Source organism: Mustela nigripes, chromosome 13 (assembly GCF_022355385.1).
Source record: "Mustela nigripes isolate SB6536 chromosome 13, MUSNIG.SB6536, whole genome shotgun sequence".
NCBI lineage: Eukaryota > Metazoa > Chordata > Mammalia > Carnivora > Mustelidae > Mustela > Mustela nigripes.
Window position 1 is genome coordinate 45,180,386 of NC_081569.1, and position 71,446 is coordinate 45,251,831.

Here is a 71,446-nt window from a genome sequence, read left to right on the forward strand (position 1 = left end):
CCTCTTGTAGGGATCCCAAAGAGGGTTAGGTAGACCCAGCTCAGGAACCTGGGCTGTTGGCATGCCTACACAACACAGAGGACCACTAATGCTTTTTTCTCTGAGACAGGCAGTAGGGGTAGTTTTGTTTCAGCAGAAACAACTGCGTCCTAGCATAAAGGCCCCTACATGAATTGTCATCACTCTTTTCTAGGGGTTTGATGGATCCCAGCTTTCCTCTTAGGGGCAAATAACCACTTTTTTTTTTTTAAACCCTCTAGGTTTGTGGATACCCCCTGGCTGGGCTTCATGGAGAAATCTTCACTGATCACCAACCTGAACGCCAGAACAGACCCCATCTTTTCACGGACAGAATGAGAGGTCTCCTGTAACCAGGCATAACTGGCCATCATGGGGAAATTGATCAGAATGGGAACACGGGAGAGGCGGTTTCTCCGGCCAAAACGGCTTCATTGGAGTCGCCTCCTCTTCCTGTTGGGAACGTTGATCATCGGTTCCATCTACCAGCACCTGAGGAGCTCCCAGGGCCTCCCCTCATTGTGGGCAGCAGTGTCTTCCCAATACCCTGTAAAACTGGCCAGCCGTGACCTCTCTAACAATGATATGATGATGGTGAGCAGTGACCCTCCAAGAGCTAGCTCTGAAATGGCAGGTGATACATTGGTGCCCCAAGCTACAGTTGACAGGGGTGAAGAAACACCTGGCATAACAATGGAGAATACTCCCTATCCACCCAGAAGGACAGCCAACACCACTCCAACAACACTCAAGAATAACTATAACCTAACAGCAGCAGACACAGAAAGAATGGAGGAAGACACCACAACCACACCCAGCACAGTACTGAATCACTACACCCCAACTTCAAGCAGACCAACAGTAAAGAATCATACCTCAGCAACACCACCCAGCAGAGAAATGCAGAGCTACCACCCAACTCAGGCTGGGAGAAAGGTGAAGAAATACACCCCATCTCCACTTGGTAGAATAGTAGGCAATTATTCCCCATTCCCACTCATGACAATGACAAAGAGCCATGGGATCACCCCCAGAACAACAGTGAAAGACAGTGAAGCTATGACAACCACCAAAATATTGAAGACCAACTCTACTAAGAGAATGGTAGAGGAAACCACCCCAACTACTCTCAAGGGAGAAATTCATACAACCCCAACTTTCCTGGTAAATGACATAGAAACAAACATCTTGACTTCTCCAAGGAGTATGACAGAAGAGAACATCCTGACTACCACCAGAAGAGTGGACAATAATAGATCAACCAAGCCCCGGGGGTTAGCAAGAAAGAACAAGCTGACACCTCCTCTGGAAACGGTCCTGGAGGACACCACAGTCATCTCTGAGGGGCAAGTGACAATACGCACCACAACAGGCAGTAGCCCAACAGAAACCAAAGCCTCTACCGCTACCTGGAGTATTAGTAATCCGTTGTCTAGAACCAGTACATCGACCACTGGAATTTCTTCCACCACCTTCTGGGGGCTGGCAAAGAGACTTTCCACGGCACCAAGGCCCTCAGCATCCTCCGAGGCCAGGGCAAATCCAACCATCCAGGTCCATCACTGTGTGGTTGTGGAGCCAGCCCCAGTGGTGCCCCCTGCCACCTCCCCCAGCCTGACAACAGCTATGATCCCAGAGGTGCCCAGTTCCAGTCCCTCAGCACTGCCTCCTGGCTGGCCAGACCTTCACACCAAGGGAGAGTACCCCCCAGACTTGTTCAGCATAGAGCAGCGGCAACAGGGCTGGGTGGTCCTGCACATCTTTGGCATGATGTACGTGTTTGTGGCCTTGGCCATTGTGTGCGATGAGTACTTTGTCCCAGCCCTGGGTGTCATCACAGATAAACTACAGATCTCTGATGATGTGGCGGGTGCCACCTTCATGGCTGCTGGAGGCTCTGCCCCTGAGCTCTTCACCTCCCTCATTGGCGTCTTCATCTCCCACAGCAACGTGGGCATTGGTACCATCGTGGGCTCTGCTGTGTTCAACATCCTCTTTGTCATTGGCACCTGTGCCCTCTTCTCCCGGGAGATCCTCAATCTCACATGGTGGCCCTTATTCCGTGATGTCTCTTTCTACATCCTTGACCTGATAATGCTCATTATCTTCTTCCTGGACAGCCTCATTGCCTGGTGGGAAAGCCTGCTGCTGCTGTTGGGCTATGCTTTCTATGTGTTCACCATGAAGTGGAATAAGCAGGTCGAGGTCTGGGTGAAGGAGCAGCTCAGCAGGAGGCCAGTGGCCAAGGTCATGGCCCTAGGGGACCTCAGCAAGGTAAGGACAGGCTGGCTCAAGTTTCTGTAGCCCCTTTGAGACAAAAAAGATGAGGAGAAGCCAGTGACTGAGGAGTGGAAATTGCTGGGTCAGACCTCAAGGGATGGGTGCTTTGGTTCCCTTTGCTAGTCAATAGACACTTAAAGTCCTATACTTTGCCAGGCAGTTGGCAAGAGTGACCTTGGCTCAGCTCCCAGTCACCCAATGGTTATTATTATGGTCCACCATTGGCAGGGGAAGACACTGAGGACTGTTGAAGTTAAACCACTCTTCAAGGTCACAGAGCAAATAGGCAGTGGAGCCAAGATGTGAACTTGGGTTGATCTGACTGGGTCTTTGGAAATGACATTTCAGCTGGGCTTTGGAGAATATCCAAGGAGATATCAGACAGGGAAAAATGATAATCTCTTCCATGTGCATGCTGTTTATGGTTTGTCAAGCACCTTCACTTTCGTTTAATCCTGTTTGTTCACATTCTGGGTTTGGAGCTAGTGGCTTGGATAGGGTCTGACAAGGGGGAGGTTTTTTGTTTTTGTTTTTGTTTTGTTTTTGATATATTGGTTAAGATGAGAGCTCCGCTCATCCACTGACAAGCCAGCATTGGGTGCAGGGCCCTCTCTCTTATCAAGTGGAGACCAGATACCAGAGCTCCAACCCCAAGGCTTTCTCTTGGCTCCAAGATTCTTTCTTAAGAATTTCTTTGCCCTTGGGAAGGACCTTCCTTCTAAGTTCAGTGTGTGGTTCAATAACCTGGAAGATGAGATTAAGGTGGGGACGTTATCTCTGAAAATTCATCTCAAAGTTTTTGTTCCTTGACTCCAAGGTGAGGTGCCTTAGGGAACACAGACCCTGGTTCTTTCCTGTTCCTAAAGGGTGGGTTTAGGCAAAGGTTGGCTCTCAGCCTGCCTCTTTCAGGTTTCAGAAAAGCCACTGGCACAAGCAGAATTTTGCGTGCAAGAGTGCAAGGACTTAGCTCTTTAATCCAGAGCAGTTTTGATGAGTGGGCAGGATGGAGACCAAATTCAGTAGCATGTCTGGGAGACACATGACGCAACAGAGATGAAATGTACTTCCATTAGGATATTTGAGATGATGGAGTATTCTGGCCAGAGCACAGAAGTAGGAGTCAGGAAATCTGGATTCTAATCTGATTCTGTTTCTAACTACCTGTGTGACCTTGGACCAGCCCCTCCCTTCATTTCCCTTCTCTGGCAGAAATTGTAACAGAGTCCAACGAGTTACCAAAAAGGTCCTGTCTAATGATCATTGTCCAGGTGAGTTTAATTCTGGCTGGCCCTGCACAGTGGTTATTTGTCTGGTCTGGTCAACTGAGCTCCAGCTGCCGTATTTGCAGATGACCCCCCAAAAAGAAATGTCCTACTCAAGGTTATACAGCCAGCAGGTATCAGAATCAGAATGGGAACCCAGTATCTGAACTCCCTATTCAGTGCTATTGCCTGTCAGCTTACTGCTCCATGAGGCCAGAAGCTTAAAAAAGAAAGGGAGGCTCAGAGCATTACATTTAATATGAAGAAACAGGGGCCTCCCTCCTACTACAGTCCTCAGGGCATGCCTTGCTGAGGGTGGCCAGAAGCCTGGTACTCTCCCCTGAGAAAAGCATCAAATGCCTTGGTATACATCAGGCTGTTTTCAAAATGCCTCTGAACGGCCTCCCAGTCCTTATCAGTAGTTCTGTTTTCATTTAAGCTCTACAGATTCTGAATTTTCCATTTTGCGAGGGCAAGACCATCAAAGCAGATCTTGTGAAGCATAGTCATGATTTCAAAGGAGAATTTGTAACCTGCTTAAGAGATTTGTAGGGCGGTACTAGCAGCTCTTTGCCAACCAGTGAGCGTGGTGCCAATCACAACTCTGTTCTTATTTGCTCAAGCAAATCCAGAATGAATCTTAATTAACAGCATTAAAAAACAACAACAACAACAACAACAGGTTGAATTACTGGTTATACTTTTGAAAATCAATCTTTATTTCTTTAAAATAAAAAAATCTAGGGGTGCCTGGCTGGCTCAGTCAGTGGAACATGTGACTCTTGGTCTTGGGGTTGTCAGTTTGAGCCCCATGCTGGGTTAGAGATTGTTTAAAAATAAAATCTTTGAGTGACCCCTGGGTGGCTCAGTTGGTTAAGCATCTGCCTTCAGCTCAGGTCATGATCCCAGAGCCCAATGTGGGACTCCCTGCTCAGCTTCTTTCTCTGCCTGCTGCTGCCCCTGCTTGTACACTGCCTGCTCTCTCTGACAAATAAATAAATAAAATCTTTTTTTTTTTTTTAAAAGATTGTATTTATTTATTTGACAGAGATCACAAGTAGTCAGAGAGGCAGGTAGGGAGGGAAAGGAGGAAGCAAGCTCTCCACGGAGCAGAGAGCCAGACTCGGGGCTCGATCCCAGGACCCCGGGATCATGATCAGAGCTGAAGGCAGAGGCCTTAACCCACCGAGCCACCCAGGCGCCCCATAAATAAAATCTTTAAAAAAATAAAATAAAATAAAAAAACCTATAGTTATTACTTTGCAGTATTAACAACTTCTCACTAAAAATTAGTCAAAATAACAAGAACTATGACTATTTTTAAAATAAATTTTATTCATTTGATATAGAGTGAGAGAGAGAGAGAGAGCACAAGGAGGGGGCAGAGGGAAAGGGAGAAGCAGACTCCTTGCTGAGCAGGGAGCCCAATGCGGGGCTCCATCCCAGGACCCTGGGATCATGACCTGAGCTGAAGGTAGATGACTGACTGAACTACCCAGGAATCCTGGAGTATGACTATTTTGTATATGTGCTGCCGAAGTGAGCACAACTATGGCTATTTTGAAATGCTTTTTAAAACATGTGGACTTGGATTTCACCTTAGGTATCTAAAAGCCAAAAAGAAGGAGAGAGGGAGATAAAGAGAGAGAGGGAAAGAGAGAGAGAAAGAAAGAGTGGGAACTGTCTTTACTTCTATCTTTATGTCTGTGTTTGGGTAGCTGAAACCTATGATCCGGTCAGAGGGAGATAGATTATCCTGAACTTCACTGATAGACTAGGAGCAAGCCATTCAGTTTTGAATTCATGAAACAATTTTCTGGAAATCCAATCATTGATCTAGTAAACTGTGTTGGCATTCGTTTTTGCGGTTTATGCAAGAGGGTGTCCTTACCCCTGTAAACTCTTTCACTTCAACATGAAAATAAGCATGCCTTACTGTCTCACTCCTGTTGACCTATTGACTCACACCTCTCCCTGACTAATGGTTCCCTTCTCTGAGCATCACCCCAGGAAAGCAGGGGACCAGGGAAGTGGCTTATTCCATCAGCCATGCTCCAAACTGAAGAAGCCGGAGAGAAGTGGGGCATGACCAGACAGAGGAGTAAGGAGCCAAGGAGGGAGGCTGGTCGCGAAGTCTAAGCAGCAGGAAGAGAAATGGAGGGCAGAGTGATCCAGCTCCCTTTGGAGAGAAACAGGAACAGGAAAGACATCTGGGCCCCTCCCTTCCTCTCTTGCCAGCCTGGGGTGAGGTGCGGAGAGGGTGGCTACATCATCAGACTCATCGTTGCCAGTGCATGGGGGAACAATCTTTTTATCCCCCAAAGAGGCAAGCCCGGGCTCTCGTCTCTAGCAGGAGGTGCTAAGTAGGTGGTTCCGTTTCCTCAGGAAACCCTAACAATTCAGGGGTTCCAGGGTAGAGAGAGAGAAGAGTGGGGAGGGACTCCTTGCTTATGGAGGGCCTATTCCATATGTACATGATCTCAACGATTTCTCACGAAAGCCCTGCAAGGATAGATGGCAGCCTCCATTTTGCCGATGAGGAAACTGAGGCTCAGAGAGGATCATTAACTCAGCCCGTTCCATAGCTCTTGGTGGTTCTCACCACGGGTGCGTGAAACTGTATTTCTGGGTTTTAACTCAGGCTCTGCTGCAAACTGCCCCTGTTGCTCTGGGCAAGTCAGTGCCATTCAACAAACCTTTATCTGTAAGCGCTTCAATGAGAAGCACCAGCACAGACCAGAGTAACTGTCATGGAAGGAACACTATACAAAGTGCTAGGAAGTCACTTTGCTTTCCCACCAGGCCTTAGATTGCTGATCTATAAAGTGAGTGGGATGACGATCTCATGCAGGGGTTGGCAGACTGCTACTGTAAAGGGCCAGACAGTAAATCGTTCGGGCCTTGCAGGCCGTGCAGTCTCTGTCACAACTACTCAGCTCTGCTGTAGCATGAAAGCTGCCACAGACAATACAGCGACAAACGGGAGCGGCCACACGCTGCTTCCCCAAGTCCAACATACTTGTGGGTCTTCTTCCTGAGCAGCCTGGAGACGAGATCAGCAGAGAATGATTTGTTTTCTTGCTGGATATTTACCCAGCTGATATCTGTAGAGTTTCTGAGCTGGAGGGCCTTTCACTTTACTTTTTATCCTGCTCTGACAACTTAGAATTGGGGTAAAGGGGTTTTCTGGGGGTGGGGAGGGGATGATCCTATCAGAATTCATTTAAGAGGGGCACCTGGGTGGCTCAGTGGGTTAAAGCCTCTGCCTTTGGCTCAGGTCATGATCCCAGGGTCCTGGGATTGAGCCCCACATCAGGCTCTCTGCTCAGCGGGGAGCCTGCTTCCTCCTCTCTCTCTGCCTGCCTCTCTGCCTACTTGTGATCTCTGCCTGTCAAATAAATAAATAAAATCTTAAAAAAAAAAAAAAGAATTCACTTAAGAGCATTTCTAGAAAAAAAGTAAAGGGTGTAGCGTCGGACACAGACACATAGTAAAAATTTTAGAGTCTCTCTTTTGACACTGGCTGAGAAAGAAATAAAAGCTAAGACACTTTAGACAATATTGGTCAAACTGGCATTTAGTTGGTTTGGGATGCCTTTTATGATCCCAGTGACAGTCTAACTTCGCTTGCTCTGAAGCTCTATACCTGAGTACAAACTATACCCCCCCGCAGTGTATTTATACTAGCCTGAAATGATAAATACCTGACTTGCGGTGACCATGCATAGTCACAGAAGGCCAACAAACAGCAAAGCTGATGCATCTACCTGGCTTAAAAAGCTTTATCTATTTACTTTTCTTAGTAATCTTATTCAGTAGGAAGATGGTAATTAGTTCTCCCTAAATAAATAAATAAATAAATAAATAAATAAAAATCTTTTTTTTTTTTTTTAAGATTTTTTTATTTATTTGGCAGAGAGAGAAATCACAAGTAGACAGACAGGCAGGCAGAGAGAGAAGGGAGAAGCAGGCTCTCCACTGAGCAGAGAGCCCGATGTGGGGCCTGATCCCAGGACCCTGAGATCACGACCCGAGCTGAAGGCAGAGGCTTAACCCACTGAGCCACCCAGGTGACCCAATAAATAAAATCTTAAAAAAAAAAAAAAAAAAAAAGCTTTATCTATTTGTTATCTATTTGTGCTTGGAAGCGCCACGGGCCTTTCTCTATTGAGAGAGTTGCGAGCTCCCAACTTAGCTAGCAAGGACCAGCCATCTGTAGGAGATGCTGATTGGCAATATGGCCTGAGGGGCACCAGTGGTAAAAAGGAATCCAAGGTGGGAGGGGAACAAGCTATTTTGGGTCCTTTTGGGTCCCTGTCCACACACTATGCCTTCAAGAATACTTCAGAATGTGAAACTCTAGGGAAAAGTCTGCCACTCTTTTCTTAAATGCATTGGGAACTGTTTTATGGTTTTTTTTTTTTTTTTTTTTTTCCCTGGCAAGGGTTTTGAATTAAAGCAATGAACATGACCCCCTAAGCAGACAAACCAGGTGCCTCCTAAGGGGGCCAGTCCTCCCCTTGTCGAGGTTGACGTTTATTCCAAGGGCTTCTATCAGTGACCGGTATAACCAGCTGTCTGCTGTGGAGACAGCAGGACTATGGACAGGAAGCCCTATGGACAGGAAGACTTCTCCAGCTCTGTGGACCCCACTCATGCTAGGCTTCAGGGAATCCACTTAGCTCCCAAAGAGCCCCTCCTAGCTTGGGCTGAGGTGTTCCCAGCTTTCTCTCTCTCTCTCTTTCAAGATAATATTCACACGGGGCACCTGGGTGGCTCAGTGGGTTAAGCTGCTGCCTTCGGCTCAGGTCATGATCTCGGGGTCCTGGGATCGAGTCCCGCATCGGGCTCTCTGCTCAGCAGGGAGCCTGCTTCCCTCTCTCTCTCTGCCTGCCTCTCCATCTACTTGTGATTTCTCTCTGTCAAATAAATAAATAAAATCTTTAAAAAAAAAAGATAATATTCACACATTTTAATTTTATTTTTATTTTTTCTTAAGTAGGCCCCACACCCATCATGCAGCTTGAACTCAGAGCCCTAAGATCAAGAGTTGCATGCTCTGAGCCACCCAGGGTTCCCTCCTTTAACTGTCCAAGGGTTCCCTCCTTTGGGAATAGTTAGCTTCCTCCCCGTTGTCAGAAAAAGATGACAAGAGTAGAATTCTCAGTTTTAAGGCTTCTTTTCCTCATAACATTTTTTTAGTGTTCACCTGCTAGTCGGTGCTAGAAGATGACAAAATGAATGAATGAGAAACAAACAAATAGGAATAGAAAAATTCAAATACCTGATTGTGCCTGGTCCAACAGCTTGTGGTTTCCATGGAGGCATGTGTACATGTAAATGAGATTTTACATGCATTCTTGCTACACAGTAATATTTTCTCTTAGTGTATATGATGTGATTAAGTATGAAATTAGATATTGGTGGTCTACAAATAACAGCATGGTTTCTAGATACTCTGCCACCTGAATAGGTTGGAAACATAAAACTAACCTTATTTAGTGTGGGGAGTGGGCATATAGATACTAAACAAGTAAAAAAAAAAAAAAGGTAATTTCAGAGAGTGACAAGGGCGGTGAAGTTAAGCGTGCCTGTGGTGGAGAGGGATTGGAGGTGCGGACCCCTCTTGTGAGGGAGAGCAGGAGAAGCCTCTTGGAGGGAGAAAGGTCTAAACAGAGATCTGCAGAATGACAAGGGAAATCACCCCGTGCTCCATGGGGAAGAATTCTGGAAGAGGAAATAACATCTGCAAAGGCTTGGAGCCCAGAAGGAGCTCAGTACATTAGAATAAAGAAATGGAGGCCAGTGTGGTCAGTGAATAAGGGGAGAGTAGAGCAAGATAACGCTGGAGAGGTGGGAGTGGCTTCCTGCCGGGCCTTATGGGTCAGATATGGACTTTGGATTTTAACTGATGCTCAGCAGGGAAGGAAGTGACAAAGAGCCATATTAAGAGGTCGGTCCTGGGACGCCTGGGTGGCTCAGTTGGTTAAGAGGTCGGTCCTAACCGCTGTGTAGAAAATGAACCGTAAGTGTGCGAGGGTAAAAACAGGGAGTCCAGTTGGAAGGCTGTTGTGGGCATCCAACATGTGTATCTTTGAGAGATGTTTTAAGGGCAGAGTTATCTGGACTGGTGATGAAGTGGGTGGGAGGGTGCCACAGCCAGAGAAGTCAAGGATGCTGCCAGGTTTTCACCTTGAGCAGCGGGGTAGATGGTGGTCCCACCCAGTGAAAAAGGGAAGACTCGAGGACGGACAGGGTTAGGGTTACTCAAGGGTTTCCAGTCAGGAGTGATGAGTTTGGGTGCCTACGGCACCTCCAAGTGGGTATGTCTGGGAGGCAGTTACCCACATGGGCCTGAAGCTCAGGAGCAAGGTCTGGGCTAGAAATTTGTGAATCACTGACAACGTGTGGTAATTAAAATCGAGGACAGGATGAGAGAGGGAGTGGGAGGGGGAGGGGGAGGCCCTAGGTCTGTGCCATAAAAAGCTCCAATGCTCATTCATTCAGCAAACATTTATTGAATCCCTTTATATGAGGCCCGTGTAGGGTCTGGGGTTACAGTGACAAAAAAGGCACAGTCCCAAGTCCTTGATGAGCTCCGCCTAGCAGAGTGGGAATTGATCCAAATTTTCTGGGGCCTGACACTCTTTAAGAAAAAGCATGTAAGACTAGCTACATGGAGCCACTCAGCTCTTGAAATGCGGCAAATCCGGACTGAGAGATGCTGTAAGTATAAAATATACACTGGGCTTCAAAGGCTTGGTATGAAAAAAAAAAAGGCCAAAATAGCTCATTGATCTTTTTATATTAATTACATGTTGAATTATGATATTTTTAGTATATTTGAGTATATATATAAGTATATTATATTTTAAGTATATTATTAAAATCAATTTCATACGTTCCTTTTACATTAAAAAATGTGGCTACTACCTGATGATTCACAGACCTGTACCCCTGGGGGAAATAATACATTGTGTGTTAATAAAAAAAATGTGGCTACTAAAATAGTTAAAATTATGTATGTGACTTGCATTCTATTTCTATTGGACAGTGCTGGACTGGAGATAAGAGGAGGCTAGTAGGTGCTCAGCTAAGGAGTCTGGACTCCCTTGTGAGGACAGTAAGCTCCTGTGGGGGAGGGATGCGATCTGTGCTTTGCTCAGATTATCACTCTGGCTGAAGGATGGAGAATGAACTGGAAGAGGAACAGATCAGGAATCAGGAGGGTTTTACAGGACTGTAGGCAGGAGAGATGCAGCTAAATTTGAGGACTTTTAGAAACTAGGTCTGACAGCTGATTGGATGTGGGCTGTGAAGGAGAGGGAGGAATTTGGGTAGACTTCTGGGTTTCCAGCTTAGAAAAAATGAGTGGATCAGACCGCAAGACTGTACGCAGAAAAAGGCTAGAGTGAAAGGTCTCCTACTGGAGTGTAACTTGGGTAAAGGCAGGACTCAGACCAAGAATTCAGTAAAAACACTTGTTAAATGAATATTTAAAAAAAAAAAAAATCACAGGGGTGCCTGGGTGGCTCAGTGGTTTAAACTTCTGCCTTCAGCTCAGGTTGTGATCTCAGAGTCCTGGAATGGAGCCCCATGTCAGGCTCTCTGCTCAGCGGGGGGCCTGCTTCCTCCTCTCTCTCTGCCTCCTGCTCTGCCTACTTGTGATCTCTCCCTCTCTGTGTCAAATAAATAAATAAAATCTTTTTAAAAAATCACAGACTAAAATACATGGTTCAGGGAATGTGTCCTGGATGGTCTAGGAGGGGAGAAGCCAATGATTAACTGCTGTATTAGTGGGAGATAGAAATCGGATGTCAGGAGGCAGAGCCCCCTGAGGGTTTCAGGAGCAGCTACAAGGGATCCCACTGCTCAGCCTCAGCAAGATGCATCACAGGTGCTGGGGGGTTTGGCTGGCATGAAGACATCCTCTTCGGTCTGCTCCCTTTGCTAATTTTCATGAGGAGAAGGAGAAGGTGGGGTAATGAGGCTGAAGAGAGGGGAGGGGCGATGGATTGGTGTCAGAGCTGGATATGAAATGTGTTTGTACCAAGAGCATATTCTGAAAGCACCTACTTGCCAGGACTGCTACCAATAATAGACCCGTCATCCACATCTAAATGGAGAAGAGCATTCGTGTCCACTTACCTAAAATGTCAATAATTTGGAACAAAGCCACTAGGGAATGGAGATTTTGCCTCATTATCTTATTTTTGCCTGGGCAAAGAAATGCGAGCTAGTAAAGGACAACAGCAACAACATACTTCTAATGGGGATCAGGGGATCAGAGTTCTGACCCTGACTTTGTGAGTGTGGGCAAGTGCCACACTCTTCCCGCATCTCTGTTTTCTCATCTGTCAGAGAGCAGTCATAATACTGACCTTGTGTGCTTCGTGGAGTTAGTAGTCCTGGATGAGAAACTGGATATGAAGGGCTTCAGAAAATTGGAAGTACATGCTGATCTCAGAAGATATTGATATGTGCAAAGAACGATGAACTCAGAAATATTTTGGGTAAATCTGAATAGCAGAAAAATCATTAGGCACATGCATCACGGGGCAGAAGTCAATCTCTCCTGCCCCTCTGTGGACAGAACTAGCTACCCCAAAGGGTACCCTGGCTCCTCCTGGTTTTTTGCCTCCAGAAACTCACTGGGTGAAGGTTGGACAGGATAAAAGTGAGACGGCTGGGCCAGCAGGCGTACTTACCATGCCAGTAAAACTACCGCGTGTCATGAAAGAGTCAGGGGATTTGCTCAGAAATTCGAAGTGCTCCCTTCATATGAAGATTGGTTATTTCTGCTCTGTTTCATTCGTTTGCAAATTCATTGGTTCATCCATCCATTCATTCAATTCATTTAGTCATCTGTGTCCAGCATTCAAACCTCCCCCATCCTTCAAAGCTCACTCGAATTCTGCCTACTTCAGGAACCTTCTTGTCCTTCCTGCCACTGCGGCTTCATCTACGCTTCTTATTTCTTGTGCCACTTTCTGCTTTGTCAGTACTTTTTTTTTTTTTTTTTTTAAAGATGTTATTTGTTTATCCGACAGACAGAAATCACGAGTAGGCAGAGAGGCAGAGAGAGAAGCAGGCTCCCTGCTGAGCAGAGAGCCCCACGCGGGGCTCCATCCCAGGACCCTGGGACCATGACCTGAGCTGAAGGCAGAGGCTTTAACCCATTGAGCCACCCAGGCGCCCCTACTTTGTCAGTATTGGTTCCAGTTCCTTTCTGGACATAGAACCCGTGTCCTCGACATCTTTGCGTCCTGACAGCACTAGCACACTGACCTATAAGCAGCAGGTACTCAGGAAATAAGAACTGAATGAATGAACAAATTGGGAGGATGGGGGAGTGAAGCACCCTGGCTCAGGCACTATTTCATTTTCTGCGTTGAAATAGAGACGGTAGCAAGTCCAGTTCTAGTTTTGGCCATAGAGGCCAGCAATGGGGAGGTGATGACAGGTATTGGGGGCAACTGTTGGTGACCATGTTGCCTGAAGATAGCACTAGAAGCTCCTTAGGAATAGCTATTCAGTCGGCTCACCTTTAATGAGCACCTACTATGTACAAGACACTGTGCTGCAGGTTAGGAGAACAGAGATGACTGTATTGTCACTTCGAAAAAAAAATTGCGCCTAGCTGGGTAGACAACTCACATATGTGAATAGTTAAAACATAATTCTTTTAAAAGTTCAAATGGCATTATAAAGCGGTAAATGCAAGGCGGCAGGCTAGTGGTGCAGACAATAAGTACTGTGTGTTTAGTGATCCTCCGTCTTAGATTTTTCTAGGGCTGTCTCTTTTCCTAGCTGGCTGCCATGCAGCTTCCGGAGGACCCGAGTGCTTACCCTTGATCGCAGAGCCAGATTTTGATAACACAAAACGTGTTCCCTGTTATACAGCTTTTGAGGAGAGAGGGATCACGGGGAGCTGGAGCCGGGTGTGGGGGGGGGGGAGTAGGAGGGGCCATTCAGGAAAACTTTATAGAAAAATTCACCCTGAATTTTCTGAGAAACTGGTAGATGTGGAGGAATGGAGAAGGCGTTTTAAGCAGAGAAAAGAGTCATGAACAAGGCCCCAGGAGTTGGAATGGGTTGGGGACAGTTAGAGGACAGTTCATCCACACATCATGCAACAAGTGTTTATTGAACCTTTGCGAAGTGCCCAAGAGTGTTTTTCTGCTGGACACATAGTGGTGAATGAAATAAACAATCTTTCTTCAAGATGCTGGGGGTAGGGGGTGGTGGGTGGGGGGTGGGGCACCTGGGTGGCTCAGTCGGCTAAGCATCTACCTTCCGCTCAGGTCATGATCTCAGGGTCCTGGCATCGAGTCCAGCGTTGGACTCCTTGCTCAGTGGGGAGCGTGCTTCTCCCTTGGCTTATGCTCTCTCTCTGACAAATAAATAAGCAAAATCTTAAAAAAAAGATGCTGGGGGGGGCAGTTAATTTATTTGTATGTTTGTTAACAACGTTAGCAATGTTTCTTAACACACAAATAAATTGAGGAAAGCGCTATGGAGGAGAAGAACAGGAATCTATACAAGAGAATGAGACAACACCTCAGCTCCCCAGAGGAAGGTGGCATGTAAATGGAGACCTGAAATATGGGGAGTGAGGGAAGGAAGGAGGGTGCCAAGCGTGGGAGAGAGGTCCCGCGATGAGGGTTTCAGAGTGGGTAAAGAGGATGTTGCCTTTGAGAGGCTGAAAGACAGTTGGTGTTACTGGAGTGTAGACAGTGGACACATTTGACTGGGCCTACTGTGTGCAGGCGGAAGCCAGACCGTGAAAGTCCAGGCTGGGGTTTGGATATGGTAAAACATCTCCTGAGAGCAGGTTATTTTTGGGTGTGTTTCTGTGTTCCCACCTGAGGTTTCCCCGAAGAGAGAGAGTAGTAGGGAGGGAGAGCAAGCATCTCTCCAAACATCCCATAGCTCCAGTCCCCATTTGCAGCCCAGTCATGGGGCAGTCATGGTGGATGAGCTACAGGAAAACAAGAGGGTCAAGGTGGGTACCATGTGGCGTCTGCCCAGGGGGACACCGCAGGGTCTCGGAGGACAGCCATAGAACTTAGGCACTGTGGCCCTGATGCCGAGGGTCCTAGGTGGGGTTCAGGCTTGGGAAGCTTCTGGGAGTGCTCCCAGGGCGAGCCAGGGAAGGAGCCAGCTCCTTTGCCAGAGGGACTGTCACCTCCAAGGTGGCCTGGGAGGAGATGCTCATTAGGGAGCTAAATCCAGAATGTCCCTGTTTGCTCTGCCCCTGGCTTGCTGTGTGAGCTTTTGCATCTGTAAAATGACTGTGGACTAGACAAACTCAAGCCCCAACGTTTAGAATTGATCTAAAAAGTACCTGTGGATTTGGAATGCTCCAGAAATAAGAGAAACACAGGAGGGGCACTGGAAGCAGGGGAGTCTGAGGTTTCTGGTATCTTAGCTGCCTTTGGGTGGTGGGATATTTGGAAAGAATTATGGGATTCCTGGAGAGGAGAGAGGCTGGGGCCTGAATGAAATCGTCCTAACCTAAGAAAATCCCTAGGCCTGCTGTGGAGTACTGTGTTACCACAGCCACTAGATGGCAGAGGAGTTCAGCTCCGGAGAGATGGGAATGGGGGTGGGGGGTGCGAGGGCCTGAGCAAGCATTGGTCTGTCTTAGATGCTCCTTTGCAAATCAGATGATATTTCTATGTGTGTCACATCTGGGTATCTGTGCACATAGGTGTGAGTATGTGTGTGCCTGTGAAGGTCTCCTGAGCATCTGTGGGTAGAAAAAAAGGAACAGAACTGGGAATTGAAAGTCCTGAGCGCTAGTATCAAGTCTTTCATTTACTCCCCACAGGACCTTGGATACACCACCTAGCCTCGTTCACTTTCCATTTCCTTTTCTGTAGAAGGCGATCACGGTCTTGCTTATCTGGGGCTGGGGCAATGATAAAGCAGGATGATGCTCTGGGGACTGTGAAGTGAACCCGTGCACAGGGGGTCTGCGTGTGGGGGTGAGTGTGTTTCTGTGAGAGTGAATCTTCAGGGAAGGACAGACCCTAGGTAATGCGTTATGTGTCGTGCACATTGTCTGCTCCCTGTTGAGACCTTGGGGAATTATCCAGTCATGGAAGAGTGAGGGGAGGCTGGGAAAGAAAGCAGTGTTAATGCTCCTGATGGAGGTGAAGGGAGGGGGAGGCCGGGATAAGGCTCCTGTGCTTTGTTCTGCCCTCCAAGGGAGGAGGGCAGGGATAGTGAGGCCCTCTTGCGTGTGGCTCCTTCCCTAGCTTGGGCAGGGCCCACTGAGGCCCTCTTCTTCTCTGCTCAGCTCCCGGCAGTGCTCCCAGCAGTGCTGACACGAGAGAGGAGCTTGGCCTCTCTGCACAACAGTACCATCCGCAGCCCCATCTTCCAGCTCATGCTCCACAGCCTGGACCCTCTGGGAGAAGGTAAGTAAGGCCTCCCCAGACCTGCGCGGTCTCTTGTCCGCTCCCTCCCTCCTGCAGCTGGACAAGAACAGGGACCTGCAAAACTAGGAGGCAGTGGGTAGGATGAGGGCAGAGTGGGGAATCAAGAGCAGAGGAGAGATGGGGGATGAAGTCAGCAGTCTGGGAGTCAGGGCAGAGCGAAGGCACAGGACTCAACAGGAGCTAATGTCCTTAGGTATCCGCATCCCACGACTTCCCTGTCTCCGTGTCGCTTCCTGTAAAAGAGTTTTTCTGTAGTTGGTGAGGCTAAGAGTGCTGTGTGCCCTGCTCCAGTCTATGTTGGGGTTGCCTTCAGTGACTTCCCTACAAGGCCTACCACCCACAAGTCGGCTCCAGTATCCCACAGAATCTCCAGCCAGGCAGCTTATTCCAGGCTGACTAGTCAGGGCCACTCCTGGGAGTACCTCCTGTAGGACCCCACAGCCTGGAACCTCTGAGTGGTACCCCCCTGTGCTCCGTGTTGAGCTCTGGAGTCCCATGAAAACTGCTAACCCCTCTCCAGCCAGGAATGCCATAGGAGCTGCCAGGACCACTTCTGGGGGTGGTAGGGGCTCAAAGTAAAGTGGGGCCTGGGGTCCAACTTGACAAGTGATGGGAGTAGCTGAGCTTCTCACCATCCATCTTACCAAGCCCTGCCTTCTGGGCCCCTTCCCCAGAGGCCTGAGCTGACTATGACCCTGGAGACCAACTCATGAGCATCAGGAAGCCTCCTGACTTACATTTCTGATTCAGGGACAATGTTGGCCGGGATGTGGGGGGGTGGGGGGTGAGGGGGCGGTGTGCTCAGAATGTTCTCGCCCTGAAGTATCTCCTGCAGACACAGTATTGAGTTGTTGGGTATTTAAAAGGGTATTGGACGGGGAGAAGTAGAGACAAAGACGAGATGATCAAACCTTCCTTTGAAAATCCTCAGGGTGAGCCTCAACAGACATTGCGAGAGCCTTCCCCTCACCCCCACCAGTATCAGTACCCTGGGAGCTTTGAGAGTGGAGTTTGCAGCACCCAGCAGCCTGTGGGTGATCAGTGCTGGAGGCACACCTGGCTTGGGGCTCTGAAGGAAACCCTATCTCGGGGCTATGCTTGACCACTCCTTGTGGAATCACCGACTCTACCAAGAGCCTGAAGATAAAGATCTGCTGAATGGGACCACAGGCCCCCCTGCCTGGGCCACTCCCATGACCAGCAGCTGACCTACTTGTACTAACAAGATTATGTGATGGCCCGGCCTGGCCGAGGTCAGAGGAGTTTCATACTAAGTAGGAGATGATCTGGCTGCGCTGAGAGCAGAGAGGCCATTTGAGGAAACGAGCTCTGGGCGAGCCAGGGACAGTGAGCCCCAGCAAGACAAACAGGCTTGGTACATTGGAAAGGGCCTCACGGCAGGTGATGGGATGTGATACAATGTGGGATGAAGTTCTGCTCTGATTCTACACCCCGAGACCTCTTCCAGGAGGTGTTGGGACCTTGCAGAGCAGTGATGAAGGCCTTTGTTCCCAAGACTTTCCAGATACATGTTTGTGTTTCCATCTGCTGGTTCCAAATGGCTGTCCAGATGTTTCCACCCTTTCCAGGTGTTCCAGCTCTTTCCACAGAGCTGATGTGTGGTCTGAGCTCTCCCCTACCGTGGGAAAGGGCTTCTATTCTCTGGGATCCCATGCCTTTTATGGTGATTTCACTTAGATGGGTGTGTGTGTGCATGAGAGAGAGAGAGGGAGAGGGGACCAGAAAGAGGCCCTGCAGCTGACCTGCCTTCCTCAGGGCCGTGGGAGATGAGAGGTTAGGGTATTCGAGGAGAGTTCAGAAGGAAACACGAGGACTTGATTTTCCTTGCCAGCCCCTCTAGCCCATAGTCAGCAGATGTTCTCAGTGCCAGCACTGCAACCCAAAGGAGCTCTCCTGGGATAACAGCAACTCTGTGCTGCTCGGCAGAAGACGGCAGTGCTCCATCTGTGCCATGGGGGCGCCGAAGCTGTGTGGATGAGGGAGGCTGTAGTATGCCGGCTTCCTGACATCTCGGCTCTGGCGCGGAGCTGCAGGGCCCGCCCACCAGGACTCTTGGAAGGGCCTCGTGTGCCCGAGGGGTGGCCCCGCAGGATGGAGCCTCTTGCCAGACATAGCTACAGATGAACCAACTCAGAGCATGTAGGAGACAGGCGGAAAGGAGGAAATTCCAGACCTGTTTATTTTTCTTGCCCATCCTGGACGCAGGCAGCGTTTGGTCCCGGCAGCTTTCTGCACTGCACCTCCTCCATCTGTCTGTGTCATGAACCAGAGGATCTCCAGGGTCCCTTCTAACTCAAACCCTCTGGAGTCTGGGCCCCTGCAGAGCTGCTTCCTGGGAAGGATGATGCTCTCAACTACTCACTTCGTCCTTGTTGTAGCTCATGCTTATACGGGGCTTTCTGGATGCCAGGTCCTGTTTTAAGCACATTCATGGATCAGTTTATGTATTCCTTTAACAACCCTGTGAGAGTTTACAGAGGAAGAGTCTGAGGTACTGAGAGGGTAAGGAATCAGTTGACTAGGCCCTCGACTGGCAAGTGGCCTCACTAGGATACAAACCCAGGCTCTGTGGCTCCAGAACTCCAGCTAACACAGCAAAATTTAATCATACCAGTTAATAATATTTTTATTTATTTTGTCTCATGGACCCTCCCATCAGAGCTGTGTGTCTCATGATGTTGACTTCTTAGAGGGGGACACTGAGCCTTGGCAAGGGTGTGCAAGCTTCCTGAGGTGGCCCAGCACTTGCAGGGGAAGCCAGCCTGGACTCCAGAACAGACTCCACGGCACCTCGCTGCCTGATCACATGTGCCATTGAGCTCACCCTCCCGGGCCACACAGCCGTGAGGAGGACCTTGTGAGCCCCTGCGCCTCAGTCTCCGTGTCTCCCACCTTGAACCACACGGGTAAAGTGCTTTGCATGTTGCCCACGACACCGTCACATTGAAGGAGGTTGCCCTCCTCATTTTTCTTCGATGTCAGAGCAGCACTATTGTGCATGGAGTGCTCTGTGGGCTGCTGGCCAAGTGTGTACACAGGGATGTGGAAGGAGGCCCTCCCTGGGCTCCAGGTACCTGGGGTTAGAAAGCACATGGCAGGGAGCTTGGTGGTCAGCTGACCGGAAATGGTCAGCTTTTCTGACCAGCTTTTCTGACCAGAAAAGGAAGTCTCATGAACACGGTTACCAGTAGTGACCAATATAGTAGAGCTTCTGGTAGATTCGTGGAAAGTGAGCTGCTAAGGACCAAAGAGATAATCTTGTTCAAGGATGGCAAAAATATCTCTCTGCCATTTTTGGTCTACTCATTGCACACATCACTGATGAGTCACGGTCACCTCCTCCCCACCCTGGATCAGAGTCCTCCTTAGTCTCGCGCTCTAACAGCCAGCACTTGAACTCACAACGGAAATAAATCCTGTTTGTTGCCTCGGAGTCCAACCATGTCATTTTACCAGAAAAGAGATAGGGTTAGAGAGAAGTGACTTGCCTAAGGTCACAGCCAGTTAGTAATGATGCAGGGGATTTAGGGTGAAAGTCTGGGAATTGGGTGGCATGATGAGCCTAGTAAGACCAGCATCCAGACCCCAACTCCCAGGCCAGCCTCTTCCCATCCGCTTCAGCAGCATTGGCCGCTCCACTCATCAGCCTAGCTGAAGGGTCCCAGATAAGATGTGTTCCCTTTCTCATTTGCAGCCCGCCACTCCAAGGACAAGGAGGAGGAGAGCTTGAGTAAGCAGGCCAAAGCCAAGCCTCATGCTAAAGCAGAGAACAAACCAGAAGGTGAGAGGACGGCCAGACCACTAGGTTTCCTCCTGCCACCTTCCTCCCTCCCGGTGGCCCAGGGCTGAGACATGCCTCTTGGCCTCTGGGAGCCAGTCAGTTGGAGCGATGATCTGGTTGCTGCATGTCAGCCTCCTCTTCCCGGGGTCTTCCCTTTCTGCAAGGATTGCTATCCTGAGGGAGGCCCTGGACAGCTCTGTGCAAACTCTCCTCTGATGGGCCAGGCCAGGCTGCGTGTGTGTGTGTGTGTGTGTGTGTGTGTGTGTGTGTGTGATTCTTTTTCACTAAATGTTGTCCCAGAGGAGACTCTATTGGGCTCCATTTCTTCTTCCTGTCACTTCTACACAAGGACAGTGCTATTAGGGATTGGTCCAAGATCAGCAACCCCAGGAGGGAAGGACACCACGGGTCTGATAATACAGAAGAGCAGCATCCCTGTGGCAGCGGGGGTAGAGAGAGTACGAGAGCTCTTGGCCTGTGGGTGCTGCACCGCACACCAGGCCTGCCTAATGCACGCAGCAATCCTTGGAGGGAGGGAGAGCAGCAGCCATTCTCCCCATTCAACAGACAAGGAAACACCAGCTGAGAGGTTGAGTGACTTACCTAAAGCTGCAGAGCCAAGAAGTGAGGGCCTCTTCCTAAACCTGCCTCTCCAGGTTTTCTGAGTCTCTGTTCCTGGCAATACTATTCCAAGGCTTCCAAGCTATTGTCTTTGAAGTCACCAGAACCCTTTCCATGTAGGGGGTAAGAGGAAAGGTTAGACCCTGAGGGCTGGCACTTTGCTGTCTCTCTCTGTTGCCCAAGCTGTTCCTAGGATCTTTGGCCACACTGGTCAGGATTAGATGCTTGTGAATACAGGGGGAGCAAGGATGGCCACTCCCAGCTGTCCTCTTATCCGCAGCTATCCCTGTGGATGGGGCAGTAACAGTTCATGTCACATCATGTTGCTTTTCCTATCGACAAGAAATTCCCCAGACTTCCTGAAATGCCGAGGTAGACAAGTCCAGTAGCCCAGAGCCCCTTATACTAGCTTCTGACAGCCGCCCTTGGAACCTGGCCGACGTTTCTGACCTATTCCGTGTTTATCTTTTAAAGAGGAGGAGCCAGCCCAGCTTCCTGGGGCCATGGTCACAGCCCCTGCTCCAGAAGTCAAGGGAGATCAGGAGGAGGATCCCGGTGGTCAGGTAGGCACCAGCCTCTTCCTTGGTGGTGGAGTTTAAGAGGACCAAGGAAGGACTTGCCGGCCCCAAATCCTTCCTTCCTGCAGGTCTGAAATTCTATTGGAGGTTCATTCCTCTGAGGTAAGCCTGCTGTTTCTGTGAATATCACGTACCTCATGGGGTCAGTTACTTCACATTAACACCTCAGTATGAGTGAGATGCCATATATGAGAATGTGTTGCCAACTGTCACATGCCATAGGAACATAAGGGTGACTCTCAGGGTGTCTGTCAGAAACTAGGGGGCAGTAAGACATGTGGCGGGGAGGGTTGCTGGATGCCTTTGGAACCCCCTGAGGTTTATCCACAGGGCTTCGAGAGTCTTGCCGCCGCTGTCTTTATGGCCACAAAGCCTCTTCTTCTGCCAGGCTCCAGCCAACTGGATTCCTTATCTCCATGCTTTTTCTACCTGCGGGCCTTGGTTTCCTCCCCCTCAGGATACCTTTTCCCCTCCACCTTCCTCTCTCTCTCATCCACCTCTCCAGGCCACTGTATATGCCTCCATGGCCATCAAGCTTCCCTGACCCCCTCCACCCCCCGCCAGATGAATGAACGCCTATTGTACTTGGTCCCTGTCTCAGTGCTCCTAGCACAGCCTTCCCCATACTCGGTTTAGGAGTCTTAGTTATTCTGCTAGGTGGTGAGTTTCCTGAGGGCAGGATGCACAATCTGAGCTGTCTGTCTCTCCCACAGAGAGGCAACGCCTGGTAGGCACAGCTATGCTCAGTTAGGGTTGAGTAATGACAGTAAATAAGCATTTAGTTGACAAGTTCCATCCCTGTTTTTTTTTTTTTTTTTTTCTGTTTAACACCCAGAAACAGTCAATTGTATCATCCTTAAGCCAGCAGTTTTGCATTCAGTGTCTAAGACATCTTGATGGCATCATGAGTGTCCTGAGTAGACCCATTATGGCCAGCTCAAGTGAAAGGGATTAAGAAAATTAACAAGTCAGGAAATGCCAGATGCTGGTGAGGATGTGGAGAAAGGGGAACCCTCCTACACTGTTGGTGGGAATGCAAGCTGGTGCAACCACTCTGGAAAACAGCATGGAGGTTCCTCAAAAAGTTGAAAATAGAGCTACCCTATGACCCAGCAATTGCACTACTGGGTATTTACCCTAAAGATACAAACGTAGTGATCCGAAGGGGCACGTGCACCCAAATGTTTAGAGCAGCAATGTCCACCACAGCCAAACTATGGAAAGAACCTAGATGTCCATCAACAGATGAATGGATAAAGATTTGGTGTATATACACAATGGAATACTATGCAGCCATCAAAAGAAATGAAATCTTGCCATTTGTGACGACATGGATGGAACTAGAGGGTATTATGCTGAATGAAGTAAGTCAATCAGAGAAAGATAATTATCATATGATCTCCCTGATATGAGGAATTTGAGAGGCAGGGCAGGGAGTTTGGGGGGTAGGAAAAGAATAAATGAAACAAGATGGGATCGGGAGGGAGACAGACAATAAGAGACTCCTAATCTCACAAAACAAACTGAGGCTTGCTGGGGGGAGGGGGGTAGGGAGAGGGTGGTTGGGTTATGGACATTGGGGAAGGTATGTGTTATGGGGAGGGCTGTGAAGTGTGTAAACCTGGCGATTAACAGACCTGTACCCCTGGGGCTTATAATACATTATATGTTAATTTAAAAATTTAAAAAATTATATTAAAAAAAAAAGGAATTAAGAAGCTACAGAGGTGTCTCTTGGAATCCCAGGGAAAGATCAGTCTCACAAAGAACTGTACCAAGTCCTGAGTGGAGATCTGTGACCCTAGTGGCTTCTTGCTCTCTGTCTTGCTCTCCTTCAGGTCCCCTTCTCTGTGTGCAGGCTTTATCACTCAGCTTCGCCTGGCAGCCCGGCTTCATTTGCTTTCTTATGGGCACACAGAGCCCTAATCCCCCACGTGGGGCCTCTAGTCCACAGGGGGATAAACCAATGACTGGCTTCCAGTATCAGAAGATACTGGATTCTTCAAACCAGGTCCCAGGTCAGGGATCCAGTCTGTGTCCAATCAACTGTGGCAGGGAGTGGTGGGGTGTTTTGACTCCAACACAGAAAAAAAAAAAAAAGAGCCATTGGCTCAGAGGGTGTGAGGCGTGATAGTTCTCAGAGAAAAGGGTGCAGGCTGGGCAGATACTCCGATACCTATGGATTTAAATGACTTGTCATCTCCTCCAGGAAACCTTCTCTCCTGGTAGAGGTGCGGGAGGGAGGGCAGGACTTATTCCAGACTAAAATCTTCTCATTGTTCATTTCCAATTCACAGCCCAGGTCCCATGAATATTAATATTTGACCATTACATCAGAGGTTTACAACTCGGGTTTCGTATTAGAATAATTTGAGGAACTTTAAAAAATGCGCAATTAAGTTAGAGTATCTGGGGTAGGTCCTTGGGCATGAAAGTTTTTAAGGCCTCCCTGTGATTTGAATATGCAGCAGAATTGAGACTCACTGAGCATCCCTTGGAGGCTGGCTGTGTCATGAAATTTTTATAGATGACATACTCCTGTGGGCACACAGTTCAGGTCATTTGCTCGAGGGACTGGCCAGGCATGCTGTTATAGGGCAGTTGGGTGTCTAATCTGTGGACACTCAGAATTAGTGGCTTTTGGATTACATATGGAGTCAGTCCCTTGTGGCCAAACACTGGTCTGCAAGCGGATGTATTAGGAGCACTTGTGAGCACGTTAGAATAGATTCCTGGCTTCTCATCGCAGAGATTCTAATTCAGTTGGTCCACATGGGGCCAGGACATCTGTATTTCTTTGATTTTATTCACTTATTTTGCAAATCTGTGTTTCTACTAAGCTCCCCAAGCTACTCAGCTTTGAAAGATCTCTTTCAGCCTTGGCAACTGCAAAGCAGGACAGCTTTGTGGTTAAGAGGCCGAGAGTTGGACTGTCCATATTACAAAGCCCAACTTTATCACTTACTATGTAAACCATGGGTATATTATTTAACTACTCTATACCCTGGTTTCTCCATCTGTTAGATGGATTTAATTCTGTCTGTACTATAAACTAATTGACTCATGAAGCACACTAAGTGCTATTATTATCTAAGCCACTTAGCATAGTGCCTGGCACATAAAAACCCCCCAGTAAGTAGGTATTATTATCATCATTTCATACATACAAGATATATGACAATTTAGGAGTTTTAGTAGACTCAGCCATGTAACCACCAAAAGATAAGCTATATTAGACAACATTAATGGAAGCACATTTCTAAGAAAAGGAGGTGATAGTCCTATTCCACTCTGTGGTGTTCTGTGTTCAGTTTTCGAAGCTTCCTCCCGGGGTATAAACTTAACTAGAGCGAGTTCACTAACATGGGCAGGAGGCTCTGGGAAATAGCATAGAAAGATGGAAGAACCTGAGAATCTCTAACTCAGGATAAAAAGCTGTCTTGTGGAAGGGTGATTAGCTTTGTTCTGTGTAGCTTCAAAGAGTCAACCTATACACAGAGTGTAGAACCTTATCATAAATAAGAACTTTAATCAGAGTTGTCAAGAGGCAGAAGCCACCTGAGGTGGTGAGTTTTCCATCCCTGAAAATGATCGAGTATAGACAGGACAACCACTGGGTGGGAATGCTGGGAAGAGAATTTTGCTGAATGACTGCATTAGTTTTCTCCTCATACTCAAGTTTGTAGATCCATTCTGAGAACAACAATAACAAAAATGGGGAAACACTGGGAAGGAAAACAAGCAGAGCAGTTATTTCCACACTAATCTGTTGACTTTGGCTTGCAGGAAGGAGAGGTGGCTGAGGCTGAGAGCACAGGTGAAGTGACAGGTGAAGACGCTGAAGCTCCTGGTAGAGGTGAAAATGGACAACAAGGCGGAGGTGAAACTCAACTGGAAGGTGAAGGTGAAATTGAAGCAGAAGGAGAAAGTGAACATGAAGGTGAAATCGAAGAAGGAAAATGTGCTAATGAATGTGATCCTGGAGGTGAACTCCAGGCAGAAGGAGAAGCAGTTGATGACGGTGGAGGTGAACTCCAGGCAGAAGATGGTGAAATGAAAGCTGATGAGGGTGAAAATGAGGAGCAGGAACTCAATGCTGAACGTAAAAGTGAAGCCAAAAGTGATGAGAAAGATAGAGATGCTGAAGGGGGAGGAGAAGGACATGGAAGTGAAGATGAAAAGGAGGAAGAAGAGGAGGAAGAGGAGGAAGAGGAAGATGAGGAGGAGGAGGAGGAGGAAGAGGAGGAGGAGGAGGAGGAAGAGGAGGAAGACGAGGAGGCAAATGAGGAGCCTTTGTCCCTGGAGTGGCCCGAGACGAGGAAGAAGCAGGCCATTTACCTGTTCCTTCTGCCCATTGTGTTCCCACTGTGGCTGACAGTGCCCGACGTCCGGAGGCTGGTGAGTTCTCCCTGCTGTATCCCAGGGAGTCTGTGGAGTCTTTAGGCCTCTCATGCAAGAGGTGAGAAGATGGGGCAAACTGGCTTGGCAGGGCTCAACCACAGAAAGTATCTGGGATGCACCTTGCAGCTCCAGAAGGGACCCCATGCCTAGGGGGACATACCGGTAGGCTTGGGAGGCCCTCAAATGGGCTTGTTTCCATCCCTATAAGTGTGTGAACTAGTACAATTCCTATTACCAGTTTCTTGACTTTAATATGGGAATAATGCCAAGTTCCCTCTTCCCCCAACCAATATGTCCCAGGGATATTCTGAAAACTTAGGGGGAAAGTATTATTTCTACCCAGAATTCTCATCTATAGGGAAAGCTCTTGACTAACAGGCCCTACCCAAAGGCTGTCCATACTCTACCTCGGGGTCAGAAGGTGAGGAGAGCAGCAGGAGGTTGTAGATACCACACGGCACGCCTAGACCAGTCTGGTTCTAGGGCAAGCAAATAGTTCCCTTCACAGTTTGGTGACTGCTGAATGCCCTGCTGGCCGGACGCCCAGTGGGCCGCCATCTCCTTCCTTCCCCAGACATCTCAGGGTCCTCACTGGAGACCCAGATCTCAGCTGACCATCTCCAGATCCTCTCCACCACTCCCCCAGCAGATCCTGTCACTGATTCTGGGGCTCCCTCGGAGGGGTCAAAGACCTTTAGCCTCTGTGACTTATTTCTCTTCCTTTTTGCTAATAGGAGTCTAAGAAGTTTTTTGTTCTTACCTTCCTGGGATCTGTCGTGTGGATTGCCATGTTCTCATACCTCATGGTATGGTGGGCTCACCAGGTGAGTGAACTAAATCCTGCATCATCAGGGCCCAAGGGCACTTTTTCTCCCCTTCAGGGTGAAGGTCCAGTACCCAGGCAATGGTGAGGCTCAAGTGAATTTGTAGGTCCTACATTGTTTGTAAAGGCTCAAAAGTTGACTCTTTATTCTGGTGAGTGTAGTATATTCAAGTGTGGGTCTTGTCTTACAGTCACGCTGCAGCCTGACATAGAAGGCCATTCAAGGGCTGATCCAGCTAACCATTGCTTATTAGCCTTCTTCCAGGCTTTCTCTGTCACGCATGCCCTGCTCCCCTCCACTTGGTGATGCTGTGCACACTTGTGAGAGCAAGCTCAGTTTTGCCTTCTGCTGGGCATTTTGTCAGTCTTCCTCCGAGTGCCTGTGGCTTTTCTCTTCTACCTGGGATCGCTGGTTATAAGTTTTTCTCTTTCACTAGGCTGGGAGTAGGGTCAGTGTTGTGATGCTCATACTTTTATCTCTGGCCTCTAACTTAGTTCCTGGCCCACAGCAGGTGTCCATGGTTGTTCTGGAAATGGAAACATGAAATGAACAAGTCTTTGGAGGGGCAGTTCTTTTGGGAAGCTGGAGGTGTTGGAGCTGAAATGACAGTGAGAGGTGGTATTAAAGATAGACTTGTAGTCCAATTTAGATAAGAGCTGCGTCATTCCCTGAAGCCTTGAGCAGGGGCCCTGCTCTTTCTCTGTGTGGCCCATCTCTCCCAGGCTAAAGGAGAGTGCTGGGCTCTGTGGAAAGGCGTTGGGCTTGCACGAAATAGCATGTGGTTGGTGCTTTGAAGAGCCTCAGGTTTTCCCCTTGCTGTTGCTGTGCTTTCTTATCACTGTAACTTTTTACCAGGTTGGTGAAACAGTAGGGATTTCTGAAGAGATAATGGGTTTGACGATCCTAGCAGCAGGCACTTCCATTCCTGATCTCATCACCAGTGTGATTGTCGCTCGGAAAGGCCTGGGAGACATGGCCGTGTCAAGCTCTGTGGGCAGTAACATATTTGATATCACCGTGGGGTGAGTGGCAAAGTTGCTTTCGAAGGCTTATCAAGTATGACTGGGAAACACTGTGTCGGCTCTGTTCGCTGGTTTTCTGCTTCATTATTTACACGTGGAATAATAGGGCATTTATATTATTAGTGTCTACAAGGCAGCTAAGTGTCCTCCCCTCATTCATCACGGCCAGATGGGATAATAGGACAAAAATGCTGCCTGAAATGTAACCAAGCAGAATTTATAGATGAGTTGAAAAACAAAGTCCATCAAATCATTACCAAATACAGTCAAATGCTCTGCTCACTGACCTCCATCGAAGTGGGGTTGGATGGAGCAGTGACTCAGTTTCACCTCCTGATATTTCTGCTCCTTGGCATTTGGGGTCCTGCCAGCTCAGAGGCTCTAAAAGCATTTTGTCTAAACAAGCAAATGCAGCACCCTCCTGTACCCACTCTCCTTCCCCTCCTCCCAACTTGTCAGAATAGAACCTCTGGGCTATTTTCATTTTCGTAGGCATAACCCAGTTTTGGGAAGGGACTTTTGTTTCCTTAATATGAATTTGTGTATGTGTGTGTATGGAGGGGTGGGGCACAGGAGAGCCCTGATCACTGAAGAATTTAAAAACATGTTAGCCTGAGATAGTGCTTATAAAAATTGTGAGATTAAAGAGTCAAACATCAACCCATCTGGGTTTCTCATACGCACGTCATGAATTATGGAGAAAAAAACCCACTTGGACCCAGAAAATTTCAGTTTTAATCTAGGGTCTTCTAGTTACTAGCTGTGAGTCCTTGGGCATGTAATTTCAATTTCCCTGAACTTAAGTTTCCTCATCTGTGAAATGGGGCTAATCTTTTCTGTTCTATTTCATAGGCTTTGTGTGTATGTGTTTGTGTAAAAATAAGTGCTTTTAAATTATAAATTATAAGAGTTTTATAAGTATATAAATTATATAAATTTGTAAATTGTTTTATTATAAAATACATTATAAAATGTAAATGTTATGAATTATATATATTTATATGAATTATAAAACACTATAAATTATAAAAGTATTTACATATGTGGGGTTATTATATGTAGGATTATTATAAATTAAGAATATTCACTTTTTTCTCTTCAATCTTGCAGTCTGCCTGCCCCTTGGTTGCTCTTCTCTCTCATCAATGGATTACAGCCTGTTCCAGTCAGCAGCAATGGCTTGTTTTGTGCAATTGTTTTGCTTTTCCTCATGCTCTTGTTTGTGATCTCTTCAATTGCCTCATGCAAATGGAGAATGAACAAGATCCTGGGCTTCACGATGTTCCTCCTTTACTTTATATTCCTGATAATCAGCGTGATGTTAGAAGATCGAATCATTTCCTGTCCCGTATCTGTCTGAGTCAGAGTCACTGTTGCTCACAATGGACATGGATCAGAAAAACCATGCCAGAAGCTACTGTACTTCTTGTCACATTAATGAAAGAATGAACATGGTCCAGGAGAGTGACCGGAGTGGCCAAGAGCCTCTGATGGGAATGTCATCTGAACATTATCCTTGGAAGCACCTGCAGCTCATTGTGGATTAACAATCTCCCCTCTAGAGGGATGGAGCTCCTGCCCCTGACTGCTGTTGGCAGCTATCATGTGGAGGCCCGTAGAAGGACCTCTGGAGCCAGAGGGTTTTCTGAATGAGAGATAACTTGGGGGTGAGGGCTGGGACAGGCACAGTAGCAGTAAGGCAAGCCCCCATGCCCACAGTCCCTGATCATTCCTGAAGGGCTGTTGATCCGAAGATGCAGATGTGGTCTACACTGCATCCCCGGGCCTCTGGCCCAAGCACATGCTGCAATTTGCTGTCCTCTCTTTTTCTGTTTAAAATGTGGCTTGTTTTTTAAATCAGATTTGTAAATATTACAGGTCTAATTATTGGTGGGTTTAAGGAACTAAGACTATAGAAAAAATGTATAATAGGAATCAATTACATTATACATCATAGTCCAGTAAAATGTATACCAGTATTTTATAGCTTAAAAGGACTACCTTAGCTCTTACAGCTGCATTTCTCAAAACTGAAATTAAAGTAAGTAGCCCAAGAAATTAAAATTTATTCATCACCCTTGAATCGGAAGTGGGAGTGTTAGGGAAGGAAAACTACTCTAAGGGCTATTTAAACATATGTACTTACTAGAAAATCCAAGTTAGTATTGTCTCCGCCAAGTGGTCACCTTGAGGGATTAGACAGTCATACAAAAGCAGTCCTGGCTTTGCTCCTCCAGCATATTCTTGCCTAACAGTGACAGCAGCTACTAGTGAGTAAGAAAAGGAGTAATTTTAAAGAGATCCCAAAATCAGTAGAGCCAAGTCTGATTTATAAAGTAAGAGATCCTGTGGGGTAATGCTATTTTTGTGTCACCCTAGATAGGATTATAAAGCAAGACGATTGATTTCCTGCGTGGCTTATAAGTGGATCTCCAGGCAGTTATAAAGGAGAAATGCCAAAAATGTTTAACATGATGACAACATGGTGAGATAGAGAGTATTACTGCTTCCACTAGTTAAAGGACTTTTGTGTTTGTACAAATTGTGTCACTATTTAAACATTGCATGTGGAATTTGAAGTGCTTGCATATTAAAAACCACCGCTTGCTGCTTTTACTAGCATTGATTTAAGGGACACATTAGAAATGAAACAGTTCTGTGTCCCTAGTTTCAGAGCAGAAGGAGCTCAGGTGACTATAGATTATGATGGTAAATACAGCTTTAATTATGAACATGAGAGGCTTCATTGAAGATTAGAAGATAGCAGGACAGATGTGATGTAAAAAAAAAAAAAATCAAACCTTTTGGTGTTCAAAATACTTCAGTCCATAATTCATCTCTTAGGATGGGCTGATTAATTAATTAATTGCCTCCCTGCCCCAGGATTCACATTCTTTGGAAATGACTTTTATTAAATTTCAATAAATTGCGAGTCCTAATGGTATTTTATTCTGCAAACATGGATGAGTTAATCTGTATCTTTGGGTCACTTGGTTGGAATGCTTGAGAAGATAACGATGGAAACATAGTCATTCCATATTCTTAGTTATCCTCATTGGTGCTGTTGCATTGCCTGCTCTCCATATGGCATGGCCCAAGAACAGGAGTACAGAACGAGTCAGAAGGGTGATTCCAATGCCAAACTGTGCACATCTGCAGCCAAATCCAGCCAACTCAGGGACATCACCCGAGAGCCTGGGTTCCAATATTTTCCCCAGAATGGATGAGGAGTACTGGACAGTGAAACATTTTGTTATGAGAAAGTGCTGAATAGACATTTCATGATTAAAGTCAACTCTAATGATCTAACATCCCATTCATGATCAGTTTGCTGGATGTCTGGTATTTCCCTTTGCTTGGAGAGGAAGGTCTGATCACATCACACTGTGACAGAAAGGGTCAAGTGAAATGAAAGCTGGGTGTTGATGGATGTATAAGAAGTCACTGGGAGGGAGGGAGGAAGGAGACTTCAGGGAGATGGAAAACTTATACAATTTTTAAAAGATCAATTTGTTCTGCTTGGAAATGAAATTTTTTGTTATATGTTTATAAATCTATAATTTATTAAAATTATACTGTTTAGCGTGAAGGATCATCTTAAAGTGTCAAGATAATGGTGAGATGGTCCTCTCATGTGATAGGCAAAGTGACCTATCTAGTCACGGGGACAAATCCCAGGTTACTCATTCAGCCTTAGGATGCATGAACTGTCCCACTGGAGCTTCTCAGTTGGAGGACAGTGGCTACCCAGATGATGGTTTCATCCCTCTGGAGGCTACATTTCCTTGGTGACCCTGGTGATAGATTTGGGCCCGATTTCTAAAAATGTGAGCCTCTCCCTGACTTAATGGGTTAAAGTTCTATATAGTATTGAAAGAAAAAAAAATACCATTCATATTTTTGAAGAATGGTATTCTCTTTAAATGTTTACATAGTAAAATGGTTCTTCCATCAATCAATCTAAAAATGCTTTTATCAAATTTACAGGCTTGGGATGCCTGGGTGGCTCAGTTGGTTAAGCAGCTGCCTTCGGCTCAGGTCATGATCCCAGCGTCCTGGGATCAAGTCCCACATCCGGCTCCTTGCTCGGCAGGGAGTCTGCTTCTCCCTCTGCTTCTGCCTGCCATTCTGTCTGCCTGTGTTCACGCTCTCTCTCTCTCTGACAAAAAAAAAAAAAAAAAAAACAAAAAAAACAATAAAAATCAAAAAAACCCCACCAAATTTACAGGCTTGGCCTTTTATGCCACTGTTTATATTTTAATTATCACTTCTTTAAAGATTGAGTACCAAAGAGGGTGGGAACCGGAATTTAGTATTTACAGCACAGCCCAGTAGGTACATCTGAAGAACTGGCTGGCCTTCCTTGCCAACGAATACCCTTGGGGTCTGATTCCTTTTTTGTGGGAGGCCCCTCCCCACCCCAGGTGTCACTTGCAATGCGTTTGGGGACTGGTCACCACAGAAGATACAAAGAGAGGTTGTGATCAGAGCTGTCTCTGCCAGTGCAGGGAGTGGGGGTCACTAGAGAGAGCCCAGTGGCACACCCTGGTCTCAGGCTGCCTTCATAGCCAAAGGCATGCTTTGGGTCTTCAGGCCCCTTACTGTGACGAGCAGGCAAAACCTGAAGAATTTCATTTATAGAAAAGCCTGGCAGTTGCTCCAGTGGTTTCATCACAGCACAATGTTTGAAAAAAAAAAAAATCTATACAGACAAAGGGAGGGAGCCACGCAAATGACAGCAACCAGGGAGAGGCCGCCAAGACTTCATCAGTAGAGCCTGGCATCTTGGAGGATAAGCACAAGCACAGACTTTTTGTGTAAGAGACAAATTCCTATATTAATTTGTGAACAGCTAATTTTTGTAAACAAAAATAATTCAGCCAGCAAATGTACTTGCTTTGAGGCCAGAGGAAGAGGCCAGTATAAAGGGATGAGAAGAATAAGTCTGAGAATATGAAAGTAAACTGACTGGTGTGCTGCTGTCAACGAACGCAATTCTGAAAGAAAACTTAGTCTGATATCCAAACAGGAAGGGCAGAGCAGGCTAACCCTAGCAGAAGAGGGGGCCCAGGGCTCTCTGAAAGAAGCAGCCTGCCCTTTCCTTTGCTGGTCTGGAATAAAGTGTCTAACAGCAGCTTTCAAGTTCTAGTGGGAGAAATAAAAATAACTGGGCCATCTGACATTACCATACACACAGGTCTCTTCTAACTGTGTACTTACAATGTATTTAGAAATAAAACATCACAGCCTTCTCTGTACAGGTCAACACTTGCTAGTTGCACTGAAGTATTAGAGTAGTTACCAGCATAAAGTACAATAAGTATGTATCACATAAAATGCTGAACCAACATTTTCTGGGGCCATTTCTCTATATACAAAAATGTAAAAGCATATTAGAAAAACTTAGAATCAAATAAGCTGGTAGTGTTAGAGTTTTAAAGCATTCCCTCCCTTCCCACCATTGTCCAAAAGAGAAATCAGGGGAAAAAAAGACAAAAATCAGAGTATGAGCAGGCTGTATAATTCCTTACCTGGCAGTAGGAAGAAAAAGTTGAATATCAAAATTAGATACAAAATACAAATGTATGACATTCAAAACACCATGGGAGGAAGTAGTAAGCAAGTTATACCAGGACACAGCATGGTTTATTTTCCACTATTAAACATATAAACAAAACTAAGAGTAAGAAAACAAGAGACAGAGAATGTAGCAAAAATGTATTTCTCTCCAACAGGATTGGCCATGATTCTTCAAAATGTATCCTCAACAGAGACAAAATGGAAGAAAAGTTTATATAGAGTTATCTTAAAGGATGATCTAGATTTTAATTTTCTTTCGAGCAGGGTTTACCACTTTCTATTCATGTTTTGGGTTTTATTTTTAAAGACTAAATTTCTACAAATAGTATTTCCTGGGGATTAAAAGTAGAAATAAAACCCAACCAAAAGCAAAAACAAAACTTTGTGTGTGGGGGGGCAGGGCAGTGGGGGGGGGGTAAAAATGATACTCACTTTTCCATCTGAGTTTGAACAGAAAGGATGGGCTTTACCTCACTTTTTTGGGTCAGCGATTTGAAATCCATCAACTATAATTTTTACATATAGTTTGTGTTAAAGAAAAGTTAAACAACTTCCACGAACAGTAAAAGCTGTTCTTATAGGGGAAAGTAAAACATGCATCAAAAAACCAGAATAGAACCCCAGAACCCTATTGGGAGGGATGTTTGTTGCCAATGCCCAAAGCCTCACTTACTAAACATTTCTCTCATTTGACAATTTTCAAGTGATTTAGGGAACAAAAGACTCCATCAGAATGTGAAACTGGATATGAATAGTAAAGTAGAAGACTGGAGTTGTATTTACAAAGGAAAGGCATATATATGTGCATAGCACCAGATTTTTCAAGTAAGCAAGTTCAGCATCAAACTAATCCGAATCAAAATTTCACATTTGTAAACTCTCCCAATTACTTCCCCAGTCAAAAGCTGTGAAATGTGTCAGCTTGATGCTATTCACTAATGGTGTGAATGCAAAAGGTAGTTTTTCTGCAGCTAAATTGATTCAAAGTCTCAGATACCCCCAGTACAAGTGTGCTGGACTCCACTGGCTTTCCAGACCAAATTTGGAACCATCCATTTTTTCTTCTTTGAAAGTGTCTAGAGAATTCCTTCATTCATGACAATGTGTGCAACCACGCACACACACACATACTGATAATCTATACATAATTCTAATAGTCAAAGAATACTTTTTATCGGAAATTACCCAAATAAAGTGGTTTTTGCAATAATGGAACTAAAAATATTTTTTAGAGTCTCTTTAATACCATTGGTGCTTAAACATTCTATTTATTGTCTGATTTCTGGATATTTCTGGATTTTAGATTCCATAGACTTCAGATTCTGAAGGCTTGTTGAAAAAGCCAAGTTCCTCAATATGGGAAATTCTATCTGGCTATACTTTGAGAGTTATTATTTTTCTACTTTTGAAAAAATATTTTGAATATTTTTATATATATGTATATATATTTATAATATTAACAGAATATGCCAATATGTCATATTCCAGATAAATATGACACAATCTACATCATCCCCAATATTTTAGATATTAAAATAAGGGTAAAATTTAGAATAAGTTGTCTGACATATTTCCCAGCGTAAGTGTTCATGTAGCATATTAAAATTTAAATTAATATTTGGTTTTGTAAGCGCTCCCTGTGTACTGTATGCATCTGTTAGTGATAGAGAAAATTTTCAAATCATGGTATATTGAACCTGATTTGGCAGAAGCAGACTTGGAACCTCTCCAGCTCTCCTTCCACAAGGCTCAATAAGTCAGTCTGGGCAGTGCACACCTTAGCTTTCATTTACTCACTGCGGTCAGGCTTAGATGTACTAACATGCAATCCTAGCATAACACTGACATTTCTGAATCATTCCTCCAGGTAATAAAAAATATAGATAGATAGATAAATAGATAGATATACATATAGAGATCCGCAGCTGTACTAATTACGTCAAATAGCAGCAGACAAGGAAAATAAGCACTTAATTGCTTGCTTCATAAGTTTAAGTTCATTTTGTTTGCTATATTAAGTTTAAAAATTAAAAAAATATCAACTTACTATAAACAATTTAAAATATGTATAATACAACTTCATGGTCAAAACATTTGAATAATCTATGAAAACAGGAAATACTTTGATCTTACATTTGTTTAAGTTCCATACATGATTTTTCAATGTGTCTTCCAAAAGAAACCATGAAACGGTTATCTTATTTTGAGAAGTAATTTTGTTTAGGGATTTCCTCGTCACAAAAATACTTAATCACTTATTACAGGAGAAGTAAAGGAAAAAAAAAAGAAATGGGAAACAAAATGGCTTTCTCCTCACTTGTCACTCTTCTCTTTTGAAAACATTCTGTACATAAGCTATCTGGACTTTCTGAACCATTTACAAATGCATTTTCAAAAATTGAAGAAAAAGAGTTTAGAGTCTTCAAATGTTATTTTATACATGGACTATACAATACATATTGAAAGTATACACACACGTGCATGTCTTAAAGATAAGGTTCTCCAAAGGTTTTTCGACATTCCATCACCCCTGTACTTGGCGGTCTGTCACAGTTGTGTGTACTCTTGACTTGACTAGGTGTGAGGCGATCATATGCCATCTTGTACTCTTTATCAAATGCATCTGCAAAAATTCATAAGGAAATAAGGGCATTCAGCAATTTATACTCAATACTCAATACAATCAAGTTTTTGTAATATTATTACAAAAGGAGGCCAAGAAGGAATCCCTAGGTCATTTCTGCCAACTAAAGGACTACAGAAGCTTAAACAGGGACCTTAGAGTCCTTAGGATTTTATTTTTATTTTTTTAGAAAGAACATTTTAATTTTTTAAAGATTTTATTTATTTGACAGAGAGAGAGAGAGCTAGTGAGCGCACAAGTGGAGGGGAGAGACAGAGGGAGAGGGAGAAGCAGACTTGCTGCTGAACAGGGAGGGAGCTGGATGTAGAACTCGATTCATGACCCTGGAATCATGACCTGAGCTGATGGCAGACACTTAACCAACTGAGCCACCCAGGCGCCTTAGCATTCTAGAGATAGATTACACAGACCAATGAAATTTCAAGTTTTAAGATGCCTTCTTTTTAAGATTCTTTTCCAAATTTAAAAATTGTGGTAAAATACATATAAAATTTAGCATCTTAATAACTTTTACAGGTTGGTGGTATTACAAACCTTCATAATGTACAACCATCACCACCTTCCATCTCCATAACTCTTTTCCTCCTGTAAAACTGAAACCTTATATCCATTAAAGGATAATTCTCCATTCTCCCCTCCCCACCCTGTCAATTACCATTCTACTTCTGTCTCTATGATTTTGACTACTCTAATAACTGTATGATTGTCTTCTTGTGACTGGCTTATTTCATTTAACATCATGCCCTCAAGGTTCATCCATGTTGTAGTATGTGCCAGAAGTTCCTTCTTTTTTTTTTTTATTTTTTTTATTTTTTTTTTAAAAGATTTTATTTATATATTTGACAGAGAGAGATCACAAGTAGGCAGAGAGGCAGGCAGAGAGAGAAGGGGAAGCAGGCTCCCCGCTGAGCAGAGAGCCCGATGCGGGACTCGATCCCAGGACCCTGAGATCATGACCTGAGCTGAAGGCAGCGGCTTAACCCACTGAGCCACCCAGGCGCCCCAGTTCCTTCTTTTTTAAAGGCTGTATAATATTCCATTGTATGTATAGACCACATTTTATGCTTACTCATTCATCCTTCAATGAACACAGGAATTGTTTCTACATTTTAGCTATTATGAATACTGTTGTTATGAACATGGATGTAAAGATATCTCATCCAGATCCTGCTTTTAATTCTCTGGGGTATATAACCAGAAATGTAATTGCTGGATGATATGAAAATTCTATTTTTAATTTTTTAAGGGAGTCCATTGAGTATGGTGTTAATTTTTTTTTTTTCATAAATGCTCTTTATCAAATTAAGGATATTCCCTTCTATTCCTAGTTTGTTGATTTTGCTAAATGCTTTTTCTGCATCTTCTGAGGTATGTGTTGTCTTTTTCTTTTTTAAGATTCTATTTTTAAGTAATCTTTACACCCAACGTGGGGCTTGAACTCACAACCCTGAAATCAAGAATCGCATGTTCTGAGTGAGCCAGCCAGGTACCCCAGAGATACGTGTGTCTTTTATTCTATTAATATGATATATTGTGGTGACTGAGTTTTGTACATTGAACCAACATTACATTCCTGGGATAAATACCAGTTGGTCGTGGAATATAAACCTTCCTAAACATTGCTGGATTTGGTTTGCTAGCATTGTGTTGAGAACTGTCAATAAGGGATATTGCTCTGTAGTTTTCCTTTCTTGTGACATCTTTGGTAATACTGGCTTCATAGAATGAGTCAGGAGGTGCTCCTTTTTCTTCTACTTTTGTAAGAGTTTATGAAGGATTAATGTTTTAGTTCAGGCTGCTACAACAGAATACCAGAGCCTGGGTGGCTTAAATGATGAACATTTATTTCTCACAGCTCTTGAGGCTGGAACATCCAAGATCAAGGCCATGGTACCATATCTGGTGTCTGATGAGAGCACTCTTTCTGGTTTTCAGATAGCTCTCTTCTCCCTGTATCCTTATATGGCAGAGAAAGAGAGATGGCTCTCTCTATTAATCCCATTTTGGGGGGCTCCAACCAAATGATGTTATTGCTTCCCAAGGGTCTACTTCCAGATGCCATTACATCAGGGCTACACATGAGATAGGGCACAAACATGAAGTCCATCACAATTAGTGTTAACCTTTCTTTAAACGTTTGACAGAACTCACCATCTGGCCCTCGGTTTTTCTTTCTGGGGAGCTTTCTGATTACCAATTCACTCTACTGTTACAGCTCTGTTAAGGTTTTCTATTCTAGAGTCAGTTTTGTAGTTTATGTCTTTGCAGGAATTTGCCTATCTCTTCTGGTTATTGAATTTATTGGCATATGATTATTTGTTATACTACCTTATAATTCTTTTTGTTAATGGAAGGGCAGTAGGAATATCCCCTCTTTCATTCCTGACTTCATTAATTTGAGTCTTCTCTTTTTTTCTCTTAGTCTAAATGAAGATCAATTTTATCAATCTTTTCAAAAAACCAACTTTGATTCTGATGAGTTTCTCCATCTTTAAAAATAGTTTTCCCTATTTTTCTCTATTTCATTTATTTCAGCTGTAATATTTATTATTTCTTTTCTTCTGCTTGCTTTGGGTTCAGTTTGCTCTTCTTTATCTGTTTCATCAGGTAGAAGGTTACGTAGGTATCTACATATAAGTTCCTACATGATTAATTTTCCAGTCGAACATTAAAATCATTAGGCAAGTTTCTTATTTTTAATAGTTTCTAGTGTTTCACAACCATTACAGTTAAAAAACAAATATTCAGGGCCTCTGGGTGGCTGAATTGGTTTAAGCATCTGACTCTTGATTTTGGCTCAGGTCATGACCTCAGGGCCACGAGACTCAGCCCCAATTCCATCTCTGCATTGGATGTGGAGCCTGCTTAAGAGTCTCTCTCCCTCCCTCTGCCCTGGCCCCTATCCACGCACAGGCACGTGCTCTCTCTCTAAAAAACCAAAAAACCAAAAAAACACCAAAAGAAAAAAAAAAACACCTGAAAAAAGAAAAACCCCAAAACCAAAAAAGCACAAACATTTACAACATTCTGCTCAAAGCCCTCTGGCTGCAATTTGAACCCATTCATTGTTTTCCGCTTTTTAATAGAAAGGGCAGCTCAACACATTCATACAGTATTTATTTACAAACAAAATTACAGGTTAAACACACTTACGCTTCCATTAGCCTTCTCTATCTAATAGTCCTTACTTCTAAGTAAGTTTTACCTTTCTTACTGGAACTTGTCCAGACTTTTCCAACTTTATTTCAACTAGGAAATCTATGGCTTAAGGTAACTTCTGAGTACAATGTTCCTTGGTTGTATTTCTCTGGGCCATATACATATATATATTTTCAAACAAAGATACCAAACACACATCTCTACTGGGCTCAGATTTATAGCTAAAATTTTTAAAAGCCATTTTAGTGTAAGGCCAATTTCCAATTCCTAACTCTTAAATGAGCAGATTTATTTTCTTCCTAATCAAATCAGTCTCTTTTTCCTTTTTTTTTTTTTTTTAATTTTTAGTTTATCTACTTATTTTTTAGTAATCTCTACATCCAATGTGGGGGCTTGAACTCATGACCCCGAAGATCAAATGTCACATGCTCTTCCCACCCAGCCAGCCAGGAGTCCCTCTTTGTTCTTTAAATGTTAGTTTTGTTTAAAATATCACACCTAAGCCACCACCCGGTTTCACTTGTATTATTGCATTAGCTTCTTTTTTTTTTTTTTTTTAAAGATTTTATTTATTTATTTGACAGACAGAGATCACAAGTAGGCAGAGAGGCAGGCAGAGAGAGAGAGAGAGAGGGAAGCAGGCTTCCTGCGGAGCAGAGAGCCCGATGCGGGGCTCGATCCCAGGACCCTGAGATCATGACCCGAGCCGAAGGCAGCAGCCCAAACCACTGAGCCACCCAGGCGCCCCTGCATTAGCTTCTTAATTGTCCTTTTCACTATCCACTGGGTTCCCACCCAATTTATTCTCTATAGATTAGAAATCCTGATAAAACATATATTCCATGATGTCTCTTTCCTGCTTAAGAATCCCCCAGATGGTAGCACCTGGGTGGCTCAGTGGGTTAAAGCCTCTGCCTTTGGTTAAGGTCATGATCCCAGGGTCCTGGGATGGAGTCCCGCATTGGGAATATCTGCTCAGCTGGGAGCCTGTCTCCCAGTCCCCCTCTGCCTGCCTCTCTGCCTACTTGTGATCTCTGTCTGTCAAATAAATAAATAAAATCTTAAAAAAAAAAAAAAAAAAGAATCCCCCAGATGTTTCCCACTGCACTGAGGTTCCATCCAAAAAACCTGGCAGCACCTGTTAGATGGTATGATTTAGTCCCCGCCTGCTTCTCTGGGCCCATTTCACTCCACACTCCACCTTTTCTCTTTGAATCCTGTCTTCCCTGGCCTTTCAGTTACTCAAAAATGCTAGACTCTTCACTTCAGGGTCTTCTTGCAAACTTCAAAGTTTGTTTGTTTTCTCCCCCACTCATATTCTGGCTAAATTCTCAACTTAGTGCCATTTCCTCTGAAGCCTTCCTTATTTTTAAACTTCTCTGGCCCTGAGGTCCCTTAGACTTTGTTCCCAGACACATTCTCCACTCTCTTTCCTGGTCACAATGTACTTTAAGTACTTTCTCCCCATAGTCTGGTCTGCCTCTCAGCAGAAGCCTCCAGAAATAAACCTTTTAACATCCAGCTTCTCCCTCCATCAGTCCATCCTAATTCCAATTATTTACTCATTTATATTTGTTTTCAAGTTGCTTCCCCCTCCCCATCCTATTACTGTTCTAGTCTCCAATCCTTCTTGGGTTTCTTTTTTTTTTTAATTTAATTTTAATTTTTATTTTTGATAAATATGTAATATATTTTTTCCCCAGGGGTACAGGTCTGTGAATCGCCAGGTTTACACACTTCATAGCACTCACTGTAGCACATACCCTCTCCAATGTCCATAACCCCACCCCCTTTCTCCCAATCCCCCTCCCCCCAGCACCCTCAGTTTGTTTTGTGACATTAAGAGTCACTTATGGTTTGTCTCCCTCCCAATCCCATCTTGTTTCATTTATTCTTCTCCTACCCCTTTAACCCCACATGCTGCATCTCCAACATCACCAAAGGCAAGGGAAGCAAGGGCAAAAATGAACTATTGGGATTTTATCAAGATCAAAAGCTTCTGCACAGCAAAGGAAACAGTTAACAAAACCAAAAGACAACTAACAGAATGGGAGAAGATATTTGCAAATGACATATCAGATAAAGGGCTAGTGTCCAAAATCTATAAAGAACTTAGCAAACTCAATACCCAAAGAACAAATAATCCAATCAAGAAATGGGCAGAGGACATGAACAGACATTTCTGCAAAGAAGACATCCAGATGGCCAACAGACACATGAAAAAGTGCTCCATATCACTCGGCATCAGGGAAATACAAATCAAAACCACAATGCGATATCACCTCACACCAGTCAGAATGGCTAAAATCAACAAGTCAGGAAATGACAGATGCTGGAGAGGATGCGGAGAAAGGGGAACCCTCCTACACTGTTGGTGGGAATGCAAGCTGGTGCAACCTCTCTGGAAAACAGCATGGAGGTTCCTCAAAATGTTGAAAATAGAACTGCCCTATGACCCAGCAATTGCACTATTGGGTATTTACCCTAAAGATACAAACGTAGTGATCCAAAGGGGCACGTGTACTCGAATGTTTATAGCAGCAATGTCCACAATAGCCAAACTATGGAAAGAACCTAGATGTCCATCAACAGATGAATGGATCAAGAAGATGTGGTATATATACACAATGGAATACTATGCAGCCATCAAAAGAAATGAAATCTTGCCATTTGCGACAACATGGATGGAACTAGAGCGTATCATGCTTAGTGAAATAAGTCAAGCGGAGAAAGACAACTATCATATGATCTCCCTGATATGAGGAAGTGGTGATGCAACATGGGGGCTTAAGTGGGTACGAGAAGAATAAATGATAGAAGATGGGATTGGGAGGGAGACAAAACATAAGTGACTCTTAATCTCACAAAACAAACTGAGGGTTGCTGGGGGGAGGGGGTTTGGGAGAAGGGGGTGGGATTATGGACATTGGGGAGGGTATGTGCTTTGGTGAGTGCTGTGAAGTGTGTAAACCTGGTCATTCACAGACCTGTACCCCTGGGGATAAAAATATATGTTTATAAAAAATAAAAAATATTAAAAAAAAAAAGAAGAAATGGGCAGAAGACATGAGCAGACATTTCTGCAAAGAAGACATCCAGATGGCCAACAGACACATGAAAAAGTGCTCCATATCACTCGGCATCAGGGAAATACAAATCAAAACCACAATGAGATATCACCTTACACCAGTCAGAATGGTTAAAATTAACAAGTCAGGAAATGATAGATGCTGGCAAGGATGCGGAGAAAGGAGAACCCTCCAACACTGTTGGTGGGAATGCAAGATGGTGCAACCACTCTGGAAAACAGCATGGAGGTTCCTCAAAATGTTGAAAATAGAACTACCCTACAACCCAGCAATTGCACTACTGGGTATTTACCCTAAAGATACAAATGTAGTGATTCAAAGGGGCACGTGCACCTGAATGTATATAGCAGCAATGTCTACAATAGCCAAACTATGGAAAGAACCTAGATGTCCATCAAAAGATGAATGGATAAAGAAGATTTGGTATATATACACAATGGAATACTATGCAGCCATCAAAAGAAATGAAATCTTGCCTTCTTGGGTTTCTAAATTCTCCCTGGGCATCCACTCTGGGGCTACACAGGAAGTGATAGTTTTCTGAGGGCAGCCAACATATACAGACTGTCCAGAGCTTTGCACCAAGAGAAGACCAAAAAGGACAGGTCCTAAGAACTCAGATGTTTCCAGAAACCTTCAAAGAATTGGCAAAGGAAGTTACTATCAGGTCTGTCTTCAAAAAGTCAGAGGAAAAGGGCTCTCAGACTCATGAAATGGCAAACTCCTTTAAGGTATCAGTAAATAGTACCTATATAATAATCTCCAAGCAGTTCTAATAGAGGAGGAGTAAAATTTTGCATGGGATTTAGGGTCAGGAAAGAAGTGTATTTGTAAATTTGGCTCTGGTTGGGGAAGGGGTGCAAGGATGAGGAAATTCACAGCACCACTCAGGGGGCATGTGATGCTTGTTTCGGCTAGAGCAAAGTGAATGACAGATTCCTGAGATAAAAGAAAACCCTTTTATACTTTCCCTCTCTCACCATTATTTTAGGGGGTCAGGACATTATTTTATTTTTTAAAAGATTTTTATTTATTTATTTGAGAGAGAGAGAGAGAGAGACAGAGAGCATGAGAGGGGAGAAGGTCAGAGGGAGAAGCAGACTCCCCATGGAGCTGGGAGCCCGATGGGGGACTCAATCCTGGGACTCTGGGATCATGACCTGAGACGAAGGCAGTCACTTAACCATCCGAACAACCCAGGCACCCAGGACATTTATTCTAAAGTTTAACTAAATTTGACTTTTCTGTAAAATGTGCTCAGGAAAGGTTAACCGTTTTAGATAGTGAGTACATAAAAAATACTACCCCTTACCTAGTAGTTCCATTCTGTAAGATGCTGGCCATCTCACCCACACATATCATTGCTTCTGGATTCTACAAGCTCTCTTTTGGCATCAAGACTGACAAGTCCCAGTGACACAGGTCACCATTGGTCAGAAGGCACCTGATACCCCTTGAGATTCCCAGTTAGGGATGGCTGCTCTAAGCCCTCTAATTCCCTCACTAACTCTTACTCTTTCCCACTTGCTAATGAACTTGTTGGGAAGCCAGCACCACAGGAAGTGCCCTTGTTCCCTATTCATGTTCCATATGGTCTGGCTGAGCGACTTGTAACAGGGCACATAAGCTTATTACATACTGTCATCATTGTGAGGGGCGCCTGGGTCGGTTGAGGGTCTGACTCTCTCAGTTTCAGCTCAGGTCATGAGCTCAGGGTCCTGGGATCAAGCCCTGTGTCCTGTTTCATGCTCAGTTGGGAATCTATTTCCCTCCCTCTCCCTCTGCCCCTCTGTGAGATTTCTCTCAAATAAGTAAATAAATCTTTAAAAATCTAAAAAAAAAAGAAAGAAAGAAAGAAAGAAAGCCAACCAAAGTGTTGACTAGCGCTAAATAACCAGATATGTTTTTGTTAAGACAGTATACAATCACCTAAAAACTATGGCTGATTACATATTCTCTCTTTAACTGGGAGTGGGTTTACTTAAGCAGGGCACCCACATTAGGTACCACTCAACATCAGAGGACTTAAATATGTATCATTGTCACTTTCATCAACTTATTTACATTATAACTTTTTTTTTTTTTATTTGACAGACAGAAATCACAAGTGGGCAGAGAGGCAGGCAGAGAGAGAGAGGAGAAAGCAGGCTCCCTGCTGAGCAGAAAGCCCGATGCGGGGCTCGATCCTAGGACCCTGGGATCATGGCCTGAGCCAAAGGCAGAGGTTTTAACCCACTGAGCCACCCAGGCGCCCCTACATTATAACTTTTCAGACAAAATGCCTAAACTCTGCTCCAATCTCTCAATGTCTAACAGCCACCCCTTTCTTCTTTCCTTTCTATCAGGGGCTATTCCTGCCCTTTCTTGAGACTTGGAAGTGGCAACTTAAACGGAGCCCAGCACAATCACTGGGAGAAGGAGATGGCCAATCAAAATAGTCTGGGATCTCTTGAAATAGATAGCTACCTTACATCCCTTCTGAAATGACAGCAGTCCTTAACTCATAGGACTTTTGGGAGAATTACAGGAGATAATACTTGGGAAATACTTGCTACAGTGTCAGACACACAGTAGTCTTCAAAAAATGTTAGCTTTTATCATTTATCATTACTATTACTAATATGACCAAAGTATCTATTACATTAAATTAAAAAAACCAGAGAAAGAATTCTTCTAATACATTAATATAATATTAAAATAATAATAAATAATATTAAAATAATACTAAAGACTACCAATACAAAAATACTTTGAAAATAATACCATGACATATAAACATTACATGTTAGATATTACAGTAGATTACCTATATCAATGTTTTCTCTTCCCAGGGCTACAAGCGAGAGAAATAGTATTTCTCTATACAAACTCCTAGGGGGGGAAAGGAGTGGAGAAGATATTACTATTCATATAATCTCTATATTCTGTACAAAAATACTGATGCTAATAAAAGCATGAAGTAATCAAACAAATTACTAAGCCAATAATATGTATCTGCTTAGAGGAACAATATATTCATTTAAGACAGACTTACCTCTGTCTTTTAAAATGAGGACATTTATTCAATGTCTCTAAAATTTGACTCATTGGTCCATAAACATCATTCATTTTAATGCTCTTTACCATATTTTTCAATAGTTCCTGGTTAAATGAATTATCACCTTTTTGCAATAAATGGACCATTGGATACTTTTGGGCTGTGAAAGAACAAAAGAACAGATGAAGGGAAATGTTCTATGTATAAAGGACAGAAAATTAAGCAGCAACTGATAGTTATTCAAGAAGTTACAAAGCACTAAAAGCAAATTAAGGGCAATAGATAAAGGAACAGAAATCTAAGAATGAGAAAGGAAAAAAGGGAAAAAAATAAGACACATAATGATGAAAACAGACTTAAAGTTTTCTGTGGCCTCAAACAGACAAAAACTAAAAATGCAGTTTTCCTTAAGACAGCCCGTGGAGGAAATTCTCAATCAGCAGCCTGGGATGGGAACAAACAAATATGTAAAAAGAAGAAACCAGGACAAGCAATGGGCTAAAAGCGAACTCCACAAAACATAACCCCCTCCAGCACATACACAGCACCACTCAAACAAAACAAAACAAAAAAAACCCCCACAAAAAACCCCTTGGCCTCCATGGAAGATTGCACTAAAAACATCAAACTTAACACTCACTCTCAAACAAAAGAGTACGATTTTGACCTGTAAGACAAAAAGTAGTAAAGTAAAATAGAAGTTAGTTATACATGAGTTTACTATTGCTAAATAAAGTAAGCAGAGATTACTCTTACACACATGAAGTCAGCATTCTATGAGAGCACTCACTGTGGGCATTCCAGAGGATGTACAAGGGTTGTCCCGGATCTTGATGTAATTTCATATTGTCCCATAACATTTGTATTAAAACATATTTACTATCCTCAGACATACAGTGGCGAGGAATCTGTGTTAAAGAACAAAGAGATATTCATTAATGATCCTTACCTGATAAGATTTTGTAAATATCTTATAAAGATCCTTATAAATATATTTTTAGGATATATGTGTACAAGAGAAAAAGGAGAACAGAAAATGACTGGTTTGTATGCATTTTATCTCTACTGAAGGAAGATGGGCTGAATTGAGAAGCTAATGATCTCTGAAGTAGATTTTTTTTTTTTAAGATTTTATTCATTTATTTGAAAGAGAGAGAGCACAAGCAGGGGGAGTGCCAGAGGGAGAAGCAGACTCCCTGCATGCAGAGCAGAGAGCTCGATGCGGGGGTCAGTCCCAGGACCCTGGGATCATAACCCAAGCTGAAGGCAGACATGTAACCACCAACTGAGCCATCCAGGTGCCCCCTCTGAAGCAGCAGGTTTAATCAAATACTTAGATCAGTTAAAAGGGCACCATGAATCCAGGAGCCTCATTCTACATCAGACCGAGACCCTACCCTAGATAACTCACTGAGTTAACCTCTTGGTCAAACATCGGTCATGTGCGGAAAATCCCAAACCGCATGCACAATCACAGACATGAGTACAAGTAGGCACAAAAAGTTCCTGAACTTGGAGATGTTGCAATTTAGTGGTGGTGATACATATGAAGAAATAAACACTTTTATAGAACAATGGACCAAAAATACAAGTAAACATAATAACCTATCTAGATGTTAAGCAAAAACTCAGAGAAAAGGACTGAGGAGAATGGTAGCACATGACTGAGCTAGGAATTATAGACATCCTCCTAAAAATGTGTAAGGCTTGTTTTGAAAGAGGTATGAGACATGAGTGGAGCCAAAGCACAAACTCTTCTCATTAAAGTCACTGACAGTTTCTTCTTGAGATTATAACCAAAACACAGCCCATTTTGTGTCAATTTTACAAGAAGGCCACAAAACATGATTTTATCTTACTGCTAGGCTGTAAGAAGAAAAACTATCTGTAAATGCAAAGAAAATAATTTTACTGATCTAATGATTCAGATGGTTATTTTAAAAACCTAGCATAAAAATTACTTTTTTGTCATTCAGAATATGCAAATATTACAATGGTGACAGTAGCATTGCCTTTTAGTTAATTTTTATTTTCATACCTTTGAATACTTGTTACAATGCTCGGAAGAAAGAATCAGTCCGGGTAAGTTACTGGGTAAGTCAAGACGTCTAAAATACCACACCAGGTTCCAAAACACGATTGGATGGTGGTCCACGAAGTCTGCCACTGTTATTGCATGGTCGCCTTCATTTTCCAGTAAGCTTTCAAGCTCCTTCCACACCACTAAAGGACTAAGATATGGAACAGTGATAGGATCTGGACTGGGGAGGTGCCACTCTAATCCTAAAGAATCCTGTTGAATAAATTAAAAAAACAAAAAAATGAAAAACACAAGATTGATTATACTAAATCAATTTTTAAAATTCCTGTCAATGATTTCCATATAAATAGAAAATACTAGAATTGTATCATGGCCCTAGAACTCTTCTTGATGCATTATAATATCAAAGCTCATAAGACTATATAGGACAACAGGAACAGAATCAAATGTAAATCATCAATGTTCAAATTAAAAAAAACACCAAAATACATACAGTAGCTCCTTGTAAAGTAGCTGGCAGGCTGCCTGTAGGAATGAGCTTCTGGCCTCTAGTGTCTTCCTTATCCAAGGGGCTGTAAGTACTAACACTCCTGGCCATTGGAAATATTGGACATTTTGACACAGCTGTTTTTGATCTATCAGCAGGTATCTGAATGCTTCGGGCACACGTATTTTCCAGCAGTTTAGATTTGCTTGGGCATTGAAAAAAGGAAAAAAAAAAAGCATATCATTGTCTAGATTTACTTTATTTCATCCAGAACATCCAGCTCTTTAGACTCAGAGCTGGATGCATACCAAAGTAAATCAAATGAAGATGTTCATCAGAAGTTGGCTGGGGAACAGGATATATTTTTATGTAGTCTAATCATATTAAATTTCCTATTTATCCAGTGAACTTTAAGTATTCCAAAGTCATTCATTTATCAAAACAGTTAATGGACAACTTTTATGTGTCAGGAACTCCAGTAGGCCCAGGGGATATAAAGCAGAGAAAAGAGGCACCTCTTCCTTCAGGAGTCACAAGCTAGTGGACCCAGCCAGAGAAAGGGCTCCACTAAACCTACCATCACACAGATTTACAGCTGTGCTGCCTAGGCACTCAGGATCAAACAGGTAGGGCATGCCAGCTGGCCTGTACCTCGGATATTTTCCTGCACATGCAGTTACCATTTTGACTTCACCTGCCCCATTATGAATGTGGTGTCTCTGGCATTTCTCCAAAATGGAGTCAATTTCTGCATTTGTTTTAAGTGTAAATTCACTTATACTAGGCTTACTGTAAAGTCTTACTTTGACTTTACAGTTCCTCTATCACTTTAAATGCCTTCTCAGATTATTAGATATTCCAAAGTAGAAGTAAGTTAGGACTGACTTAAGTTCTAAAGAGACAGGGATGAGAAAAAAATGTTCACGGTGAACTTCAAGTGTTCTATAGAATATTTACTTTTTTTTAATTTTTATTTTTATTTATTTTTATTTTTTATTTTTTTAAAGATTTTATTTATTTATTTGACAGAGAGAGATCACAAATAGGTAGAGAGGCAGGCAGAGAGAGAGGAAGGGAAGCAGGCTCCCTGCTGAGCAGAGAGCCCAATGCGGGACTCGATCCCAGGACCCTGAGATCATGACCTGAGCCGAAGGCAGCGGCTTAACCCACTGAGCCACCCAGGCACCCTTTTTTTTTTTTTTTTAAAGTAGGTTCCACATTCAATGTGGGGCTTGAACTCATGACCCTGAGATCAAGAGTCACATGCTCTACCCACTGAGCCAGTCCAGGTGTTCCAGGTGTTATTTTTACTTTTAAAACAGTAGTAAACATTATCCTATAAGAATTATACAGCTTAAACTCTGGGGATTCATAAAGCATAAACTGTAACTGTTTAAACATTTAGGTTATTAGAGAATTTTAATACTATTTTAATTAGGGAAATAACTTCAGATTATAAGTTTATTATACATGGAAATTTGAGAGAGCACATGTGCGTGCAAGCAAGGCAGAGGGAAAGGGAGAGAGAGAATCACAAGCAGACTCCACGGCCCAGTGCAGAGCCTGATGTGGGGCTCAACCCTATGACACCGAGATCACGGGCTCAGCCGAAATCAAGAATCGGAAGCTTAACCAACTGAGCCACCCGGGCGAGACTAGAAATTTTAAATGGTCAGCTGATTTTTCTGTTATTTTCAGAAACATGTGCAATACATGTTAAAACACCGTTCCACAGAATTATAATTACCTATTGAGATCAAAATTCCCTTGAACAGAAATAACAGATGTGTCAAGACCAGATGCTGATGTTGAGATACAAGACTGCCTTGTCTGAGTTGAAAAAGAGGATGGAAAATGCATATTTTCTGTAGATGGGCTTGACTTCAGAAAGTATCTGCAATGTGAATTAAAGGACGTTTTTGAGAAAAGAGATATTCTAGTAAATACAATCCTTAAACATGAAGGAAAAAGAAAGCACAAATCATTACCTTCCAGGCCGTCTTAAATCTCTTATTTCAATATTCAGAAAGGGCAAGAAAAGATTGCCACAAAATGGGCATGTAGTATTGAGATTTGAATCATCTGCTGTCCAGCCAGCCATGATTTCCTCATCATGGACAAGACAATCACATGTTCTACACCGAGAGCAACTTGAGATAAGAACCTATGGGAGAAAACAACACTTTACAAAGTGAGCCTGTTGGAGATATTATGAATTAAAAACCACTTCAATCCATAAGTCTATTAGAAAACTGTAAGTCAGAAGGATTCAGAATTTACAAGCAAACAAATAAACAAACAAAAATAGATTACATTCAGCTAAATTGATTTCAAAGTTTTTACCTGAAAGGGAAACTTGCACTTAAGAAAGGGAACCTTACTATTATAATTACTATAAAACCTGCCATGGTTTTATTAGTGAAAAAGCAAATCCAAGCATTAATTTACTAATATCCAAAATAGGTATTTGTAATTACATATTATGGGTCTGTGTGCTACTCATAGTGTAGTCACCAGACAAGTGTGGGTCCACAAACTCTTTTTGATTTGTGTTAAGTAAAGAAATTGAGAAGAGGACTTAGAAACCCTTAAAGAAATTGGTCATTGCTGCAATATCTAAGTTTGTGATCAAGACACATTTTCACAAGAGTAGCAACCAGGACAGATTGGAAATTAAAAACCCCAACAAAACCCTGGTCTGTCACTAAAGACAGTTTAAGAAGTGTTGCTATAGATGAATGTAAATGCTGTCATTACATGAATAAAATACAGAAATTCCTGAAGCCATGAGAAACTTGGGTCAACTGTAATATCTGTGCTCATAGTTATTTCCCAGCTACATGCAAATCTATTTTCCAAATTTAGGCAAACTGGTCTGAAGAAGCAACAACACTCAAAAATGTATTTGGAAGCAATTTTTTTCTTTTCTTTTTTTTTTTTTTTAAGATTTTATTTATTTGACAGAGAGAGACAAAGTGAGAGAGGGAACACAAACAGGGGGAGTGGGAGACGGAAAAGCAGACTCCCTTTGGAGCAGGGAGCCTGATACAGGACCCTATCCCAGCACCCTGGGATCATGACCTGAGCCGGACGCAGACGCTTAATGACTGAGCCACCTAGGCACCCCTGGACGCAATTTCTATACAAAAGTTAGGGAAAACTTTTAAACTGTAAAAACATAACTTTTTCATTGTGAGAAAAAAAGATACACAGCAGCATCTCCAGCAGATAACCACATCAAACTGACACAAGAAATGAAAAACATGATGGGGAATGGGGACATAAATGCCAGAACACTCCATGTCCTCTCATCACAAAAGTGTGTCTGCATAGCAGAATTGGTTTTTAAGAGGTTCAAATGTGAAATAAAAGTTCAAAAAGAACACAGAGATAATAAGGGAAACTAGAAATACTGAAAATGGAAATGCTTTTGTACGCTGATAAATACCAGAAGAAGTATGGGACTTTCCTAAACAGAGATGAAGTAGTATGACTTCAGTATTCTGAAATACTGGAGATTTTAAATTTATTCAGCTACAATATACATTCTGACATTTTCAGATGCTACATATTTAACTTTTTATTACTTTGCCCCTGACCCTGAATACTTAGGGAATATAAGTTCTAGGAGGGAGTAGCGTAAGGAATAAAGGAAGACGCTCTTTGGATTAAAACCGTACCTCCATTGCATAGTTCTGGAAGATATTTGTATTACTTGTGTTGCAGGAAGATGCCACTTCTGCTTTCCCAGGTAAGGCAAACTTTGACAGGGATCCTGTTCATTATTAGAAAACAAGCAAAACCATTACAATTAATGAGAAAGGATATGAAAATCTTTTTTTTTTTAAAAGGATTTTATTTATTTATTTGACAGAGATCACAAGTAGACAGAGAGGCGGGCAGAGAGAGTGGAGGAAGCAGGCTCCCTGCTGGGCAAAGAGCCCGATGTAGGGCTCAGGGCTTGATCCCAGGACCTGGGATCATGACCTAAGCCGAAGGCAGAGGCTTTAGCCCACTGAGCCACCCAGGTGCCCCATGAAAATCTTTTCTACCTCTGTAAATTCTCTGACAAAATGTACAACTGTTCTACTCAAAATAGCAAAGGTAATTTAGGGGAAAAACAAAAAAGGCATGCATTTTTGTTCTGAGTACAAACTCAAGGAAATGTGCTCTGATTCTACGGCTTCCCACATGCGAGGGGGCGGGAAACCCTAGCCTCATTACTCACTTATGAAGTAGTCTTGGGTACAGGCTACTCACTTATGAAGTACTTTGTGGGTACAGGCTACAAGGCATTCCAGTTATTTTTAATTACTAATTTGCAGTTTCTCTTTTTCCATGTTTAAAATATAAGAATGTACTTAGTTCTAAAGTCTAAAACATATAAAATAGCTAATTTCAGTTCCAATCATAAAAAGATTTACTGGCAATTCTCTATGTTTTCACGATCTTTTAAGATGTGGTACAGCAATCTTGTTCTGAAACATGAGGAATTTCCAGATATATTCTTAAGAGTAATGGATATTAGTAGGTATTAAAACGATGGCAACAACAAAAAGTAAGGGGAGTTCTGTGGTCAAATCAATTGTTGACAGTGGCTATATCTTGTTAATAAAACTGGGAGGTAACCTATACTTTTTCTTTCTCTTTTTTCTCAGAGTTACTAAATGTTACGAATGAACACTTATATTTTTATAAAGTAAGGGTAAAAAAAGTAAGTAATGGGATAAATTGCCAGTTCACAAGAAATAAAGAAGACAGGAAAAAGCATGCTAAACACCAATGTATGTGGGAAACAAGGCAGAAGAAAAATTATCAAATTTCCTTACTACTTGCAGCCCATTGACAAGTCCTTGAGGTGGGCAGAGTGACATTCCTCTAAGGACTCAACTTCCTGGATGGTGACACTTTGCTAGGGCAAAAGGCAATCCCACCCGACCCCCAGCCCCCCACCCCATCCTGTAAGTCTACATTAACATACAAAAATTCCTTTGGAAACTTCCTTTATCTTTCCCCCAGCCCCCAGATACATGTTGGCAATTATCCCCCAAGTATATGACCCACTGATACACATCTGAAGGGTCTCACTGAGTAAGGGACAGGAGGGACTAGGTAGGGAGAGATAGGCAGGGGGCTATGTGATCAGGCTCACAGTAATCCCAGAAATGCTGAGGCATAAGGAAACCAGAGATAAGGGAACAAACCAGACCACCCTGTCCTGGGCATCAGAGGTGAGGTCTTTAATGGCAGTAACATTGTGAACAAGAATAACCAGAGCCCAAAGAAGAAGTAAGCCATTAAAGATGTTATCACCAGTCCTTATTCAAACCAAGATGTCACAAGAATGTTAAGGCATGTTAGCGGAGGCCCATACTGGCAAACCTGGCGGGACCCACCTCATTCCTGAGAGCTTTTTTTGTATAACCACTTAATAAAACTTTTTATCACTTTACTCACTCCCCTTTGTCCACAAGATTCATTCTTCAACTCGTGAGAAAGGAACCTAGCTCTCCCTCTTCACAATCATAGGGATGCAATCAGCATGATCCGGAGGAATGCCCCGATTGCTTCAGTAAATAAATGACAATGGGAAAAGAAGATAGCTCTAGAGGACCACCACTGGTCCTAGGCCGGCTTCACAGATGGGTTGAGAGGGACAGAGAGGGCTGAAGCCTCCAACAACCTGTAATCTGCTTACAGCTGGTGGAACTGCAGTACCTTCCCTGGATGGTTCCCCACAACCCTCTGTAATCCTTCTCTGCTAAAGCTAGTTCAGAATTGCTTTCTTGTACCTTCTATCAGCCTTGACTAATGAAATCATTTATGTGGGGAGCCTCCCTTTCACAATCTGGAGCACAGAATATTCACTTTAATAAATATGAATCAGGTTATGAGGTTTATTTCTTAGCACAACAAATTGTTCTTGTAAGTTTAAAAAAGGGGTGAGGGAGCTAATCACCTGATTTCTTCATGAATGGATGACAAGAGGGAGAAAAAGAGAGAACAAAGAGGAAGTTAACAGACATATTAGCCAAATGCAACAAGTGGACCTTATCAGGATCCCAACTGAATAAGCCACCTATAAAAGGAGATTTATGAGATAACTGTGAAAATTTAAATTAAATATTTGATATGAAATTTTATATTGATCAAAACATTAAAAAATGTAATAGCATTACAATTATGTTTTAAAAATATGAATGAGTCACAAAGGATATATACTGTACATGTTCCAAACAGAACATGCTAACACATAGTGTTAGAAGAGAATGTTTATCCATGAGGGGGCAGTGACCAGATGTGTGCATGAGAGGAGGTTCTGGATATTGTCAGCATTCTGTTTTTTGATCTAAGTGCTGGTTACTCAGATGTCCTCAATTTCTGAAATGTATTTACATACATAAAAGTGTACACATTACATGCATAACATTAATAAAATTAAAAGTAAGTTTATCAAATACATAATTTTTTTTAATTGTTAAAATTTTTTTTTGAAAAGAAAAACCACTGACCCACAATGACATCAGTCAGGCTGAGTTCCCAACTGGGGCTTAACACCTAATCTAACTGCAGTTTCAACTTGCTCAGAGTAGTCGTCAGGAATTTTCTGACCCGTGTCTGGGAGTCTGCCCCATGCATCCCTCCATCATGCAAAGTAAGATGAAGCAATCTGCATGATAAGACCCCTTGCATTTCCCCCTAAGGGAAAGTGACTTTGCCTGGAATATCTTTCTCTTTTGCTAATAACTTTCTTACCTCATCCTTCTTCTATAAAAACCTTCCATTTTGTACAGTTCTTGGGGCTCCCCTCTTGGGATGCTGCCTGTTTCATCAATTGTTAGTAAAGCTAGTTAGATCTTCAAATTTATTTGGTTGAATTCCATTTTTTAAACAATATAAAACATTAAAGTCCTTATATTTTAGAGTTACATATGGAAGTATTGATGAATAAAATTATATGCTGTCTGGTATTTACTTTAAAATAATCCACTGGGCAAGGAAAAAATAGTGGGACTATAGGAGAGGGAAAGATTAAACAAGATTGGCCGTTTGTTGATAACTGTTGCAATTGGGTAAAGGGTAAATGGGGGTTCATTGGGCTATTCTTTCCACTTCTGTGTACATTTGAAAGTCCCTACAATAAAGGCTTTTTTTTTTTTTTTAAAGATTTTTATTTATTTATTTGACAGAGAGAGAAAGAGATGCAGCGAGAGAGGGAGAATCAGGCTTCTCACCAAGCAGGGAGCCAGATGCACTGCTAGGTCCCAGGACCCGGCCCGGGATCATGACCTGAGCTGAAGGTCATGAAGCTTAATGACTGAGCCACCCAGGTGCCCCAATAAAAGCTTTTTGAAAGTACAAAGGTGCACATCAAAAAATATTATAGTGAATCCATTCCTCACACCATATCCTAGGATACATTTCAAATGGATTAAATATCTAAATCGGGAGTCAAATGCACTTGTGTACGGAAGCTAAGAATGGTTTTTACATTAGTTAGAAAAAGAAAATGATAACAAAGAATATGTGACAGAGAGGTGTGTGGCCCACAAAACCTAAAATATTTAAGATACAGTCCTTTTCACAGGAGGTTTATTGATCTCAGAAAATGCTAAAAAGAAAACCAAAGAAGTGTCAGAAGAAAGCACTGGTGAGCCTAGGGAAGGGGACATTTTTCCTAATATCTCCAAATCCAGAAGCAGGAGGGAAGTACTGATAAATTTGATGACATAAAATTAAAAATTTCTGTGTGGCAAACCCCTCCCCCCCCAAACCCCAAACAACAACAACAACAAAAAAACAACGCACAAAAACTTGACAAAATTGGAGAAAGTATCTGGCAATTATATGAGACTATATATTGCTATATAAGAACTAATAAAACTTTTTTAAAAAAGGAGCCAACAAGTGACAAAGGTAGTCCACGGAAAAAGAAATACAAATAGTCCTTAAACATATAAATAGTTACTCAACTTACAAGAGGAATGAAAACTAAACTGAAATACAGTCCTCATTGATCAGGTGGCAAAAATCCCAAAGTCTGCCAACATATTTTGTTGACATGCTGTGAGGAAATAGGTATTCTTATATACTGCCACTGGGAATGCTAACTAGTATATACCCCCGGAGAAGGCAACTTTGGCAGCATCACTTCAAGGAAGAATTTGTATCTTTCAAAGATACCCTTGCAAAAATATAATGACATATATGCATCATAGCATTATTTATAATAGTCAAAGACTAGATACTTAATATCCATCAGTAGGGAAGTGATTAAAATAAACTCTGATATATCCACAGATGATTATGCAACCGTAAAAATGAGTAAGGAACAATGTAATGTGATGATATGGAATGATCTTTAGGATATACTGTTAAATGAAAAACACAAAGAATGGGAAGGTACATTACTTTTTGAGTAAGAAGATATCCTTATATTTTTAAAGAAACAACAATGGAAGGATAAATCAAAATGAATAAAAATGGTTACTTCTAGGCACAGGGAGAAAACAAGATGCAGGGGTGGAGATGGACAGCAGAGCTCGTTCTACAAGTGCCCTGGTTCTTACTGTTTTGACTTTGGAGCCATGTAAATCTTTTGCAAAATTAAAACAAGGAAAAAAGGTAAAGACATGACATATAAATGCAGTAGGACCAAACTGGACAAACCTTCTAAGGAGGCAGAACTTTCCAGGCTTGTTCTGCTGAAATCAATTCCCTTAGTCCCTGAAATGGCACTGCTCTCTTGGGAGGAAGTGGCTCCTTCCAATTCATGGCAAACATCTTCATCTGTTAAAGAGGTAGATTCGGAATCCTGGGCTCCCACTGAAGAAAGACTGGTACGATCAGAACTTTGATCCTAAGGACATAATTATAAGCTTAATTTCCTTCATATTTAAATTTAATTATTTAAAATGTCACTCCTAAGGCAGAGGAAATGTTTAATCACCCAGATGATCAGTTAATCAACATTAAGTCTATAGAAATAAAACTACCAATTTTACAAGGGCTATTAATTTGGACAAACACAGGTGGGAAATCATTTAGATAGCATTTTTAGTTACATGAAGTAGAGAGACCTGTTGGTTAGATAATCTTGCTGATTTTGAAGCTTTGTTTACTGTTCATTTTCCTCCCAGGATGATACCATTAGAACTGAATTTTATTCTTTTAAAATTTCATGTATATTTACATTTTATTATTTTCCATAATAATCTAGGTTTCAAGGAGATGTATTTCCAGTTTTCATTCTTGAGAACACCAAACTGTAAGTTCAATGTTTTTCTGGTTATACCAACCATACATTAAGAAAATCTAGTCAATATGAATTTTTGTATAAAGAAAAAATATTTAAGTATCTACAATTCTATTGCCCAGATAATACAACTTATTTTTTTCTAGTCATGTTGAGTGTGTGTTGAGTTGCTATTTTTAGGATTATGTGAATATCTATATTGGCTTTTCCACTATATCTCATTATATTTTAAAAAGCAGGTGCTCTAGGAATCATACACATCCAGTCATTTACAGTCTACTTAAAGTTATACTGTACCACTTGGTATATAGTAACTACAGTGACTATCAGCAGAGTGAATCCCTTTATCACCATAAGACATGACATATATTGAATATTCCATAAGATAATGTCATAATTTTTGTTTTGGGCAATTACTTAAGAGGAACAAAAGTAGTCTTTTATATTAACTATTTACCACATATTCTATTTCTCCTTCATTCCTGCAGATCCAGTTTTCTCTGTGGTATTATTTTTCTTCAGCCTGAAGAACTTCCTTTAGCCTAGCTCACATAACAGGTCTGCTGGCCAGGATTCTCTTCTTTTATCTGAAAATGTTTTTATTTCACCTTTCCCCCTGAAGGATATTTTCACTGGATATAAAATTCTGGGTTGACAGTTCTTTTAACAATTACAAGGTGTTGTTTGCATGTATTCTTTGGTTCACGGATTGTGGTAAAAAATATATGGTTTTTCAAATCCTTATTCCTCTGTGTCATTTTTCTTTAACAGTTTTCAAGTCTTTAAATTTTTTCTTCCCAGCAGCCATTTTATTAGCAGATGGGCATTTTCGCTTTTTAGCAGTTTGCTTATGTGTGTGTAGAAGTGGTTTTCCTTGTGTTTATTCTGTCTATAGTTTACTGTGCTTCTTTTATCTGTAAATCTAAATCCTTCACCAAATTTGAGAAGTTATTTCTTATTTACTTGTTTCTTCATTATTTATTTCTTCAGGTATCTTTTCTACCACAATCTTTTCCTCTCATACTTCTGGAACCCCAATTATATGTTATTCCTTTTAATACTGTCCCACAAGTCTCTGAGGTTCCGTTCATTTTGCAAAAGGTTTTTCTCTCTCTGTTCTTCTAATTGGATAACTTCTATTACTCAGTCTTTATGTTCAGTGGATTTTTTTCCTCTATCTTCTCCATTCTGCTATTGAACCCATCCAATGACTTCAGAGTTTTTTTTTTTTTTTTAGTTATAAAATGTGCTTTTTAAAAAATAGTTTCTATTTCTTGCTGACAATTCCTTCCTTTTCATTTATTTTGAATGTGTTTTTCTTTAACTTCAGGGAACCTAGTTATGATAGCGACTTCAGAGTTTCTGTCAGGATAATTCCAACATCTGGGTCATCTCAGGGTTGTCTTTCCCTTGAGAACTGGTTTTATCAATTAACCAATTACTTGATAAATCAAGTAATTCTGGATTTTATTTTGGCATTGTGAATGTTATGCTGTGTGGTTGGGTACTGTTATAATATCTTGGAGAACACTGATGCTTTTGTTAAGCAGGATTTGTTACTGAGTTATGTTCAGTTATGTTCAGACTGTAATTTGTGTTTCAATTTTTGTAGACAGTGACTTAATTCTTAGTCACTTCTGTAAGACTCATCTCTGCTGGTTCACTTTTATCCTATGTTATGTGGAGCTCAAGAACTAGGCTTGATACTTGTGTTGGCCATTCACAGAATCTGGGAATACCCTTCTCTCAGATTCCCCTCAAACTCTCCAGCTCACAGATGTCCACTTCTCTGGCTCCTCTGTCCAGGAACCAGGGGTTTTCTCTTGAATTTTCATCTGCCAGAGGTGTCACATCACACTGTGACTGGAGCCTGCTCTTGGGGTAGAGATGCATAAGAAAAGAAAATGGGGGATTCACATCTGTCTGTGTTGCCCCAACAATCTGCCTGGTTCTTCAGAATCCTTAGATTTTTTTTTTTTTTTTTTTTGCATTTTTTTCTGGGGTTTTCAGTTATAATCAGTGGGAGGGATGGGCTTTAGCAGCTTTATGTCTCCAGTGGAGGTAGGACTATCACCCTCACTTTTATTTTGATTTTTTAAAAAATATTTTATTTATTTATTTGACAGACAGAGATCACGAGTAGGCAGAGAGGCAGGCAGAGAGAGAGGGGGAGGCAGACTCCCTGCTGAGCAGACAGCCTGATGCCGGGTTTGATCTCAGGACCCCACGACCATGACCTGAGCTGAAGGCAGAGGCTTTAACCCACTGAGCCACCCAGGCTCCCCATTTTGATTTTTTAAAAAAAGATTTATTTATTTATTTGAGAGAGAGAAAAAGAGAACCCACAACACACACACACACACACACACACACACACTCTGACACCCCGCCCCCCATGAGAGGGGCAGAAGGAGAGAATCTTAAGGCAGATTCCCCACTGAGCTCAGAGCCTGATCCCACAACCCTGAGATCATGACCAGAGCTGAAACCAAGGGTCCGATGATGCTCAACTGACTGAGCCACCCAGGCACCCCTCACCCTCATTTTTAAAGATGATATTTGCTGGGTGTAGGAAAATACGGTGACGGTTATTGTCCTTCAGTGCTCAGAAGGAATCTTTCCAGGGTCTTCTGATATCAAAGAAAAATTCAGGTGATCCTAGTATTTAAATTAGCAAGAGGCTTCTTTGTTCAGAACACAAGTGGCAGTTTCTTACTGTTTTTCCATTTGAAGGTAAGATAGCTCTTTGACTACTTTTAAGATTTCCTCTTTGTATTCCATTTCCATCTGTCTTAAAATTAGACCCATAAGTATGGTTTTCTTTGCATTTATTCTGCTTGACATTTGTAGATCTTCTAAATATGTGAGTTGCCATCTTTAATCACTTCGGGAAAATTTTTGGCAATTCACTTTTTAAATGTTCCTTCTATCTCATTCTGTCCTCTTCTGGAACTCAATTACATCAGTGTTAGACGTTTTCACTAAATCCTATATTCGTTTTTTTAATTTTCCGTTTGATTTCCAATCTGCTTCAGAGTGGATATTTTCTACTGAGTTTCCATCTAGTTTATGAACTTTCTTTTTCTGTATTTTGTCTGCTGTTAAATCCAACTACTGCATTTTTAATTTCATGTCTTTTTCGGTTCTCAAGTTTATACTTGATTTTTTAAAATAGTTAATTATCTGGTGAAATTTTCTACCTTTGCAGCTGTTTTTCTTCAGCTTTCCCTTGATTTTCTCGAACATATTAGAATTATTTCAAAGCCTCTTATTTAAATACTAGGATCACCTGCATTTTTCTTTTGTTTTTTAAGTTATGATACTATCTCTGGGTATGGCTATTTTTAATTAAATAATATAAAAAACTATAAGGACTCCAGATGATATTCTGTTCCTCCCAAAAGGACACAGTTTTTCATGTGTCAGATAGTCTGACAGTCCAATCACAGGCTGACCTGAGTCAAGCCTAGGCTGCAGTTTTGGTCAGGTGTAGTCCAACTCTGGTTTGCCAATGCTCCTAAGGCATGGCTCTGCAGGGCTTCCAACAAAGGGCTTGGTGTGGTTGCCAAAGCTCTTCCGGCTTCTATCTCTTCCACCCGCCCCTAAAATTTATGAACTCTTTGTGACTATTCCCAGCACCACGAACTGCTGAAAACTCTTCTTTGTCAGAGACTTTCTGCTTACCTTTTTAGTCTCCTGCTTCATGCAGTATCAGTATTTGGAAAAAGTCTTGAAGGAAAAAAACCAGTGAACCTGAGGACCCTCAAGCCTCCATTTTTGTCTATCCAGTTCCACAAGATCCAAAAGCTCTAGGTCCCCCACTAGCTCTCCTCAGTCCTTTAAGGCAAAACCTGGATTTGCAACCCCTTGCTCTCAACAAACACCATTAGGGGGAAGCAGCTGTAGAACTTTGGGCTCATCTCTGCAATTCTGGCTAGAATCTTGTACCTCTACTTTCTAGTTGCTTTAGCAATTCTCTGATTACTTTAAACAGATTTTTTATATTTCATTTAGTTCTTTGCTCTTGGGAGATGTGTATATAGGTTTATCACAAGCTACTCCATCTGAACTAGGAGGAAAAATCCTATGTCAGCCAGTAATTTTTGAAGGCATGCTAGACACTACCTGAAAAAAAAAAAAATCTGCATTTTGAAGGAAATAATAAAGCTCAGTAAGCATTTTCATATGACACTGATTTTTACTCCAGCTACAAGTCATTTTCTTTTAAAACTGTACTTATAATATGTTTGTAACATAACCTTAATGAATTTTCATTCCTTATTATCCAAGTTCAAGTTGTGATACTTACAAACTTTATGCATTCAATCTTTTTGGTAAAGTTGTGTTCAAGGAGCATGGTAAAAACGGACATTTTTGCAAGAAATGTACTTTGGTAGTGGAGGAAGGCAAAAGGTAAAGTAGAAAACTTACTTTAGATGACGTGGTATACATGGTGAATCTTGAATACCATTTGCTGGCTTTCTCTGCAACTCCTTTCCCAGCAGTGAACATACTGTTCCTTAGAACATCTAGTTTAGGTACCAGCAGTGTATCTAAATTAAATGAAGGTGATGAATGAGTTAATGCATCTTGAGATTCTTCCCTAAATGGGCAAGAAGGTGAAAAGGCTGGAGAAGACCAGAGTCTGTCCCGTGGTCTCTCCTCAGTTTTTGTATAACTTTTAGATTTGGTAAGTCTCATTGGCCTTGGAGAATGGGGAGGCAGGCTAGATCTTCTGCACGCCTTGACCAATGTTGGACTTTTCTTACTGGTTGATTTGTCATCACATGCCCGTTGTAAATCAATGCTTGGCGTGCGGCTGGTCAAAGGACTGCTCATGTTATTCATATACATCACAATCTCTTCGGCTAAGTCACGCCTGGCGGATGGTGTTGAAACACTTCTGCTATCTTCGTCATCCTCTTCTTCCTCCTCTTTTTGCTGCTGCTCAGTCTCAGCAACCAAAAGAGAGAGGGGATCAAATCCTGTGGCAACATCCGTTTTTTCAGAAGGTTTTACTGAAAAGCTGCTGCTCATACGCTGAATCCTCTTGGGGTTTTGCAAAGCAGGGTAACTCACTTTTGACCCATCTGTCTCACTGTCTAAGTCTTCCAAATCAAAAATAACAGGAGAATCCACTTTATCTGCCAAACCATGAGAACCATCGAAAGGTGTATCGTCATCACTAAATTCCTTTTCTAGACTGTCTCTTTTTGATCTTAAAGGTGGCTTCCCAATATCAAGACTAGTTGGTCTTGTGCTTTTTGAGATAACGTTTGAAAGAATTTTTGCATCAGCTCCTAGTTTTTCGACCATATCTCCAGGGTTTGCCTCCTGGTTGATTCTATTGAGCATGAGTCCCATCAGCACTCCTCCACTAAGATTGCGGTTTCTGCTTCCCCAGGACAGTTGCTGCTGCAAATTAGGTTCATTGTCACTTTTATGCCTTTTCCTGAAGCACCTACTTTGACTGTTTCCTGTTTCATTTGTACCTTCAAAAGATGACAGTAACAGCAGCTCAGATGTACTTTCTGAAAAAGAAGAAGAGTGTTTTTAGCAATGAAAAATGTAATGTGCAGATATATCTTAAATATTTAAAATACTAGGAATGAAAATGATAATAGCAAGTACTCGCAGAGTGCCTGCTATTTGACAGACACTATAACTAGGCACTTGACTTACATTATCTACTGTAATCATGCCAACATCCTTATGGGATGAGGGGAAACTGACACTCAGACAGATGAATTAGCTAACCCGAAGTTACCCAGTCTGTAAGTGAAGGAAGTGGGATTCAAATATAAAGGGTATGTGCTGAGACATAAGCATGTGCTGCTTTTTAAAACTTTTAAATTAAGATTAATATTTACCTTTATTAGAATGGGAGATACAGGCTTTCAGAGAAGAAATACGTCACGGGAATAAAAGGCAGGGGGAATATGATCAGTGAGATTGTAATAGCATTATATGGTGACAGATGGCAGCTACAACTGTGGCGAGGACAGCATACGTAGAGAAAAGCTGAATCACTGTTCTGTACGCTGAAACTAATGTAATACTGTCTGTACTCAAAAAAATTTTTTTAATGTACCTTTCTTATATTAAAAAATTTTTTAATGTACCTTTCTTATTTAATAATAATAATACATTTATATTAATTCCACTAAATTTATTAGACAATGGTTATACAATTGTGGTTAAACTAGATGACCTTTAGATTCTGAATCTTCTACCTATAAAAATGAAAAACAAAACCAAAAACACTAAACTAAACCAAATAAAAGGCAGCTATGTTCACTTTATCCATATATAAGGATTATTTTAAAACTCTAAATCTTATGACTATAGATGTTGCTAAATAATTTTACCTTTATTTTATATATGGTTTGCAAATTTATACCAGTTAAATGTGAATGGCTATTTTCTACTCAGAAACATTTCACTGCTTTTTGCCAAATTACTCAGGAACTAATGCTGAAAGCAGCAAGTCAGATTTCTGATCACTTTAATTGTCCTTATTTTGTGGGAGTCTTCTAAAGCATTAGTCTAGGTATGGTATTGTCAACTATTCTTTTTATATGCTTATCCAACAGAACTAGTGTGCTATAACAAGGCAATTACTAAAAATGTGCCTTTTTCCTGCCATGTGATGCATTTAGGTAACAGGATAGGCCGTAAAAGGGAATACTGGAGACCATAAGAGCCTACAAACTAGTAATGTAATAAGCATATACCATTAACAAGGAAAATAGCAAAGCAGAAAGGTAAAGTCTATTCTTTGTCTCTTTATCACCTATGACTAAGGGCATGAGAAACCAAAAGTATACTTTCTTGGAACATTCTAGGAAACCTCTGCTTGACGATCAAATATCATCAAAGACCTGAAGGGAGCTTATATCCTAAAACAGTACACTGGGATTGCACTTAAATCGGTGGGCAGGGGATCTCCTTGCAAAGTCAAAACCATGTTACGGCCTGAAGACAAATAAAGCTGGTTATCCAACTATACCAGGGGTTGCCGAACTATGGTTCTGAGCCAAATCTGGACTGTGGACTGTTTTTGTACAGACACAAAGGATTTTACATTGACAGTCACATACTACAAAAAAGAACAGGTGACAGAACAGTATGTGGTCTACAAGGCCTAAAATACTATCTGGCCATGTACAGTTAAGTTAGTCCAATCTCAGGTTCACACACATGCTAATTCCACCAGACTATGCAGGGTGCTGCATGCCTCTAAGACAGAGCCAAAAATGATTTCAATTCCTTGAGTCAGGCGGTTCTATGACATAATTCTGGCCAGTAGTGTTAAAGTGGTAATTACTGAAGGTTTCTGGGAAATTTTTGTTTTCCTGATAAAAGGGGATAGATGTGGTTCCCTTCCCCATTTTTTTTCTGCCTCACACAGACAGGTGATGCATGAAGTTGCCAGTGCTCGTATTATAAATATGGTCAGGTCCAGAGAACTGATGGCGAAGCCCTGGAATTAACATCTTGAGCAACTGTTTACCTTTGAATTTCTTAATTGAGGAGAAAACCCTTGATGTGTGTAAGTGACTGCTAATCATATTTCCTGAGTCTTAAGCTGAAAGAATTCCTAGCTGAAATACTAGCCTCTTTTCAGATTTAGAACGTTCTATAATCCCTTCCTACCGTATAGCCTTTCACACATTGCTTCCCTCTGCCTAGAAATCTCCCAATTCCTCCTTTGCAAGCCCTGTTCTGATTTGTTGCTGACTCAGACTTCATATTTGCTAAGGAAGTCTTCCATGACCAACGACCCCCCCAACCCCAGGACACATCCATTTATTTTATGTTCTTGTAGAAACTTACAGCCCTTCTTCACAGTATTTAAGCTCAGAGCCTTTTTACATTTACTTGATTATTTGATTAATGTTTTCCCATCTCTCCCACCTGCTTTCTCCATGAAGGCCTAAGGGACTGGACCATGGTTTTATTTATTTATTTATTTTGCTGTTCCTTATCATATCCCCAGAAACACCCAACATCTGGTTACATATAGCAGGAGCTCGAGGAATAATTAGTGAATGAACACTGTCTGCTGGAAAACAACTGTCAAATAGACCACCCCAGAATATGACACAGTATAACATATTATAATACAACATACTATAGCTAAATATCGTAGCTAAAGATAAAAAATTAAACAGCAACCAGAATTAGGATTAGAAAAACATCCCTGAGTAGGTTTTATTTCAGAATAAATTTTCTTGTGGTTCAACTCTCAGTTATTCAATATACATTTATCAAAATGTTAAATTCTCAATGTAATCCTGAAGTAACTATAGAGTGATTTTATTTCAATATTGAGTTAAACATGAAGATATCTCTTTCACTCCAGTATCTTTTAGAAGCTATCAGATACATAGCTATTCATATATATATAGCTATTCATATTATACAGTTATATAAAATATCCATATGTTGTACTACAAAACATAAACCTAAAAAATCCTTTGACTCCTTGCATGTACTAGTATATAAGAAAAGCATTATTGAAAAATAAGTATTTCTATAAATCCCATATACAGTAGTGATAAATCCATAGAATTTAACAGATGGGAATGCTTTCAAGCCCCAAATCTCAAAGATGAACTAATAACTCTAATTCACACCTAGGAAACCTCTATTATAGGCTTTTAAAACCTGACTTGTTAAGCATAAAGGGTAACCAAAGACAGATGATGAGTCAGATGCTGAATACTATGACAAAATGCCAGGATCAAAGGCGATTCACAGACCTGTACCCCTGGGGATAAAAATATATTATATGTTTATAAAAAATAAAAATTTTTTTAAAATGCCATGATCAAAGGATGGTTTACAATCATATTAAAACAGGGGTCATAAAAGCAGATCTTCAGAAAAAGGCGAGCATGAATAGACAGTAATGAAAGAACAATAAGGCAAAGGCTACCAAAGGCAAGTTATTATGGGTTATAATTAGACAATGACTAGGTTGTGAGGCAATTCCATGATCCCAAGAAAACAAATTTTAATGTTTGAGTTGTAACAATGATCTAAGAAAGAAATGCAAAGAAAGTTACAGAGCATTTAACTTTTTTTTTTTTTTTTTTTTTTAAAGAGCTAGAGCAGGTGAGTCAGCACACTTTTTCTATCGAGGGCCAGACAGTAAATGTTTCAGTCTTTGCAGGCCACACAGTCTCTGTGGCAACTACACAGCCCTGCTGATGGACTGCAAAAGCAACCAGACTGTACAAAAATGAGTGAGTTGTCGTTGTGCTCCAGTAAACCTTTGTTTGTGAACACTGATGCTCGCCTTTCATGTTAATTTTCATGAGTCACAAATACTATTCTTTTTCTAATTTCTTCAATAATTTAAAAATGTAAAAGCCGTTCTTAGTTCATGGGGTTGTATAAACACAGGCTGTAGGCCCAGTGTGGCCCATGGGCCATAGTCTGCCTACCCCTGAGCTGGAGGCATATCTCACTATGCTACAGAACAAGGATCACTGTAGCAAGGCCATGTATAAACAGAGAGCTTATAGCCTTGATAGCTCAGTCCTTCAAGATCTGTTTAGATCCCATGTGATACAGAACTGAGCTAATACCAACATAAAATAGCACATAAAATAGCAGGCTTGTAACACTAGGAGCTTTGAATGCTATATCTATTTAAGCCCCCCAAAACTGCTCTGATGAAAAATTTGTGAGACCAAGCATTCTCTCAAATCTAAAACCGACCTTTTCATTAACTAGTTGATAATTTACATGACCTGCCAACAGCCAGATTATGCCTTAATTTTCTCATTAAAATAGTGCTAATATCCCTTCATGAATATAAGCATTGCTGTATTAGTAAACATGAAATAATATATAGAAAGCACTTAAAAAAATTTTTTTTAAGATTTATTTATTTGACAGAGAGAGAGATCACAAGTAGGCAGTAGGCAGAGAGGCAGGCAGAGAGAGAGAGAGAGGAGGAAGCAGGCTTCCCGCTGAGCAGAGAGCCCGATGTGGGGCTCGATCCCAGGACCCTGGGATCATGACCTGAGCTGAAGGCAGAGGCTTAACCCACTAAGCCACCTAGGCGCCCCTAGAAAGCACTTTTTTAAAAAAAGGATTTTTACTTTATTTGACAGAGAGAGATCACAAGTAGGCAGAGAAGCAGGCAGAGAGAGAGGGAGAAGTAGGCTCCCTGCTGAGCAGAGAGCCTGATGCGGGGCTCAATCCCAGGACCCTGGGATCATGACCTGAGCCAAAGGCAGAGGCTTTAATCCACTGAGCCACTGAGGTGCCCCTAGAAATCACTTAAAAAAAAATTTATATCTGTTTTAGAGAGAGAGAGAGAGCATGAAGCAGGGGGGAGGGGCAAAGAGAGGGGGAGAGAGAATCTCAACCAGACTCCCTGCTGAGTGTGAAGCCTGACTCGGGCTTGATCCCATGACCCTGAGATCATGACCTGAGCTGATATCAAGAGCTGGATGCCCAATTGACTGAGCCTCCCAGGTGCCCCAAAAAGCACTTTGAAGAGAAAAAATAGGTATTGTTATCTAAACTATCTTGAGGACTATCCTTTTGCTTCTGAAAAAAGTATGGACAATAATGAAGATTAGAGAACTCTATGCTTCATTTAAAAATTGGGGGTGTAAGTTACCCTCAGATGGATCATCTCACCTGCTCCCATTTCCCCCTTCCAGAAAGTCCCAATAGTCTAAACTCAAATGATGGTATGTGGCTTGTAGGTTTGTCCTTATACTTTGTTAAAACAAAAGCTTGAACAAAATATATTATAAAATATAGAATTCAAGCTACTAAGCTATACAGTGAGAGGCTATGCAAATATATAAAAAATAATCCTAGAGATTTATAAATATAGAAATATAGCTACAAGATATTCTGCATATAAAAGAGGTATACTATTCAACTCACCTGTGCTTTCTCCTGATATTTTATCAGCACCATTGTTATTTGTACCACTGGAGCGAACTATACTGGAAGAACTTTGATAATTGAGCTTAGGAAGACAATCAGCACTTCCTTTGGTACTCTCGCTCTCTGACACTGCAAAGATTAAAATGGAAGTGTTAATAACGATAAAAGCTATAAAGAAGCTAGTTAGCTTTTATTTATTTAGCTATTATACTATTACAGAAGGAATAAAGAGAAGTAGCTTTTAGTTGTAAATATTTCTATCTGATAATAAGTGATAAGAAAATACCAAATACCTCTCTATTTGCTGATCACAAATAAATGATTAAACTTATTTGAGGCCTTAAAGTGTTTCAACTTACTAAGTACTGGTCATGCGTGAGGTCCACACATACATTTTACATTTCTTCTTTGGTCGTGAAACACTGCTTTTGATGGAGGTAGGCAAGGGAGGGAATATGAGTTGCAGACCATTAACACAATCACGAAATAAAAATATTGTTAAACCTTAGAAAAGAGTCACTGTTTGAAGAAATACATATATATTTCTACTATAAGAAGCATAGTAATTGATCAGACAGTGTTGTGTGACTGAGGCTGTACACGTCACACAGTAAGTATGCCTGGGTGGTGCAGTTGGTTGGCATCCGACTCTTGGTTTCGGTTTAGGCCGAGATCTCAGGGTTGTGAGATGGAGTCTCGTGTCAGGCTCCACGCTCAGCACGGAGTCTGCTTGAGATTCTCTTTCCTTCTCCTTCTGCCCTACCCTTCCTCCCTGTGCTCTTTTTCTAAAATAAATAAATAAATCTTTAAAACAAAAAAGGTTCACAAATTTATTCAATATCAACTTAAGAAATACCTACAGGAACTAGAATCACTCCCTTTCTTATCTTTTTCTTCTTGAATTTCCTCAGTAGATATATCTACTCTTCTAACTTCATCCTTAGATAATGAATTATATCCAAGATCAGACTGGCCACCTAGGAAAAAAAAGAAAAAGAAAGAAACAAAACCCCTATGCTGTTTATCATAAACTTCTTTAGTGAGAACAGCTGGAATTAGAAGCAACATATTGGTGTCCAGGTTTACTTATGAGAAATTTTCTGGATAACATCTAATTGAAAGCATTCTTTTGTTAGCTCTCCTCCCCCATCACTATTAATGCAAGAAAAAGATGTTCTCAAAATAATTTGTTTTTGGCTCCATACTGCAGTCAAAAGTGATTATGTACATTCACACTACTGTCTGGGCTTCTAAAGTTACAGAGAGACCAGACATTCTTTAGGCCTATGACGTTTCTAGGTGAAAGTCAAAGTTCCAACTAAGCAATGCAGAAGAAAAATCTGCAGAGAATTCATAACAGAACATTCACACATAGATCACTGGAGCCAAATGTCTAAATGATTCTACCAAAGAAAATGAGTTTATTTAAATTTATTGATAGGTAGTTACTTTCTCTGAAAATTCAGTTGGATAATTATTGAATTGTACCTGAGTATAAATACACAGGAATGAGAAAAAAATTAGGCAAACATTGCACTGATATAAGAAAAAAGGCCCTCTGTAGTTTCAAATTGTTTTCACTAGATTAGCATCAAAACATAAGGTTTTAAATCCTAGTTCTCCATCTTAGGAGACATAATTTTAAGTAAACCACTTAACCTTTTGGTTTAGATTTCAAGTCCCCAGATTTCTAACACACAGAGCATGGTTATGATTATATGAGAGAGACTATATATGGAACAGCTTTATAAACTGGTAATGAACTGTATAAAGAAATTTATATTATCACTAGATATTTACTTTAATATCTGTTATGATTTTGAGTTTGTATTTTTTCTAATCAAACTTTTGGCTCTGTTTCAACAGAAGATAAAATTTAAAAATATGAAGACAATCTTGATGAAATTCATGCTTTTATTAGATTCTGTACTGCTTTAAAATAGACTTTTTAAAGTCCATAATTAAAAACAAAAGATAGGGGGCACCTGGCTGGCTCAGTTTGAAAAGTGTGTGACTCCTGATGTTGGGGCTGTGAGTTTGAGCCCCAAATGGGGAGCAGAGATTACTGAAATAAAAATGAGACTGAAAAAAATTGATTTCTTCATTTTTTAAAAAGATTTTATTTATTCATTTGTCAGAGAGAGAGAGAGCAGAAGCAGGCAGAGGGAGAAGCAGGTTCCCCACTGAGCAAGGAGCCCGATGTGGGACTCAAGCCCAGGACCCTGGGATCATGATCTGAGCTGAAGGCAGACACCCAACGGACTGAGCCACCCAGGTGTCCCTGATTTCTTCATTTTTAAGAGCGAATGCCCGAGGATGACTACTATAACTCCGATTAAATTCACATTGCATGATAAAAAACTAAAACTAGCTAAGGAAGAACTATGAAAATTACATTTCAACACAATTTGTTTACATTTATTACTCTTCAAAGTAGGCAAAAGGAGAGACAGACCAAGATAATGTTACCATTTGTAGAGACAGAAACTTCATATTTCATTATTTATGCTTGGATTTTTAAATTTAAAATTTCTGTCTTTTAAGAGGTGTCTCTTACACTCTGTTCAAAAGTCCTGGGATGCCTGGGTGGCTCAATCAGTTAACTGTCTGCCTTTGGCTCAGGTCATGATCTTGGGGTCCTGAGATTGCACCCTGAGTCAGGCTTCCTGCTCAGCAAGGAGTCTGCTTCTCCTTCTCTCTCTGCTCCCCCCTCTCCCCACCACTTAAGTTCTCTCTTGAAAAAAAGAAAAAAAAAAGTCATGTGTCTTTTAAAAAATGTACTAATGGAAAGGACAAAATCATTCAAGAAATTGTGTCAGTTTTAATTCTTAGAGAAAACTTACATACAAATCTGATATTTTAATGAAATTAATAGTATCTTCAATGCTAGAATGCTATAACTTTTATATGTATTTGCAAGTTTTTTTATTATACCTTTTTAATATAGTTTAAGACTCACAAGAAATTGCAAAAATAATACAGTACAGAGAGTTCCTGTGTACTCTTCACCCAGCTCCTGTCAATAATATTATCTTACAAGAAACATAACACACTGTTAAAACCAGGAAGTTGATGTTGATATGTATTAGTAACTCTGATCAGGGCTATTAAGTTTCTTTTTTAAAAAACTCTAATAACATTTTCATAATTACGAACAAGAATTTACCCTAGGAAAGTGACAAGATACAGAGATCTGTGTGCCATCCAGAGTTAATTGGATTACCATGGACTAAATACTTGAATAAACTCTCTTAAACTTTTATCTATTCTAATAAAGAATGAATAAAATAGCATATAGTTATTAGACAAAATATCAAACCAAGTACCTAACATATACAATTAAAAAGTGACAGTTAACCTAAATACATCACTGAGAATTAAAATCTCAAAAAGACAAACTAGCAACTTTATTTTTTTAAATGTACTGTAATAAATGTATACATAAGCACACACAAACCTGTACTAGATCTATCATCAGTAGCATATACTTTGATTAAACCCGTATTAAAAGGTGCCTGCTCCACAGTGTGTGTCCCATGACCACTATCCATGCTGCCATGACTAACAGCATCCAGGTCACTGCCATCTGCTTAAGAACACAATTTGACAGCATTTTACTACTCAGGCAGATACCAAAAATACACATTAGTTTGTTGCTCAAGCTAATAATCCACTCATACTGAACATGAACGTGCCACATAATTAGCAAATTACAACTATGACAATTATAACTACCATGAATTATTAATGGATACTAAAACAAGATCACCAAAGAGTGATAATTTAACAGTTTAAGAAAAAAAGTGACTTAAGGTATTTTTTAATGGGAAAATAATATTAGAATTTGTTTAATGGCAATAAAAATTAGAAATCATTAAGTATTTTGAAACCATTTAAAATTTCTAAGAAATGTAAATTATAACTAGTCAATTAATTTCTTTTTTACAAAGTAAAATAAGTACATCTCTTAAGAATCTTT

The 71,446-nt window shown here is 41.7% G+C and overlaps 2 protein-coding genes across 12 annotated transcripts in view; one reads left to right on the plus strand and one right to left on the minus strand.

The window, feature by feature from the left end:
* The first annotated feature begins 390 nt into the window (after window positions 1-390).
* SLC24A1 (solute carrier family 24 member 1) lies at window positions 391-28,711 on the plus strand. 5 transcript variants are annotated; one of them, XM_059418527.1, is made up of 9 exons: window positions 391-2,292; window positions 14,512-14,569; window positions 15,875-15,985; window positions 19,722-19,808; window positions 20,904-20,992; window positions 24,794-25,405; window positions 26,143-26,232; window positions 27,088-27,254; window positions 28,365-28,711. In XM_059418527.1, the coding sequence occupies exons 1-9, from the start codon at window positions 391-393 to the stop codon at window positions 28,612-28,614; spliced, it is 3,366 nt and encodes a 1,121-aa protein (XP_059274510.1). In that variant the 3' UTR covers window positions 28,615-28,711. The 5 variants fall into 5 exon arrangements, with proteins under 5 accessions (XP_059274510.1, XP_059274512.1, XP_059274511.1 ...); XM_059418529.1 differs by lacking the exon at window positions 26,143-26,232; XM_059418528.1 differs by lacking the exon at window positions 14,512-14,569 and having other exon boundaries at window positions 15,865-15,985.
* A 6,174-nt stretch (window positions 28,712-34,885) lies between these two features.
* DENND4A (DENN domain containing 4A) overlaps window positions 34,886-71,446 on the minus strand; it is a 129,355-nt gene continuing 92,794 nt past the window's right edge. For 2 of the 7 annotated variants that reach the window (XM_059372296.1, XM_059372295.1), the window contains exons 20-34: window positions 70,925-71,056; window positions 68,328-68,444; window positions 67,465-67,596; window positions 60,979-62,078; window positions 55,962-56,151; window positions 50,972-51,066; window positions 49,280-49,455; window positions 49,039-49,185; window positions 47,298-47,496; window positions 46,802-47,056; window positions 45,554-45,671; window positions 45,404-45,430; window positions 44,761-44,923; window positions 44,533-44,597; window positions 34,886-35,457 (exon numbers count right to left, since the gene is read on the minus strand). In XM_059372296.1, the coding sequence (XP_059228279.1) occupies window positions 35,321-35,457; window positions 44,533-44,597; window positions 44,761-44,923; window positions 45,404-45,430; window positions 45,554-45,671; window positions 46,802-47,056; window positions 47,298-47,496; window positions 49,039-49,185; window positions 49,280-49,455; window positions 50,972-51,066; window positions 55,962-56,151; window positions 60,979-62,078; window positions 67,465-67,596; window positions 68,328-68,444; window positions 70,925-71,056 (3,053 nt within the window). In that variant the 3' untranslated portion in view covers window positions 34,886-35,320. The remainder of the gene's footprint in view (window positions 35,458-44,532; window positions 44,598-44,760; window positions 44,924-45,403; window positions 45,431-45,553; window positions 45,672-46,801; window positions 47,057-47,297; window positions 47,497-49,038; window positions 49,186-49,279; window positions 49,456-50,971; window positions 51,067-55,961; window positions 56,152-60,978; window positions 62,079-67,464; window positions 67,597-68,327; window positions 68,445-70,924; window positions 71,057-71,446) is intronic. The other 5 variants (XM_059372297.1, XM_059372301.1, XM_059372300.1 and 2 more) reach the window with 5 other exon arrangements.

Excerpts from the sequence above, each read along its gene's own strand:
- SLC24A1 (XM_059418527.1), top strand. The coding sequence starts at position 391 with ATGGGGAAATTGATCAGAATGGGAACACGGGAGAGGCGGTTTCTCCGG. Across the intron at positions 14,570-15,874 it reads AAACAAGAGGGTCAAGGTGG|TGCTCCCAGCAGTGCTGACA; the intron begins GTACCATGTGGC and ends AGCTCCCGGCAG. Across the intron at positions 26,233-27,087 it reads TGGTATGGTGGGCTCACCAG|GTTGGTGAAACAGTAGGGAT; the intron begins GTGAGTGAACTA and ends ACTTTTTACCAG.